The 72089-nt window shown below is 31.1% G+C and overlaps 2 protein-coding genes across 5 annotated transcripts; both read right to left on the reverse strand.

Annotated features, from left to right (window-relative positions):
• Positions 1 to 2505: 2505 nt before the first annotated feature.
• Positions 2506 to 50140, reverse strand: LOC136974478 (cytohesin-interacting protein-like). Of its 4 annotated transcripts, none has more exons than XM_067269390.1 (6): positions 49884 to 50140; positions 29937 to 30056; positions 19155 to 19257; positions 18911 to 19071; positions 9796 to 9862; positions 2506 to 6094 (listed from the first exon to the last, which is right to left on the reverse strand). In XM_067269390.1, the coding sequence occupies exons 1-6, from the start codon at positions 49995 to 49997 to the stop codon at positions 5553 to 5555; spliced, it is 1107 nt and encodes a 368-aa protein (XP_067125491.1). In that variant the 5' UTR covers positions 49998 to 50140; the 3' UTR covers positions 2506 to 5552. The 4 variants fall into 4 exon arrangements, with proteins under 4 accessions (XP_067125491.1, XP_067125501.1, XP_067125507.1 ...); XM_067269400.1 differs by lacking the exon at positions 49884 to 50140 and adding an exon at positions 35021 to 35512; XM_067269406.1 differs by lacking the exon at positions 49884 to 50140 and adding an exon at positions 33980 to 34079.
• Positions 50141 to 68605: 18465 nt separating this feature from the next.
• On the reverse strand, positions 68606 to 71470 carry LOC136974762 (disintegrin and metalloproteinase domain-containing protein 10-like). Its single transcript, XM_067269705.1, has 3 exons — positions 71058 to 71470; positions 69190 to 69755; positions 68606 to 69081 (listed from the first exon to the last, which is right to left on the reverse strand). The coding sequence occupies exons 1-3, from the start codon at positions 71468 to 71470 to the stop codon at positions 68606 to 68608; spliced, it is 1455 nt and encodes a 484-aa protein (XP_067125806.1).
• Positions 71471 to 72089: the final 619 nt, after the last annotated feature.

Below are 72089 nucleotides of genomic sequence, written 5' to 3' on the forward strand. Positions count from 1 at the left end.
TTTTTGGAAGTCGACAAATCTTTTCTTTCAATTAAAATTTGTTTTTAATATTTCTTAGAGTATATAAATAAATAAAGTTTATCTTCATTAAAAGGATTTTCTTTGTTTCAGATATAATGATAGAAAATGGAAGGTAGTTGTTGTTCTTGGAAAAACATTTCAGGAACAAGTAATGGAAAATGTATCAGTTTAACCTGTGACTAATAGTGTTTTAAGGTTAAATTTTTCTTTTTCTTCTTTTCCCTCTAATTAGAAATATTTCTAAAAGAAAAATACGTTAATACTTCCGAATTTAGATTACTTATGAATTTTTTTTCCCCTAAATAGCCAGGGATTTTCCCTTTTGTTTTTGTATCATTAGAAAGCGAATTTTCTAAAAAAATTCCCTAAATTTTCAAGAATTTTCCCTTTTTAGGAATCATTAAAAAATAAATTCAAGTTTTTTTTTTTTAAGCGTTCCCTAAATTGGCAGGGATTTTTCCCTTTTGATTTTGAAAAAGAAAATTTTATTGCAGGAGACAAATTCGAAGAGAATTTAATTATAAATATTAAAAATTATATTTGTTCTATAACGTAAAAGAAATTTTTATAAGAGATGACGCAAATTAAAATTGTAATTTCAGGAAATTTCAGGTACTGGACGTTAACTGTTATAAAACTTTTTTTTCAACGATTTTTCTGTAATTTTCATCCGAAATCGAAGTAGAAAACAATGAAAAATTTGTCTAGTATTAATTGATTATAATTAAATGTTTCCTCGTTAGTTAATATAGAGAAACATTAAAATGTAATTCTTTCTTAAGAAAATAATTAAACATTTCTCAGCATTGACTGTAATTTTATCTGAGGGAAAATCCCTAACACCCCTGTAAATTTTAATAAATCCACACATATTTATTGTTTTTTAATTTAACTTTTATAAACCCGTTTAGCTAAAACTGGAATTAAAAAGAAAACTTAAAACATAATTATTGCGGCATTGTTAACAACTTCCCCCTTTTATCATTAGGAATTTCCCTTCCCTCTCTGGACTAAGATTAGAATTTGATAGTAATTTTACGTATTTCGATGTGTAATTTTTAAAAAGGAATTTTAATTAAAAATAAAGTATGTACTGTACACCAAGTTTAAGGTCGAAAGTCCAATTTGTAGGGGCTAAAATTAGTCTATGACCATTTCCTATTTTTGTAAAAAGCAAATGAAAAGAGTCATGTTTAATTATGAAAGGGGAAAAAAATTCAGTCTGGATATTACATAGTAAATAAATTTATCATCATTACTTCCTCCCCGTTATGGCAGGGATGAAGAAGAAAACATAGGAATGAAGTTAATTGTAATTGTTTTTAAATGCATGCAAGATGCGAAAATGCGAAGAAGCTGGTCTATGGGGAAAAAAGGGAAGGGTGTAACAGCCTTGAGAATAAATAAAGGAGAAATTCTCATAAATCAAGCTTGGTACGACCGGATGCATAAAGAAACTGTATACTCGGCCATTTTCCAGCTTCGTTTTAGATAATTAAACCACACACACACACACACACCGCAAATTGTTTCTAAAAAATAAAAAAACATTATCTATCCGACATCTTGTTATGACACATTTAGAATTCCATTTTGTGTTATAAACGAACTAAAATAGGCTTTTAACTAGAAATTCCGTTGTTGCATTCGTTCTGGTAACTAGTTTTCCTCATCATAAAGTCCAGTTTTTAACAGTTGTACAACTGCATTACATTAAGTTTGGCCATGAAATAGTTTTAGACAAACTTGTCTTATAAAAGAAAATGAAAAAATATGTTAAAAAGTCTTGATATTTACATTAATATATCATTATATATCATTTCTTCTTCTTCTTATAAGCAAGGGGTATTAAAAGTGTACAGTAGATGTACTGTTTTAATGGATTGCACGGTAGAAATTCCACTTCCAAGAACTATTCGAGTTGGAAAAAGGTTTGTTTGGACAAGGTTCATGTTATAGTTCCAAACATAAAATGGCAAAGCTAGTAAAACTATTAAAATAAATATTCTTTGGTATTTATAAACATAATTATTGTTGTCAAAGTTTAACTACACCAAGAATAACAACTGAATTTATTATTTATTTTTTTAAATCCTTGGCAACCTTTATTAATTAAATACTAGTAACTATAATTATTATCCACCATTTTAACATTCTAAAATACTAATTATGTATTTTTTTAACAAGTTGTGCGTATAAATAAAGATTATATATATATATAATTTTGTGAATTTAATATTACAAATGGCGGCACCTTCACATTACTACAAAGAAAGTATCGGCCAATAATATTAAGCGTCTACTGATTTTGAATTTAAATTCCACCAATAACGAATCGCCGCCTTTTAAATTTAACCAATAAGCATCGATTGACCGTCATTTTTAAAATTTAAATAATTATATTACACAATACAAATATTTTATTTAAAATACTGAGTGAATAGATAAATATTTCGTATAAGAAAAACTAACTACAACTTCAAATAATTTTCTTCTTTTATTAAGAAATGATATTTACTACAACAAAATAATTATAACACCATTTAAAAAGATAAGATCTAGGTGTTGCTTATTTTGTTTTTGTTTTTTTAATGCTTCAACAGACATTGATATGATGTGAAATTGATAAATTTAAAAAGATCAGCATCTATACAATTTTTAAATTACAGCCCTTTGACAACCGGATGACTAGAAATAAATTCCAGGACCCGTAACATTTTTTGGACAAAGTACAACTATTGCATTCTCCTTGAAAAATAATAAATAATCTTTTGTTTTTTTTTTTAATTTAATTTTTACACATTCAAGGACCCTTTTACAAGGGTCATAACTTGATAAAATAAGTTCACAAGATTACATTCTATGCAAGAGAGATCTAAAAATTGATATCACATTGACAGAAAAACCTCATCCTCCCTGATTAGTTTTGCTTTTATTTTTCAATATCTTAAGTATATTTGTAAACTTATGTACTAAGAAAACCTTCTAATTACAGTAATAATAGTAATACAGTATCAGGTTTTCAGTTTTTAGACTCTGATAGAATGGAGTCTTCATCATGAATGACTTAAGGAAATTGCATTTTTATCACAAAAATTCAACAACAAAATGAAAATAATAATAATAATAATAATAATTGTTCTTATTTAATGACTTAGAGAAAAATATAAAATATATCACAAATGAGTAAATAAATTTAAAATCGTCTCTTGTATATTTATACATTTATATATAAATTTTTCCCTTGCATATATACAACAAAACATTTCATAAATTACCTTAAATTAAAAAGAAGTGAGTTATCTAATTGATCCTGATGCAATTAAGCTCGGATATTCCGAGGTAAATACATTTGCTAATCAAATAAAATTACAATTCGCAGATCGCTTAATTTATAATTTAATTTTCTGAAGTACTCATAGCAAAATATAATTAATCGGATCACTCTTTTACACACAATATCCTAGTGTTCTTTAATTATAAAAGACAAATACACCTCAAACAATTTCTATAATTCCATTGTGGTTATGGTAATAAATAACGTTTTACTATACAGATGTAAAAATTACAATACTTACACAAGGTAACATGTTTAGCATTATATTCTATAATTTTAAAGTGATATAAGGTTTTTTTTTTTTTAAATATACTTTAAATCTAATTTACAAGTTTCCATGCAATAAAATAGATTTTATTTGGTGTTATACTTTAAAATTTTTTTATGCTTAAAACTTTTTCTATAATCATTACTTCAAATAAATTCTGTATGATTTACTAGCAAAATGATTTGCAACACATGGAAGTATGACTAGTATAATTTCCATAGAATACATTTTGTATGAAATATACACAGAGATATGCAATTGTTTCCTCCCTTTGATTCTAACAATCACTTATACAGGATGTTGACAAAGACATTGCATCAGTTTATATCTTGCTTCTGCTACATGTTAGCTAAATAAAACTGTATAAAACTAATTAGTAGTGGGCCATTCAATGGCATAGTTGCCATCCTGTACTCTAATACACTTGTATCTAGCAGAAGTGATTATATCAATTACCTATACTCTTGTGCAGAGTATAAGATGACCCACTACTGATTACATATAGTCTTGTGCATTTGTATCTAACTAACATGTAGGAGAAGCAAGACAAAGCCTAGTTTTTGCATACACCCTGTATCAGAATACTTTAAATTTTGCATCATAGGAAACAAATTAAATAACTGCACATTCAAATTATACCCTATTTCTTCTATCAACTGTTATCGTAGTAGACATTTTGTTTGTGATGTTATATGTTGTGTTTCTGATATTGTCATTTCTTTGATTCATTAAAATAAAAATTCTTTTAAAGAAATTATCAATATACCACTTGCGTATTCAGAAAGCAGTCAAAGTTTCTCATTATATTTACACCTGTACTTGTCAATGAAACAATTTCTCTTTATTTTATCTTCAAAGACAAATTTTAGATAGGTTTTAGCATCCTCAAACATATATAAGTTTAGTATTTAATATTCTACATCATAATCATCACATCTAATAACAAAGTAAATTTTATATGGCTTCAACTGTCCAAAATCTAAAATGAGTGGAATTTTATCGCACAGTACAAATTTAGGTAACAATTTTTTGTGATTTCATACTTCATGTAAATAATTATCTTCATTCTTAGGACTAAATTATCTCCAAGTGTTGCAAATTTTTTTGCCGACAAGGTAACGTAGTAATCGGGTGCAAAGCCATACTCATCATCATAACATTCTATACTACTGATTTTTCAAATCAGATCAAGCAGTTTACTAAATCTGCAACTCTTACATCAGTTTTACAATAGTTTAATAACAAAAAAGTATTGTAAATTAGGTATTTTATATTTCGACAAGGCATTAAACTTAAATTGTGATTTTCAAGCCTGTTCGTAACTGCACATGATGCCAAGCATGACAACACCAGATTACTAAAGAGTTACCTTCTTATAGAAAAGAATCTATAAACAAAGAGTTAATTTATTTAATAATTTCAATGATTAAATAGCATAAATTTATATATTCTGAAACTAATTTTTGATTGTACTTTATGTATAGTTAATGATAAAGTTGTTCCTGTTGGCAAAACAACATAAATGGCATTAATTGTTCCTTATTAAGTTAAAATCACATCACATTACTAACATCAAAGAACTGAAACTAAAACTTCTTTGTACATAATGAAATTTTAGTAGAATTATCATCTTTTTTGCTTTATTTCAATTTGCAATTTAAGTTTTTAAGATTTAATTTGGTACAATGACAAAGTCTTAAAAAGGTATAATTATGCTTGTTTCAAGATTATTCTTTCCAAAATAGGTATTTATAACTAACACAACTAGGAAAAATAAATTACTTACCTCTCTTAAAAACTCTTGAGTATTATTAAATAACTTGTTTATACAATATTTTATAGAATAATAGTTATAATCACAGAATATTTTTTCATAACAGATTCAATAAAAATGAATCAAAAATAATTATTGCATATTGATTAAATTTAAAGCCTTGTGACTTCATCTTTGTCATCCTCTTCGTCGTCGACTAATGGAGTCTCTTGTTCTAGATCTTCGGCACTCATTTCTTTTCTATTAGGTATGGGAGAATGCGTGTGCGAATCTTGACTAGATGACTCGGAAAAATCTGTGCTTTCGGATAATCCGGTACTAGACTGCGACTCAAGACAGTCCCAGGATCCTTCCGGGGTAGACATAACTCCTTCTCCTGCAACGTGTCTCATCCCCTTTTTTGTTGCTAACGAAGTTTTCGGTAAAGTTGCAAACTGTTTGTGAGTACCTTGAAATGACGATTTGAATCCTGGATCTGAATGAATAGAACATGTCATTAAACTGTTTTTCTCCCAAGAAGATTCCAGAAGACTTGAACAACTACAAGAATCTTCTAAATTTCCACCAACTCCACAAGCCAAAATATCTGAACTAGTACAGCTATGTATACTGCAAGGACTAGAAGGTGTAACCGAACATAATCTTGCAATCAGAAATGGACTCGGTGGCACCCTAACACCTCTATCTTTCCATGCTAAAAGTAAACATAATACGTATTAAGTATATAAAGTTTAAGAATATAGTTTAAACTGAAAAACGATATAATATAATTAAGAAAAAGGTAACTGCAAACTTCATACCCATAAACAAACCAATTTTACAAAATACAGAAACCCAAGCAAGATTTTCATCATTAGTGTCTATCTGCATATACAGGGTCTTCAAAACAAATGCTACTATTTTAAATTACAGTGATTATGTTAATCTATGTGACATATACCAATTGATAGAGTAACTGTTCAAGTTTCATCTCCCATCTGCATTCAAACATGTCTACCACCTCTAGAAGATATCATAAACAAAAATGATGTCTCTGCAATACAGAGAGCAATTTGTGTTCTATAGTTTGTAAAGACAGAATCATTTGTCATTGTGCAACATAAGTGATCTGCAGCAGCTATAGAATGGTGGCTGCTATGGAGCAGAGAGAACAGATATGTTGTAGTGAACAAAGAATGAGTCAATAACTATCAAAATCTGATAAATATTTAATTTAAACACATACAAAACATCTACACAGCATACCTCAAATTACTAATCTTTACTTACATTTTCATCTGTATGTAACAGACGTCTTCAGAACAAAATGGACAAATTAAAGATGTCCATTTTGTTCTCTGTTATTTATACCTGAAGATGTCTGTTATATACAGATGAAAATGTAAATAAAAAATGGTAATTTGACATATGCTGGTATAGGCATCTTGTATTGGAAGAATGAGTTTCAGTTGGATGTGTGCCATGCAACATGAGGTACTCTCACTGAGAAATTTAATGGGCATATGTGAAAATTGGACAGTTTAACTATGTTTTAATGTACATTACAACGTTTTCAGATAATAATTAACAAAATTACAATAATTTAAAATGGTAGAATCCTTTTTGAAAGATCATACATATATTGGGAGGGTCACACCAAAGACAATGAGTAAGAAAAATTTCTTATTGTCAGTTTTTGAGTAGATATAAAAAAGGTAAATGTGTACAGTGTACTTTTCCTACTAGTATAGTATAAAATAACTATATTTTTTATTTTATGCCATACTACACATATATAGTACATGTACTATGGTATAAAATAAAAGTAAGTATATATCTTGAGAATAGAGAGAATTTTCCAGTACAAAAATATTGGAGAGATGCCCCCTTTGTTTCTTACAGAACAACACCCTTGAATCATGAAAAATTATTTCTGATTTGGGTACTGACACAAGCAGTATCTAAAGCAGAATACAATATATAAACTAATTCTCTTATAAGTTAACAATTTCAATCAACATTTTACTCTGTGGTCTATATACTTGTATCAGTCTATGGAAAAATTTATGAAAGATAAAATTCATATATGTAAAATCAAAAATATATTAAAATTTCTGTGTTCAATTTATATGATTCAATAAAGTATTTAAACAATACTTTACAAAATTTTGCAAACTGAGCATCTTTTTTTTTTCATTCATTCAAAATGTTCTGCAAGAAATGTAATATGAATGCATATACAAGATTGCGAGAAATATTCTCTCATACAAAATATCCTGAAAGATTTACTTCTGTAGATGGAAATTCCCATGTGAATTCAAAATGCTCTATCAACTTTATAATTGAGCTGTTTCATTAGAGTTTAGTAGATTAAAAATTAAAAATGAATAGAGATTTTTCATCAACTAAACTCTGATGAAACAGTTCAATTGTAAAGTTATATACAGTAGAAACTCCATTTAATGTTTTTCAAGAAACCAGTGAAAAGTATGTTAAATTGCAGAATATTTAAAATCCAAAACATCTTTATAAAACACGTCAAAACCTATAAATACAAGTTTAGATGTATTCAGAATGGATAAAGTGAAGAAAAACGCACATATTACAAGTATAAATGCTTCCAAGAAAGTGTTTATTTCATACAATAGAATGTATAATGATCAATACCTCTACACAAAGATGATAATAAGTTTATTAGTAAGAAAATAGACATGATAAAAATACATAAAATTAATAGGAAAATATACAGAAATAAAAGTGTTTGTCTTAAAGGCATAAAAACGAAAAATATAGCAAAAGTAACAAAGGAAAATAAAGGGTCAAGATCACAAAGTCCAAGAATTTGCAAGAGCCACAATCAAGATTACACAGCTTTCAACTCTTAGCATTTTTATCATATAGCTATTTTCATGTATTTTTATATTGCATTTTTATTCTTTATTTTTTGTTTTAACTTCAGAAGCCAGACAATTAATATTAATAAAATCAACCTAAAAATATTCACTTTTGTATGTGATTAATTATTTTGGAAAATGAACAGCAGAAAATTGATAAAATATTTAATAATTGGTTTACTTCAGGATTGTAACTTTCTTTTTTTTTAACAAAGACAATACAACTCCTCCTTATTTTATATATATTTCTCTATTCCTTATTTCTCTATATTTTAAACAGAATAAAAAAACTTTGATTGCTTTCAGTACATTTAATTTTTAGAAATGGTGTATTATATTACCAGGAACTTAAAGCAAAGCTAGTATTAAAACACTAACAGTTAACATGTAAATAGTTTCTGAAAATAAATATTAATAAAAATCCAAAAAATGGCTGGATGGCCAAGACAGTAAAGGCTGACGTGTTACTGTCTTGGCCATCCAGCTTACCATTCAGGGAACCTGGGATTGAATCCAGGAAAGCAACCTCTAGTTTTCCATGAGAGATTTATCCCGAATTTGTCAGGGTCTGTCCCTAACCATCCAGATGCCTCTGCATGGGCTGAGCCAAATCCCATAATAGGGATAGAAAAAGACTTTTATAACAGTGAGTTATGTGTTTTAGGAACCATGTTTAATGTTTCACTTTTCCGCTAATTCATAATTCAGATTAAGTAAATGGATAAGTCAACTGTTGAACAGGATGTTTTATTTATTTTGTCTCTCATTTTAAAATGATCTTTAAGAAATTAGAAAATTAACCTATTAAAAGAAGATTGGAGTTTAACAGAATATGAAGATACATCTGATAAATGTGAAAAATTATGTTTCACTTTCACCAGAGAAAAATAAACTAAATTCAGTTGCAATCTATTTGAACTTAAAACATATTAGAGCATAAGAAACATCAAAAATGTGTTGACATGCTTGATAGTGACAAGATTACTTCTGCATTGTAATGAATATTTTGTCTTAATTTTTAAAATATATATTTTCTGAAGAAGTAATTCAGAACAGGGTCTTTTTTAAAGTAACATCACACCCAAACACTATTGAACATTTTCAACTTTTAGTTACATAAGAACATTGTCATGGGAAAACTGCATATATGCCAACTATGACATTACATAGTTTAGCTTGAGAACACTTTAACATTTAAAAAACATTTTAAATGTAAAAAGTAACTTTTGATTGTGCTATTAAACTCACATTTTAGAAATATTTACATATTTTTTTTAATTCCATACCTTGCATCATAAATATATTTTGTAATGTGAATATAATAAATAAAATGCAGGAATTTCATCAAAATTTATTAAAAGTCATTTTTAAATTTCTAAGATGTAAATTATTTCTGAATTTAAAAAACAGAAAAGCGTATATATAATGCAAAATGCAATGTCACAAACTATTAAAATAAAATATTAAGTACATCTTTTATTAGTTTACATTAGTATTATAAAAAAAATATTGAAATCATTACCTTGAATTAACTGTTGTTCTTTTTCACATAATTGTTCTAATTCATATTTTTTTTCTTGTAGCACCCTCTAAAGATAAAAATATCAAATTTAAAAACAAACTCTTTTAAATTTTGGAAGTAAATAAAATTTCAACTATTACATAGATCTATAATAATAAATAAATAAAAAATAGATAATACATTTTTTAATTTACAGTAGAAACTATTTGTCGAAGGTTGGGACTGAAGTTGTGACAGACATGAGAAGAGACAGATAATAGAATTCCTCCTACCAGCACAGAAAAATTAATTTACAATCCACAATTAATACACAATCTTATTTATATAGAGTACTATACAATCAATCAATTGTTTATTTATTGGACAGTGCCATATTTATATGCAATGCAGAACTAGCATACAGCACAGAAACAGAGGGTTACATACAGTAAATTCATTATGGCAATAGCAAAAAACATATCATAACTGTACTTCCTCAAAACTGAAGAACTGTGATGGTTAACAAAAACAAATGGTTATTTAAAAGAATGACAGATTATTCAGACTTTACTGTAGTATTATTATTATTAAACTGAACAATTTAAATTTTGTAAAATTATATATCATTTTGCATTTACCATAATAAGAAATTTATTTAAAATATGATAAGGCTTTTTTAAATTTCTAAAAGTAAGTAAATAACAATAAAAAACACACCTTTAACAATCCAGCAAATAAAATTTACTAAAATAAATACATTTTCGATTGTTTTTAACCGATCTTCCTTAGTTACCAAAAAATAGTATGTGAAAATAAAACATAAATTTAAATATAAATGAAAACAAGAATTCGAGATAAATACACAAATAAAATCAAATTAGCAGCACTTAGATCCTGGATAAGTAAGGCTTATATGCATTGTACAAGCATAAATGAAACAGTAACAGAGCTGAATTACATCTTAAGGATTGTAGAACAACAAGGATACTCGTTGGAAATGATAAAGAAATTAATCACAACCTTTCAAGCAACAAAACTTCATTGGACAGAAAACAAAAGGTAGTTTTAGGTTATATGCCATTTTTAAGAGGAATACATAAGGCAGCAGTCAAGGCTAATAATCTCCAAGTGGTATATCAACGTAACCCTATGGTTTTCAGAATTTTAAGGAATGATAAAAACAATAGGACCGTAATTCGGCCATGGGAATCTACTCCATCCCATTAAACGATCAATATTTCAGATCTAATCTAGTCTATGTGGGTGCCATGATGCGCATCTTACAACGACAACTCAAGGAGCATAAATATACAATTGATAAAAAGCTTGATAACACCATACTATCAGCTTACACATGGCAACAGGACATTCATATCCAATAGAAGTAAGCATCAATTATCAAACCAACAACAAATATACACACAATGAAATATCTTGAAAGATTAGAGATTTTTAAAGCACACAAAAGAATTGGTTGCATCAACCACAGGGATGCAGACACATTGGCTACCGCATGGCAATCTTTTTATGAAGATTAATTTTATTAAGAGACATTTTTATTTTTATTAAGAAACATTTATTCATTATTTATTTTATTGTCCACAACTACATTTTCAGTTATTTATTTATGTATTTATCTTGAAATTCTCATTTTCATTTAAATTTATGTTCTAATTTTCACATTCTATTTTATGGTAACTGAGGAAGATTGGTTAAAAACTATCAAAAATGGTTTTTATTTTAGTAAATTTTATTTGCTGAATTGTTAAAGGTGTTTTTTTTTTAATCATATTCTATTTATCCAGTACGTACAATAGATGAGTAACAAGATAGAGTTATATAAAAAGTTAATAATTACATCAGAATGATTTAAAGAAAGTAAATTTGAAATAATCTTGAGTGTAATTATATTTTTAAAGCAGTTTCATAAAACTTGATCATTGGTTGAAATAATTATACAGTAGAGAGTCGTTAATCGGAATCAATTGGGGACTGGGGTTGTTCAGATTAGTGATTTGTTCCGATTACCGATTATGTACGAAAAAATATATTAATTTGTCCGATGTTCAGATTTTTCTCTGTTGTGTGTCGCTTTGTGTTGAATTTTCGTCGATTTTAAGCCTAACGAAAATTTTTAATAATAATCGAGACTATCGCATCGTTAAAAATTATTTCTTCATTTTGTACAAACAAAATAAATATATTGAAGAATATAAAATCACGAAAATTATACTTTAGAAGTAAATCTAGTATCGAAAACGTTTGATTCAGCACGACACAGTCCGACTGAAAATCGTTCCGATTACCGGCGATTCCTATTACCGGGGATTAACGACTCTCTACTGTATAATCAAATACCTACACACAAGCTTTTTGGCTAGATTTTAATCAATGAAATGAAGTAATGTGGCTTAAATTTAGATTATTAAACTGCCACCTTTATTAAATATTGTTATGGTGAGAATCCATAGATCATATGCAATGGTTTCTGATAAAAGTGAAGCAATGTACTGACATAAAATAGTTTATTTTTAATATCTACTGGTTAGTGCTCTGAAACACACACAGAAAATAAAAAAAGGGGAAGAAATATGACAAAATATTTGCTGCTCCTGATCTCCAGGTAATATATCAAAAAGAAAGCAATCTGGCAACGAGTTGTATAACTTTCCCAGCTGTTATAAAATTCTATTTGGAAATAATTTTTATATTATTAATATAATAAAATTGTGTGTGGTGCCATCTGTTATGAGATTTTGTTATATAACTTTTTATATTTTTAATTATCATCAAATAGAGAAAAGCTTAATTATGAGGATAGAGATGAGTTTTATAGAACAATGACTTAATGAGTATTCAAAATGAGCATTTAAGATAATGAAATAGTCTATTCCATTACATTGCATCCTGCACACCATATTTACTCTCAAAGTATTTCTAGAAAACAGTCAAAAATAATTATTTGATATAAATTTGAATACACATTTAGATTTATTGACAATAGTCTTTACAGACTCTCTAGATATTGTTAGTCAATAGTAAATGGCAAGTTCTATTTGTAGTGCGGTGACCACCATGCTTCTTTTTTGTCTAGTCTCCCCAACCTATTTTTATTCTCTTCCCTGTGTACAGCATTATGCCATTGTTTGTTTTCATGTCCAAACCAGCTCTATTGCTGGATATTGTAGTAAGGACTCCTGCTGAGGGGAACTGGTCTGGACAACAGGAAGAAAATACACGAGGAGCTCAAATGAGGAGAACTCTCTTTAAGTCGCGTCTTGGACGAGGATGGAAGCTAGAAGAACCCAGGAGGACAGAGGTGGACAAACCATGGAAGAAGTCCCTAAGCTCAAGTGAGAGTGGCACCAGGCTGAGAGAAAGATTTGTATGAGGAGACGTACAGAGCTTCAGCTGAAGCTCAAGGATCTACGAAGTTGAGACTTGATGTGTTCCACTGCCTACTGGCAAGATATTGTTTGTATATTTAGTTTAAGAGTTTTAGAAATAATTGTAAAGTGGCTATTATTAGTCTCACTATTGTAATTTAGTTTAATTTGATCTTTGGGTATTTTTGTTTTAATTAATTATAATATTCTACAACTGTTGGGTCATACACAAATTTGATTTGTTAACTTACTTACTTTATTTTATTAAATCATTTTGTTCATCAAAAGATGTGTGTGTGTGTTTTTTTTTGTCACTATCCCCAAACAAAGTTCAAAAGTCACTTTGTAACTTAACAGTATAACCTTAAACAGATCTTTAATAAGCAGACTGGTTGAGCATAAACATAATGTTGACAGCAATAATCTGATAACTACTTTAGCACAGTATGCAACAGAGCCTGGGGTATCTGCAAACCTTAATGATATCAAACTATTATGGCATGTGTTTGATGAACACAAGCTATAAACATTAAAAACATTAGAAATTTAATGCCACATTAAAAGAGGATGCATAAATCAAAGACTGTGAATCTATCTGCTGCATGGCAATCTTTATATGATGATAAAACTGATCTTTACATGATAAATCACGTAAGAACATGTCATCACAAGGAGAAGTCAACCACAAACAAACAAACATATATATTTCTAAATGTTGTTTCATAATCATTTAATGTTATATATTATTTATATTATATATGTGTGTATATTATATATTATTATGATATATTATTATATGATATTATCACGATATATACATATATACATATTATTTTAAGATACATCCTATATTTCTCATACATTCATAATTATGAATGCATGAGAAATATAGGATGTATCTTAAAATAATATTCAATTTCAAACATTACCAAATCGGAAGCTAGATTGGAAACCTGACATAGACTTATGAAATATGCCGAAAACTAATAAATGTGTTTGATGGAAATGCAAAGTTGGCATTGAGATTTTCATGGTAAAGTATTTTACTTCATAATAAAATTAATATATAATTTAATAAATTATTACTTAAAAATATTTTAAAACTATTATTTAAAGATATCATTCAGGACTGGAAATATGGTTATACTCTTCTATTAAACTCTGCCATATCTCAATCTATAAATAAAGATCAACTCTATTTAAACCATGGTGTACCAGGGATGATAATTACTAACTTATTTGAAATTCCATCTTCCCAGCTATACATGTGGTACCCAATTGATTTGAACGTGAAATGACTAATAATCCAGCTACGCCTTAACAAATACTCTCTCTTTGTTAATAATACCCACAAATTTTTCAAATACCCATCATTTCTTATGTCAATCCGAAAACTTCTAAAAAACTGTCAAGAACTTACAACTTTGCATGAACAATATGATATCATACGAATATGTAACTGTATCTTCCATTCCAAACCTAATAACCGGTGCAAAACAATTATATTCTGGCTAACGTTTTCGGTCCCTCCACTGAGACCTTCCTCAAGCCTATATTTCTTCTTACAGGATCTTTTTCAAAACGATTTTCGAACAATCGAACCTTAAAATTTTCCGTTATGCACGTGCCACCCGATTAAATCAAAAAAATCGAACAATTCTGATTCAAAGCGTTGAAAAACTTCCGTAAATCTTCCAAATCCTAACGCTTTAATCGTATAATTAATCCTATGCTAATTAAGACCGCTCCATCATTCCTCTAAAAGTATCTTGCCATCCCTTTTATTACGATGCCATATATATTCTTTTTCTAACATTTTATCACTTTCACCAAACTGCCCCTCCCTTACTTCGTTAAACTTCCCATTCATTCATTTATTCCGTCTCGTCTTTTTGCAACAGGGCCTGCCATGCCATCGATAACCTCATTTCATCTTTTGCGTTTATTGGCAGTGACGACTGGAACGCTTTACAAATTTTTATCTGTTCCAACCATCTAATATGCTCCGTATGTATGGTGGTGGCCAGCAATTTTGCAGCTTTAAAGTCCGGGATGATTTCCGGATCCGATGCATAAACCGTCAAGGAGGTGGTATTTCTCCCATTCTCAACGTCCTTCTGGTGTTCTCTTATTCGAACTTCCGTAGCCCTTTTGTTGGATCCGATGTATACCAATTCTCTATTACATCGATTATCGGCTAATGGAATAGCATACACCCCCGGAAGTTTGTCCTTATCCGGTCTATCCTTGTCATTCCTTAGTATTTGCATACATAGGAGTGCGAATTATATAACAGCGGATTCATGTGACCCGTTTCTGTATAAAAGAGCGGCATTCAGGTCCATGGTTAAAAGGGCGCACACACATAGCACCACCCAAGAAGCTGTACGGAAGGAAATCGAATATCTGAGTGAAGTGGCAAAAAGGCACGGCTACGGCAGGTTGGTACCACAGCTAGAAAAAGATTACGTAAATGCCAGCAATCGGAATCCACCTGAGAATAGGAATAAGGAAAAGAATATCGTACCAATTTCGTACAACCCGTGCTTGGAACAGTTATATAGAAGGATTGCGAAAAGGCAAGGGTTAGGCATAGCATACAGGAGATGCCCCTCTATGATGCAAATACTAAGGAATGACAAGGATAGACCGGATAAGGACAAACTTCCGGGGGTGTATGCTATTCCATTAGCCGATAATCGATGTAATAGAGAATTGGTATACATCGGATCCAACAAAAGGGCTACGGAAGTTCGAATAAGAGAACACCAGAAGGACGTTGAGAATGGGAGAAATACCACCTCCTTGACGGTTTATGCATCGGATCCGGAAATCATCCCGGACTTTAAAGCTGCAAAATTGCTGGCCACCACCATACATACGGAGCATATTAGATGGTTGGAACAGATAAAAATTTGTAAAGCGTTCCAGTCGTCACTGCCAATAAACGCAAAAGATGAAATGAGGTTATCGATGGCATGGCAGGCCCTGTTGCAAAAAGACGAGACGGAATAAATGAATGAATGGGAAGTTTAACGAAGTAAGGGAGGGGCAGTTTGGTGAAAGTGATAAAATGTTAGAAAAAGAATATATATGGCATCGTAATAAAAGGGATGGCAAGATACTTTTAGAGGAATGATGGAGCGGTCTTAATTAGCATAGGATTAATTATACGATTAAAGCGTTAGGATTTGGAAGATTTACGGAAGTTTTTCAACGCTTTGAATCAGAATTGTTCGATTTTTTTGATTTAATCGGGTGGCACGTGCATAACGGAAAATTTTAAGGTTCGATTGTTCGAAAATCGTTTTGAAAAAGATCCTGTAAGAAGAAATATAGGCTCTGAGGAAGGTCTCAGTGGAGGGACCGAAAACGTTAGCCAGAATATAATTGTTTTGCACCGGTTATTAGGTTTGGAATGGAAGATATGCTTATAGTCCGGTGTTTTTAGAGGAGTTTTATTATGTAACTGTAGTTCACCTTTTGAACTCAAGACAAACTTAAACTTTCTCAATAAAAAGGATCTATATAAAATGTATAATTACTTTGTTAATAATCACGGAAAAAATTTTAAAAAATTAAATAAATGTTATTAATAGTAAATAAGAACTATTATAAAACTTTAATGTCCTAATACAGTATCTTTTACTTATTATGTTCATGTCTATAAGATATAAGGCAAAATGACTGTACAGTACTGTAATTACGATTGTTTGTTATTAATATAATACCTTTGTAAACTAAAATTGTTAATTTATTTCATTTCCATGTATCACCCCTGTAACAGAGAAACCTTTCCCTTTTGCGAATAAACTTAAATTGAATTGAATAATTAATGGCTTAGGAGAGGGATACATTTGAAAACTAACCATCCTTAGAAGAGCTAATAACTAAAATAATTTAAAATCTAAACAACATTAGACAGAGATCAAGTCTAGAACAATGGCTTACAACAAAACTGTCAGTTCTGAATGACAAAATAAAAGTTAATTTCCAATTGGATTTTTTAAAAAAGGCTTCTAAATTAATAAACAAACCTCACCTAAGTTATAAATGCTGGTGTATAAATTACATTCAAAAGAAAGAAATCAAGACCAGACAGCATGTTTTGACCTTGAAAGAGATCCAAACACATTCTTTAGTAACATGATGAATGCTCTAATCAATTAAGTTACTGGTACATACTTACCCTAGCTCAACTGGCTAGAATACTTGGCATGTTACAATGCTCCAGATGTAGTCTGAATCTACAATATTTTTTCTATTTTGATTTCAAAATGACAAAAGGAAAAAAATGCTAAATGCAAGAAACCAAAATAAATTTTTTATTCAGAAATGTTTTCATTCTTTTACCAATCATCAGCTTTAAAAGAACGAAATCATTTCTGAATAAAAAATTTATTTTGATTTACTGAATTTAGCATTTTCTTTCTCATCACTTTAAATATAATGACAAGTGCAAATGTTATTTTATTTTGATTCTTTCTTTGGACAGACATATATAGTTAATAACTAAGATTTATATTTTGGATATTATTTGTTAACAATTTTAGCATTCAGTTTTTTTCATACTGAAGATTTCAAATTGATTCTAAAATTATTAATTACTCCAATTTGAAGTTTGCAATAGTTAAAATTAATTTAGTCATAAGTAACTTTTAATCTTCAATTATTTGGTAGTTCAGATTTTTGGACAAGTTTCTTTGTGAAATGCAGCTTAGTTTAAAAGATGAGTACTGTCTGCGTACAATGTCAATAATAAACTATCTACAGTTTGGTTTGGCACTCTAAACTGGAAGAAAAAAAAATAAAAAATCTAAATGGGTATAAATGTAAGAAAAGAAACTAAAGCAGTTTATTTGAACCTGTGTATCTCAAACATGATTTATCTCAAAATTTATTTTTTCCCCTGCCTTTTCAGTCTAAATTCAATATATTTTCCATGTTTATCTCAAATAATTTTCTCCCAAAACCATCTATCTCAAATTATGGAGTGAAGTGTCAATTACAAATTCAAAGCTCAGCAACTACATTTTGAAAGCATAAACTGCAGTTAATAAACATCTCTTGCAATACAGTACATAGTTGCAATTAATGCTACTTTTTTTCTAAGTGGCTACTAGTTTGGCATATGTCTTATTAGTTGAGAAAGTCAGGCATCAGAAATTATTGACAAACTATTTCTGTTAAGGTACGTAAAAAATGTTTTATTTATACTTGTACTGTAACTTGCTATTGTATTAATAAAATACAGTATCTTCAATCAAACTTATTAACTTATTACTGTTTATTATGTTTATCTCAAATTTTTCTTCTCATTCCTGTGAGATCAAGATAGACAGATTCAACTGTATTATGAATGTTGTAGATTGAAGATGGAATTAAAAATCCTGAAAAGTGCTTCATCCCAATAAATATTCTAATTTCTTTAACTGCTTTTACATTAATTTTGTTTGGTTTGTAATAATACTTATGTAATGGTGTCTTAAGATAATGTTCACAAGAAAAGAGATTACTAACTAAACACCAAACTTGTTACCAAGGCTAGGGCATGTAGGCACTAAAAGTCATATAAATTATTTTTATAACTACGATTTTTAATGCCTAAATTTCCCAGCCTTACTTACTACACAACTCAATACTGAAAACTAATCCCTTATGGAACATTTGGTAATTATTTAATATTTTTAATCAAAATGTGTGTTTCATTAAAACTAATTTTAACTTTGTACAAAATAAAAATTCCTTACTTTTAATTGCAAATATTTCATATGTAGTTCAACTTTATGTACACAGTCTTCAAAAAGAACCACCATTCTCATTGTTTTCTCACAACTCTGGATGTAACGAACAAGTGTCTTATGATCAACTTTTTCCATATCGTGCCCATTGATAGATAAAATGACGTCACCTAGTTATAAAAAGCAATGTAAACAATTTTAAACATTAAATATTGGTATAAGAATGTAACCTATTTTCAATTTTAAATTATACCTGGTCTCATTCCTGCACGAAAAGCAGGACCATCATATTCCACATAGTCGACATAAGTTATTAATTCAATTTCTCCATCCTTCTTGTGATGAATCCCGTATGTCTGAAAATTATTTAATAATAATTTCATAACGTTATTCAATATATATTTGTAATTACAAGTAAATTTAATTGAATTTAACAAATTTAGTTACTATCCAAAATTTTAAAAAAAACTAAGCTATTTCAAATGTTACTCTGACAGTGAAAGGATTAAATATTATTAAAATTACATAAGATTCATAAAATTATATAAAGTTATTTAATAAATAAACAATTTTAAATCAATCACAATAATGTGACAACCCGAGCTAGTAATTTTTGTAATTTCGACAATCTTAATCTTTTTTTTTTAACAAAAATTAAATAAGAAAAGAAAGAAATGAATTTATTAAATTTAAACTAAAATTGACAAATTCAACAGACGAAATTTGCAAGATTTTTCCACCAATAACACATCCTTCTTGGGTGATACAACTTCCAATAAAAACTCCTCATTGAAGGAAATTTCAAAAAAAATCAGGGATTGGACTAACCACCAGCTCCCTGCATAACCTTCCGAAATTTGGGCATCAGAACAGCAGGGGAAAAACCCCAAATAAAAAGAAAGGGAAAAGAAGGTCAGAGAGAGTTCACCTGCCCAATTTTGAAGTGTGTCCTCATCTCCGCAGTGTTCCACCGCTGATCTTTCCAATTTCCTGCCATTTCCATCAGACCTTAACGGCTCCAAACTAATGAATAATCAATTGAAACCTGTTGTGGATATTACTATTATGGACTTTTGGATTCAAGACTCATCATAAACAAGCCTTCCCCTCTTCAGAATGTCCAAGCGATCGTCAACCATCACAGATCCAGGTAGTTATCAACCCACATACGCAGTTGTGAACACTATCTTGTATAGGTGAGCATAAAGGTTTAGACTTCCTCTATTTCTATTTTCTTTGTAATTTTTTATTTACTTGAAAAATAAATATTTGTTGTTCTATAGTTAAATGCATAGTGGAGTGTGTTATTTCCAGTGCGCCGTCTCTCAACTCCCTCCTCCATCCCAAGCCTGTTCATTCCTTCACACACAACCACTCCCACAATTATTATTTGAAAGATTCTTGTGTGCCTGAAGTCACTGATGGTGTCAGTCCTGACTAGAGCACTGCTGACATAATGGTCACAATAAAATTGTATGCAGATCCAGATTCAAGCTTGTTCAACCCTAATACTATGTTCGCACACAATCCATGACTCACTTCAATCTGGATTTACCCACACTCTCGATTGTAACTGTTGCCAGTCAAACATCCAGCTGTTCACACAGGCAGTCCGCTTGAAAAGAACCCGGATATTACATGCAAGATAAGACTGGAAGAACATTGTGGTAAGTCATGAACACCAACAAACAAAATAGAAGTTTTGTTTAGAAATAAATACTTTTTCTTGCCATATATCTGATAGACAGATGTCATCGTTTCTCCAAATACTTTTTTTATTTCTCTGTTAATAGCCAGACACGTGTTCTGCAGCCATCTTGTATTTTCTCGTGCATGTGGGATTGTGGGAACTCTCTTATGACTGGATCTAGTTTCAAGAACTCTCAAGTCGATCTCGATTGAACCTCGTTTCAGTCGAAAGAGGTCGCACCACAGCACAGTTGCCGATCTTGGTCACAATCTAGATTGAAATACTCGGTGCAAACAGGGTATAAGATATAACATACAAGAGGCACTTCCCTTTCAGAAAATAATTGGAAATATGTATAAACTATCTTTGGGAATAGGAGACACATTGTAATATGAGGTCCTAAGTTATAACAACTTAACTTATATGTAAATCTGACTGATTATATGAAAACTGTTCCTTAACATTTTTCATGAATAAATAAAAATTTCTCTCTTTCCGTCTTGTAGGTGCTACGAAGGTCTTTTCTCTAGGCCTATCACGTGTGACTGGCAGTTGGCCAGGCCCACAATAGGGCAGCTGAGTGATAAGAGACAGAGCCAACATATCACCAATTACAAAAAGAATTCCTAGATTGCTTGCCTAAATTTGATCCTGTCCCAAAATCGAATCCAAGTCTCCAGAGTAGTAGGATCTGGAATACTCTGGAGTGATAGGAAGAGCTTTAACCACCTTGACCATTTGGCTGGCATTACGGATTCATAGCATGTTAGTTAATCTAGAGTTTGCATAACTACTTTTCCTCTTTAAAGAGAATATTGTTTGATCTTACTATGTAGTGTTCCATTTCAATTGGTAAAACAGATACAGCTGTAGGAGTTAAAGATAAAGGTAAAATTAAACAAAAAATTTTTTTGTGATTAAATATATCTAAACTTCTAATTAAACTTTTATTTAAAAAGATTTATTAATACATAAACATTTTTAATGTTATAAAATCTAACACTCATTTTTTATCAAAATTTAAGCATTATTATTAGCTAATGTACTATTCATTATATTTTAACACATACATATATTTTTTATTACAGAAAATCATTCATATTTATGATATGTATTAAAAAATATTCTGAATGATGATTACTATATTTGCATATTAAACATTAAAGATAAACATCAGATAATAATGAATCCAATGTATTAATAAATATTATGGAAACTTCTCAGATTATACTATATTTGATTTAATAAGATATGTAATCTTATCACAAATGTTTACGAAAATTGTTTTTTCACCCGATTTGATAACTTGATTGAAATTAATTTTAAAATTTCTTAAAAATTATTTTAGTTGCAATATTTTTACATATAAAACTAAAAACAATTATTCATTTATCATTTCCAAATTGTTAAAATATATAAATACAGTCAAACCTGTTTTTATGCGCTCTTTTTATGTGCGATTTTTATTTGTGCGATTTTTAATTTATGCGGTTTTTTTTGTGCAATTTTTTATTTGTGCGGTATAGTTGGCGACTAGTCTCGTGCGATTCGTCATGTCTTACGTTGACTTATTATAGCTAAATAAACTTATTATAGCATAAATGCACTTATTATAGTAATATTATTGCATGAATATGCGAAAAATGAAATAATTTACTTTTTAAGTCAACAAAACACCACCTGGACAAAAATATGTAAAACAGACGATAGACCAGACGATGCAGTCAAGTGCTGACATCTGTTGTCAATAAATTCTATTTCGTACGGTTTTGAGTTATTTTCTATGTGAGACTTTTTTTATGCGGTCCCTGTTGACCGCATAAAAAAAATATTTTTTAATTGTGTCGCGAAAACTATTATTTACAGCCATTCGTGAAGTTTGGCGAGATTTTTTTTTTAATGCGTTTTTTTTAATGCGGTCCCTATCCCCCGCATAAAAACAGGTTTGACTGTACTGTATTTTTGTATGTAACTTAAAACAGTTTTTGCTGTTTATAATGTAATTTAAAACTGAGATATAACCTGTCCCATTGCATAACCTGCATTTCTTTCAAATTGACAACATGAACTATGATGGCTGCTCCCTTAGATATGGGGCATACAATGGAATGGGTTTTATTTTTGTTCTAGCAATTTTCTGTAGATTATATGCAGAAAAATATGGTGTATATTTAAACTGGTATTTCATGTTTTTAATGCATTTATAAAATTTTATATTAAAATATTTATTTAGTATTTGAAAATTTTCTATAATATATTTCATTTATATACTAAACTAGGTTCTGTCTCTGTCTTTGGAAATCCAACACAGACATTTCACAATGCTCTCATATCTGTGTTATAATTTATATATATATATATAAAATAATTTTTAAACATTATTATTGTATTGTTGTTCTTTAAAATAATGCAGGACGAATTAATAAAGCATTGCCTACATATTTTTGTTTTTTTTTTGAGTTAACTGACCAATAGATGTGACATTCTATGAAGCAGAAAGTTTAACTTTGTTGTCTTTTAAGGCCTAAAATATTTGATGGTTATTTCAGATTTTCTGTTAATATACTTAGCATTCCCTTCTGAATGCACTATTACTCTTTTCTGTAAGAAGCCTGCTTTTAATCACACATTTCATGTCAGTGACTGACTAAGTCAATCAGATCAGATTTAGCTTTATTATATAGATTACCTAACTGATATGTTACACAAATTGGCCCACCAGTAGCCAAGTGGATAAAACCACTGGACGCTGGTAGTTGGTCATGAGTTTGTGTGCCGCAAAAGGCTGGCCATGTGGAGTTTTCTGGGTTTTCTTCACATTAGTGACACCTAAATAGGGGCCAATTTTCTATTATAGACCTTCCAGGAGGCATTCTCCCTTGGTATATCACCCATAGTGTTGCCCTAATCAAATAAAACTAAAAAACTTTTACATAAATTATATTTATATAATAAAAACATGATATATTCACAGTAAATTCTTTATATTAATTCAAAACCAGTGATTTTGTTAACAAGTATTCAAAAGCATAAACTATAAAATAGAAACTATGTATCTTGCTTTTCTCCATCTTTCTTTTTGTTTTATACTTGTAGGTATTCTTGAGGCGTATCGAGGAATTTCATCCTAGTGTAGAGCCTCTAGGCACGCTTCGAGTCTCGAATCTTTCCTTTATGCAGTGGCGCGTTATACCTTCGCGGGGCCCGGGTGAATTTGATGAATACTCATACAAAATATATATGACTCATCAGCTGATTTTTCCATCCAATATATTAATGAAAAATGAATTTGAAGCAGTTTTATAGTTTTTAGATGGAAGGTGGAATTTATACATTAAATTTTATATTTTTAAGGATTAATTTTTTTATTATAAATATATTTTTAAATACTCAAACAATTGCCTTAAATAATTGAGTTATAAATCTGCTATTATTAATACAGTTGACCTTTGTTATAGCGCTGCTCACTATACCGCACACTTGGTTATAGCGCGGGCAATGTTTGCGACATGATAAGCTCAAACACATTTATACAGGTCCGTGCGGTGTTAGTGAGTAGCGCATTTTATTGTTACTGCGTATTGAGTAATTGTGTATGTATTGAGTTCTTGAATGTATTTTGAATAGTGTTTAATTATCGTATGCATGATGAGTAAAAGAAAAGCTTGACATTATTGCTAAAGTAAAGAGGTGAACTACACTGCGCCGCTCGGTATAATGCAGTTCATCTTATAACGTGGGTGTTGTTTCCTGCCCGACATGTGCATTATATTGGGGGTCCACTGTAATTAAATACTAAATAATTTGGTACTAGAAGTAAACATTAGGCACCATCTCTTATCTAATAATTAATAATAATTTTAATTTTAATTATTTATTAAATAATTTAGAATCATCTGGAAGAAAAGAACCAGCCAGGGGCAAGGCTTGAACCCGCAACCTCCACTTGCCATGAGGCGTGCTTCCCAGCTGCACCACCCAGACCCAAGCCTTCGCTTCCAGATTTATTTAAATTTAGCTATAACCTTTAGTATTTAATTATTAATAATAGAGGATTTATAACTTGATTATTTAAGACAATCGTTTGGTCGAATATCTATGTATCTGGCTTTGAGATATTTAATATATATATATATTTTTTAAATAAATATTGTAAAAATATTAATTTTATGAGCTTGTTTAAGCATTAGTTTTATTCATTTCCTAATTTTCAATTATCATAAATTAATAGAAATTATCATTAAATCAATACTGTATATAAAAATATAAAATTAAAATTTCACATTATTTGTATTTTAGATTAGATTAATCTATTCAATTAACAACATTAGACACAATTTTATATTTTTATGTATATAAAAAAAAATTATTTTACTTTCTATATATACTTTGATTATAAGGTAGGAAAAAAAATACGTAACACTATTCAGAGTGAGATTCTTATTGTGAAATAATTATGCATAATGATATTTTATAGTGATATTCATTTTCTAAAGATCTTTATTAAAATTCAAAAAAGAAATATTCACGTCCGAGAATTTAAATCCTAATTCAGAGATAAAGAAGCATAATCTTAAAAATTCTCTCACTAGATCAGATTTTTTTTCAAATTTTTGTTAATATCTTCCAAATAGTTTATTTTAATAAGTTCCTGTGTATATCCTATCTACTTGGACCTTGTTTATTAATAGGACTTATACTGGTGTAGTTTCCGATTAGCAAATAGGAGGAGGAAAAGTTAGTCAAAACAAAATATCTTTATTTTCACCTGCTACCTGAAGTTGAAATATCGAAGGCAGAAGGTAAAAATAAAGATATTTCGTTTTGACTAAGTTTTCCTTCTCCTATTTGCTAATCAGAAACTACACCAGTATAATACCTATTAATAAATAAGGTTTAAGTAGACATTCTTATAAATTTCTGTATATATCCCAAGGACAGAGGTATAAAAAATTCTCTTATCTTAAATTTAGAAAAAATATGCCATAAAAATCTGCATTTTTAAAATTTATTCTACAAAACTTGAACAGGTTCAAGTCCCACTCCAGGCTGATTCTTTCCATCTGAAATTTTCTAAATTGAAGTGAGTTTATTTATACAGTGGACCTTTGTTATAGCGCTGCTCACTATACCACACACTCTATTATAGTGCAAGCAATGTTCACAACACGATAAGCTCAAACATGTTTATATAGGTCCGTACGGCGTTAGTGAGTAGCGCATTTTATTGCTACTGTGTATTGAGTAACTGTGTATGTATTGAGTTCCTGAATGTATTTTGAATAGTGTTTAATTATTGTATGCATGATGAGTAGAAGAAAAAGCTTACAGTGTGAAAGAAAAGCTTGACATTATTGCTAAAGTAAAGAGGTGAACCGCGTTATACCACAGGTTTTGTTTCCCGCCCGACATGCACATTATATCAGGAGTCCACTGTAATTATAAAATTTATCGAGAAATGATGGTGGCCTAACTGCTTACCTCTAGTCTAATTACTCTATAATTAATTATTAAAATTAGCCTTAATATAGTCCAATAATCTGGTAGTTCATTTGGCTTCGAAACAATTTAATAAAATTTCTAAAAAACTACCAACTATTAACTTGTTTTTAATCTAAGTGTAAATGTACATTTATTAGTTATCTATATTAGATAAAATGAGCATTCCAAATTATTCAAATTTAAACTATGTTCCTTTAAAAGCTGCTGTTCATATTTGATTAGTCTATCTAACTGAAAAAATTTATTTAATAACTATAGGCAAAAGTACTTTTAATTAAAAAAAACTCCAAAAACTAAAGAAGAAAATTTCAAAATTACAAGTGTTGTTTTATTTTCTAATATTAAGAAATATGCAGGCTGTTCAGATTTCTACAAGATGACAATGGTAGAATGCCATTATCATTTCTTTAGATTTCTGAATGTCTATTCAATAAATTTTCTTCATTAGGTTTTACTTGTTTACGGCAATGCAACACATGGGTGATCTGCCAGGGGGAGAATACCTTCTGGGAAGTCTTACAAGAAACTGACCCCTATGTAGGTGTTACTAAAGGAAACCCAGAAAACTCCACATGGCCAGCCTGTTGTTGAGGCACAAACCAGTGAAAAACTACCAGTGTTCTGCAGTTTTATCCACTCAGCCACTGGTGGGCTTTCTTTTTTAATCTTATGAGGAAGAAAGTATTCCTAAGGTTTTGCAAGTTAGTAGGGCTTCCTTTATTTTTCAAATATATATAATATATAAAGAGAATAAAAAGAGTTTTTTGCCACTTTTTTTATATAGCAAATTAATAAAAATATTGTTTTCATTGTAAATACTATATGTTTTCACTTTAATGTTTTGTTAAAATGTTTATATACAAGGTATCCCAAAGTCTGGATCCATAGGCAAAAATGTATTTTAAAGTTTTATTACAGTAAATGTTCAATAGCCTTGGACTACATGACATTTGTATATACACTAAACACAAGAATGTTGGACATTTCTTAACATAGAAGAACTGATTTTTCTCCTTTAGTTCAATGATTACTCTGGACCTATTCTAATAGACTAATAACTTTAAATCACCCTAAAAACAAGTCAAATATTAGGTCTGGAGACTGAGATTCAGTCAAATGGCCTCCTTTCTGATCCACCTATTTGGGAAAGTTTGATTTTAAAAATTTCAATTTTAATGTAAGAAAGAAATGCGTATGGATCCAGTCTTCTGGATTCCAGTCACCTTTAATAAAATAGACATATGTTTTATTATAATTCTAATTACAGAATTTACATGGAAATTCATAAAGGTCTTAGACAAACTTTAAAGATAGGTCAAGAATACAAAAATAAACCACTTAACTAGTAACATATAGTCATAAACACTACCCAGAGTTCTTGAAGTGCAGGAAGAATCATGCAGATAGGAATACACATAAGGTGTTAGGCACCATCACTAGAGATAGAGAATAGATGGACTAATGCCACAACTAGAAATTTATATTACTAATACATGAAAACTAGAGGGAGGAGTTAGGCGCCATCTCTACTGATGGCACCTAACACCTCCCTCTAGTGACAAATTAATCAGTAATTCGTAATTTTTATCACAGATATTTAGACTGATATCATGCGGCAGTTGGTGTAGCTTTGTCATCTTGTATATTCAAACAAAGCTGCAAAATTAATTTCAGAAAATATGTTCAATAAATGTTTTTTTCCCATTAAATATTTTGAAATTAAGCAAATTCTTATTACAAACATTGACTTGTGTATGCAATAATTCTCTTTGAACTCAGTCTATATGTAACATACCAGCTTTTATACTTCATCGACTCTTATTACATCTTGTTTAATTATTATTAAAAATTGATTTAGTAAGAAATGTTAATAAATATATACTTCTAATCACCATAAAAAAACTATTCTGATTTGATCTCTAGCATTAAGTAGTTCTTTAATGCTAAAGAGCAAATCAGAATAAATCCATGAACAAATAATGACAAAACAAAATTTCTCTTCTAATAATGTTTCTCATATACTATTAAAAAGTTATTGAGCAATACACTATTTATATAATACAAAGTTTTATTTAAATAATCATTTTAATAATTGCTTTCAAGCTTTTAAACATTATGAAAATATAAAAAATATAGAATAATATGCTTGTGATATGCGAAAATCATTCAGCAAAAGCTAGTATAGGATAAGGCTTAAACTTTTTCCATTCACAAACATCTTTAACTGAGAAAATTGTGTGAGATCCTTCTATTTATATAGATATGTAAAACAGATATACAAAATAGGTATACAAATAAAATGATTTATATATAATAAATCATAAAACAATTTATTAAAGACAAAAACAAATTTACATACTAATAAGATGATGCAATTGTTTACTTTTACATAAAGAATTAAATTTTGCCAAATATTTGATAATGCAGAGCACCAGGCATCTTTTCAACATTTTTTCAGAGTTGTCCAACATTTTTATTTTATAACTGTTGATGCCAGAAGTATGCTTTGCATAAATAAATAGTACAAAATCTTTCACAATCCCCACATTCATTTTTGCGATCCTCCTTTGGGTTCATGACCCGGTTTAAGAAATCCTGGTATTTTAAAAATATGCAATGCATTAAATTTACTTTTAACAGATTGCAATCACAATTTCTTTTTTAAACAATAATTTATATTAACATTTCAGAGAGTAGAGAGCAAATATATTAAAGTATTTTTGAGTTATTACTACAACTTTTGATTAATAATTGCAGAACTCAACAAATTAAAAAAAATTTTGATTCTTCTCTGTTAACCGGATGCCAGTTGTAACTCTAATCTGATGCACAATACTGCTGTCTGCATTGCTCCACTAAGACTATCGTGTTTAACTATTTAGTCCACGTGACTGTGCTGGCTTTGAGTAACCAAATTGACTGTTTGTGGAATACTTGATGCTATATAGTTTTATGGGGGTGTGGGGATTACCCCCACCTGGGTACAGAGGTGTGAGTAATAGTGAGCATCGATATGCACGACTAGATGCAAAGCATGTAGAATAGGCACTATACTGATACATGTAAAAACCTCTAATATCTTGTGAAGAGTCAACAATTCTGGGGTGGTGCAAAACCCATCATTGAAACTTACAATATTGGCTGGCATCCCATTAACAGAGAAGTACCACAATTTTATTGAAAACCTTGCTTTCATTACTGTTGACTTTGCACATATTAAAAAATGTTTTCAAAATTATTATTTCATTTGAATTTTACAATTATTTCAATAATAAAACTGGTCAAAAATAATGGAAGGCCTTTTGGCTTTCTCCCTAGAAATTTGCTGTGCTGACCGATACTGTAGCCAGTCACATACCAATAATGAAAGGATCAAACCACACTCAAAATGCAATCTGAAATCATATTTGTAAAAAATTTTAATCATTTTAATATTTAACATGGTTCACCAAGTAATTTTAACACATGCTAGCATAAAAACTTTTAATAAACTAAATTGTTTCTTTTTTTTATTTAAGAACTACTCTAATTAGGTAAATTACTACATTTTTCACCTTATAAAGATTCAAGATTTTTGTACTTAAAATTCATCTGAAAAAAAATCAGGAAAATCTTTTATGCCAAGAATGTTTTTCCTCCCAAAAACCCAAAAATCTAATGAAAAATGTGATTCATCCAACACAATGGCAAGTTTTTTAAAGCAAAAAATATGGTTAATGACACTTAACATTCTATCTATAAACAAAATGTTACATTTGAAAAAAAAATTTTCAGTTTACTTCTTAATTACTTCAGTTAAAAGGAATGTAGAAGAATTGATGCATTTTAGTCATCTTTTCTTACCTGAAGAGTAAAACCAAAAGAGCCATTCTTTCTTTCCACTATGATAGTACGCCTTCGACGATCTTCGTCAGGTTTCGTGACTATTACTCTATCATTTTTCATTCTTTCTAAGATTTGATGCTGTAAATCAGCAAAAATAATAATACATTCATCAGATTTTTCATTCATCACTTTACAGTTTCACATTTAAGTATCAATTGTATTGAATATCAAAAGCATTATTGAATTTTATCACATTTAATAGACTCAACTCTATTTTTAGTTTATTTTTTGATGATGATAATGCTTACGTATCATCATCATCAACTTTCACTCCATGATACTATTTTCCATGATTGTATTCATAAGACATCATTGGAAATTAATTAGTGATCATCATTATCCTTTTAAATCAACAAATGATATGACTTTTAAAGGGATGATGATGCTCACATAATTATTATATAACTCAAAGACAAACTACACATCTTTTCTCAACTTTTTCATACCAACATTAACTTAATTCCAGAATAATTTAATCTTAATCTAATGTTGAATTTTCTATTTTATTAATATAATCAAAAACTAATTTTATTTCAAATAAATAATGCTGAAATATTTTAAAATATACCATAAGATATAAAAATATAGTAGATTGGTTACTGCACGACTATTAAAAAGGTGCAATAATTAATCCAATAAGTTATCACAGTAACAAGGGTCCATCCCACTGCATAGTACCAAAATTGCCACTTTGTGATATTTTTATTAAAGTAACGATAAAAATATAATACTGATGATGATAACCCAGTTGGCTTATTTCGCATTCAGTGTAAAATTGAATTCTAAATCACACTTCAAGAAAAACAGTAGAATGTCAAGATTCCATATAATGGGAGTTCTGTAAAATCATGCCCTACACTCATACCTGACAATCTTGTGCCATTTGTCTATCCATACACTTTTCTTTTGCTTTCCAGATGTCAAACTGATAAGGTTACCAGCACCTGCATTAATTAGTATGTAAAACTGGTGGCGATAAATAATTTTAAGTGGTAGAACAAAAAATTTTAAACTGGCAAATGGTTGGCAATATTTTAAAATTTTTCAGAGTGACCCGTGCAGTAACTAGTATATTATCTTCATAAAAATATATTTATAATAAAAGAAATTGCCTCTACAATTGGAAACACTGTACATTATTTTTTATTCACAAAATTTTAAAATAGTTTAAAGTTAATTTTAACAACCTTCAAATATTCAAATTATATTCTAAATTTATTACAATTTTTCTAGATTAAACGATTGTAATGATACAAAAACAGTATTATTTAAGGCGCGCACACAGGTCAAGGAAAATATTTTCAGCTTTTCTACAGCCATTGTCAGCTTTGATCAATATATAAAGATTATTATTTCACAAACAGCCTTCAGTAAAATACTGTTCTTTATATCTATTGATCAAAGCTAACGACGACTGCAGAAAAGTTGAAAATGTTTCTTTGACGATAAACTTCATCTACCTTACCGTACTGTTTTGGGTAATTACATGATGTCAAATTTGTCATTTTGATGGTTTTTATTAATTAATTTTAAGGAGAAGTACAACATGCATTATGTATTTGTTATATAATTATAAAGCTTCAAGCAAAGTAAAATACAAGTTTTCAAACTAATCGTCTTTATAACAACTAAAAAAAGACAATTAAGAAACAAATCAGACTAAGATACATTCTTAATATATTTTCTTAGTCTGTGTTTTGTTTTGAATAATCAATGCAAGCTATCTCATTCAAAAAAACCTTAGAAAAGGTTAAGAAAAGGGTGATTTTAATTTATACTCATTAATAAATCATAGTTTTTAATCTTAAATGAAATGTTAATGTTTCAACAGACTCAAATTCCTATGTAGTAATGAAGTTTACATACAACTCATTGAGGTTCTTCAGTTTAGCACCAACTTTAGAGATGAATAGTGGCATTAAATTGAGGTTACAGAATTTATTTTTTTGTAATACTGTGGAACCTCACTTAACAAGCATAATTCGTTCCGGAGTCTTACTCATAATGCGAAACACTCGTTAAGCGAGGTTCCACTGTTATCACAAGGTATTTTTACAAAATGTTAGAAACAGCCCACAAAAATGTACTTCATAACTATTCTATTTTCATTTAAAATGGAATTCAAAATTAATATGCATATAATTATAAAACATCAATGATACATAAATCTCCTTTTACAAACAATTTCAAAGCTAATATACATTTAAAAAAATGCTTTCAGAAGCTGAATAAAAGAATGTATTTAATAAAATGCATAACAAATACTCTTGATTGAACTTTGATTAAAAAAAAAAGTCAAGTCTTCAAACTGAATCCAGAAAATTACATTAATTTCAACGTGAAAAATTGAATTCTAAGTCTGTCAGGCTGCAATTATTTAATGAAAGACAAATAATTTACAATGGTTTACTTGAAACAATTCTAAAACAGAAAATAACTTGGATATGCAATTATCTTAAAATAATTTTTTGAAAATTTAATTTATTCTATACTATACAGAAATTCTTAACAGAGACTGCATTTCTTAATTATATAAAATAATAATTAACTAACAGGAAAAAATCACATAATGGTAGTAATAATTTTTAAATTAAAAAATTGCAGTTAAAATTAATAACATCTGTGAAGTGTGCGAATACCGTACACAAAGAACCTAAAAATTTTTTAAATCAGAATCTTTAATTCGCGCAACAGGATACAGGAAATTGTGGGATGCCGGCTATAAAATCTCTATCCTCGAAATGTATATATATTAGTATAGTGACCGACAATATAAAGAGAATACCGACATAAGTTTAAATCTCGCGACGATTCTTTCTTTACAGAAATAACTAGTCTACTAAGGGTAATAAAAATGTATGTACATCTTACTACTAAACTTATAATTAATGTAGGACGATAGATAAATTTAGAACAATAAAGTAAAGAATAGAAAGAAAAAAGAAAGGGGTACCGAAGAATTTCAGTGTTATTCATGGTGCAATACATATAAGTTGGACAGATCACTTCCTATTCACGAAGAATGTTAACTTTTTCTCTAAAACGTGGATTACTTAACAGACTTGGACAAAAAAAAATACTCTTGTACGTTTTCACAATCGGGATTTTCACTCCTTTCCCTCGGACCTCTTTGTCGTCTCCACGCGGTTCCAAAAATGTGGTGGAGAGCTCCCTTTCGCGTGTCTTTCCTTGTCCAGTCCTATCCAAAGAATAAACTCTTGGTCCCCGTTCTACCCCGAGGGCCGCATACCATCCCATTGTCCTTAAGAGACCACCTAATGTTATGCCGTTAAGCACCAGTTGCGAGAAAATTCCAGGAAGGGAAGATAATAGTAATAGGAAGAAGAAAGAAAAGGGAAATATATTCTCATATAAAATTAAATACAACTGTACAATAATGGCATTTAGCCACACCTCTTAATTTATTTTAAGTAAACTTAAATGCTACACATATAAAGTTTACAAAAGAAAATTAAGAAAATTTACATACACCTTAATTTATTTACACATTTTGTTTCTTAGTAAATATCTAAAAAAAAATTCCTTTTAAACACTAAGATATAGAACTTTTGAATAAAAAAAAACCTAACCTCTTCATCATCCAGAGCATCATCAAACCAAATGGCAAAAGATTCCATACTATCAACCACAATCACTTATAACAAATGTAATAGACTTTAAGATTGTGGATAAGTGGGTGGCAGCACCATTATCGGACAATTTATCAATTAGTACAAAGATTATTCAATAATAGAAATAAATTGATATCAATTGATAAACTATTAAGCATCACAAAACAATGAAAAGAACAGCATCAAATAGTTTTAAGTACATTTGAATTACTTTAGAGTGAATTTATATTAAAAATAAACAAGCAAATGACAGCTTCTTTACAGGAAATAAAATCTGCTTTATTAGACTACAAGTTATAAAAATCTTGTTAATTTAACTTAAAAAATTTAATTATCTCAAACTAAAAAAATCATCTTTTAAAAACTTACCCTACTTACGTTAAATATTATTAATTAAAAAATATAACAGAGTATATTCAAATGGCCTTTTTTAGATTCAACTTTCTTAAACCTGTTTAACCTGATAATGCTAGAATAATAAAAGTTGGAGAATCACACAACACAAATTACCTACTTTTAAAACATTTAAAGTAAAATACTAAAGACAAGTTATTTCTATTAAATTTAAGATTCTTTTTTTTATATGATTGGTAGAAGAAAATCAACTACGGCATTAATTAAAATTAGTTTTATTATAAATATAAATAAAGTCATAAAATCCGTGGTATCTACTAGACAGCTTTTTATTTTTGAAATAATGTTAAATCAAAGGTAAACTTGTAACATTTTAATCATTTTTAAATCGTACCAATTAGATCTAGTTCCGTGCATTCGGTATTAGCCAAATTCCGAGCCGTTCGGCCAATACAGACGATTTATTCGCGACTAATAGTATACTGTGCCGAATCAGAGAGGACGAATAAGTAATTATTTGGCAATCTGAATACCAAATGTGTGAAGCCATCTTAAAGGTTAGAATAAAATGTGATGTAATTAACTTTTTCAAATTTTGATGGTAATTATCAATGTAATTATAATTAATGCTTTAAACGTCAATGAGAAGCAATCAATAGCAAGTGTCATTTTTACATGATTATGGTATTTAATTCTTAAATATACCTAGGATTTATTAAATGCAAATATAATGAAAACATTACAGGAAATTACCATCTTCTATGAAATTTATTTAGTTTAGAACTGTTAATTTTAATTAATAAAACTAGAAAAAAAAATTATGAATATTCTGTGCACGAATCACTTGAAATATTCTTCTAATTCCATTTATCATAAATTTTATAAGCCGAACGTATATTATATACTGTACCATTCTAAAACAGGTGATTTAATACAGTATAACATAATTATTGTGTTAAACTACAAAATGAAAATAATTTAAAAAGTACCATTTTATACCATCAATTAAAATATAGTTTACAGTAATTAGATTGAATATATCAACTATATAAATACCTTTCATGTAGTCCAGAATAATTAATATCATTTTCAGATATTGATTTACTCAGTCACGATATGAAAGAACACGATAAGGAGAAGCGTGTTTAGTATGGATGCAATCATCAATTCATTTGACTGGTAAGCTTACAACACTTAACATTCGTCACTTAAACTATGCAGAGATTGGTTCGTATCGCAGATTACATAATTACAAATGGTCAACGACCTATTTGAAATACAGCTGACCTAAGTAACGCAAAACGCAATGAGAGAATGGCATTATTTCGAGCCATTTTTGAATATACTGTATTCGCTTAACACATGTGACGTCATCGTTGTGTGATGCAATTTTCGAATTCCTTTACGCACTCACTAATGACAGTATATAGAATTTAATGTATACAGTAGAAGAGATCGACTCGCGATAAGACGTTGGTATGACTCACGTGTCTTTTTTCTTTTTTGGAAATAAATCATCACTTGTCACACTAACTTACTAATTTCCACACATGGATGAGTCAAATCAAAACTAAAAAAAAAAAAACACTTATTTTCCTTTCGCTTTTAATTATGATAAATACGCTCCACAGAATAACTCAAATTAAAAATCAAATCTTTATCGGGAATAATTAAAATATTTATTGCCTTTACGAAAATTATTTTAATTAATTAATTAATTAATTAATCCTCGAAAATAAAAAGATTTTGAAATAAATATAATAAAATGAATAAACTATATAAAATTTAATGAAATAAATGGACGTCCACTGAGGCTCGACCCCTCCTTGTCCGATTTCTCTTAATCCTCCAGTGTGGACGTCATTTACGAACAGCACCAAAGCAGATCTAATTAACGTTTCAAAGCGATTTAAATTCTTTTAATGATGACGATAATGTGTTTTCTATTAGAAAATAATAAAGCAATTAAAATTTAGTAATTTGTATGCGATATTTATATTCTAATCGTGATATCTGTATATACTGCTGTACTGTACATATTACAGTACAAACACACCTAATTCTATATAGATCTGTATATTGTATATTCAATTAAAAATTCGTGTTTTTATTAATATTGTTGCGTCCTCTATTTCTGTATTAGCCTACTTATGAATTAGAGGGCATATAAGGTGGAATTTTATTAAATTCTCATTAAAAACTTCATCCGTTCAACTCGGCTCCCCCAAGATTAAATCTCAAGTGTGTCACTTTATAATTTCTAATAAACAAGTTATTAAAATAGAGAAGAATGGAATCGAAATTGTCATTACTAAACGTGTTTCTATGCAGGCGAATGTCGGGGCGAATAACTGAAAATATACTGTGCAAAACAGTATTTTATAAAAATTCTCTTTATAAAATAATATAACGATTGAAGGCGATGTACTCATCTTTACCATTATTTAAAGACAGACTGAGTTATGTTAGATTAAAGACGAGAGGTGGCAGACTTACGTCATCCCTAAGTCGATAAACACGGCAGTTGGTTATTCTTTAATTGCACGAAATATTTCAGTATTTCTTAATCTAAAATATAAATAAGGGCTTATAAAATTTTTGAAACACACGCTTTCACCGTCTTAGAATACAAAATACAATAAACTTTAAAAATAAAATTGTACTTAATATAAACCGTGTGTTAAACCTCAAGGGGGGGGAAACCACTTAATTTTCGTTAGTTTGATCTAATTTTATTCGCCAGACAAAAAATAATAATCTTATTTACGAGTACCAAACATTTTCATTTTCTATTCAGCCCTCCTCAGGTGGTCTTCCTCTCTTTATTTTTAAATCAGCATAAAGAACTATTATCTTCTGAACTACCAATAAATAAGATAAATGCTTTAGTGTTGTTTGTAAGAAAGTTAATCTAATAATTCTTTTATTAGATTTAAAGAGAAATAAGAATCAAACACACACACACACACACACACACACACTGAAGAAACCAGAAACATTTGGACAATAAAAATAATTACTTTTCTAGTGTACTTCAGTTGACAAATAAAAAATAATAATAAATTATTCGAGCTTAAATATAGCTTTTTTAGCTTTAGCTGTTGAAATACTGTATGCTACAAGCTGTTATATACAATATGTAAATATATTACAAACTGTAACAAGAAAATATATTACAAAGTTTCATAGAAATTATATCCAAAATGTAATTTCCTGTTGGAAGAGAATGTAGAATGTTTAATACTGAAGTTAATACTAAAAATATCTGATAATAAAATTATAATGAAAGATACGTTTATGCAAGAGAATAATTAAATTTTATATATTATAATAATTAAAAGTCTAATTATTTTAATTAAGGTTGTGTGTAGATGCATAAATATTAAGTTACATTAAAATTTTATGTAACGAGTGCAAATTAATTTAAAGAATTTAATTGGATAATTATAATTTAGCAATTTAAATATTTTAAAAATGAATTAATTCATCTGTTTCCTTTGATTATATTTAATAAGTAAATATAATTAGTTCTATAAATTTCTACATTAATTTCTAATTGGCGTACGAGATTTAAAAAAAAAATATGTTTCTAACAGATCTTATCTATTTGATCAATCAATAACAAAATGGATAATCAGCACTAAGACAAAATGGAATCCAAATAAAAATCCTAGTTATACTTTTCTATCAAAACTTCTTGGGTATATGCTGTACTAATCAGATAGAGTTGTCTAAAATAGGAGTATAATTCAGCAAGATAACATGACAAATATCAGAAAAACATTAAGAACATAGGCCAATAAAATAATAAACTAAGGAGAATGATATATATATATGAGGATGCAATCTAATAAAATATGAAATATTTGATCTATTATAACGTAAAAAAAAAGCTAAGAATGGCTCTTGCAAGACTTTCTAGGCACTTTAACGGGAGGTTAAGGAGACCAAGAGATCCAATTATTTACTATAAACCACTATACTACACTATAAAATTTATAAATTTATTTATTTTTAATAAAGCTTAGGAGCAATTTTATTGAATTATGAGAAATTTCTCTATTCAAAATAGAATATTTAAGTTTAAAAAAGTTATGTGGCGCTGTACATCTCTCGTAACATCGCGAAATCTCAATATTTTAAAAATAATTTTATAGTATTTATTAAAAAACGCAAAAGCTTTATTTCTGGGAGTAGGTTGAATTTAAGAAAAAGTGTAAATGCGAATAACGAGTGAAATTTTCATTAATTCTGACCTCACTCCACATCCCCTGTTCCATCTCCTTGATTTATAATCTTCAAAATGCAATAGCATCAATGTCCCTTATATGGAATTACTGTATTCCTCTTTCCCCTCCCCTCATCCTCACTTTCTTTTCTTTGTATATTCACTAAAACTTATGTAGTAGGCCTAATTTCTTTTTTCTGATCACAAGAGTTACTTCTTCAAATAAGGATTTGCATTCCGCGTATATCCAATTTCTTAAGAAGTTCCCGTTTAGAAATTGGACTAAAGAAAGTCGAAAATGCCCGAAATTCATATCCCTATATGACAGTGTACCTCGAGTGTAGCTTCCAAAAAATACTATTGTATTCCTGCCAAATTTCAAAAATTTTTTGTCTATGGGGTTCTGAGATTTAAAGCAAAATACAGGCCAAAAAAACACAATTTTGTACTTTGTTTTTGAATAATAGGGCATTAAAACATCAAGGAAAAATCCCCCAAAGAGTCAAAATTTGACCGATTACAGTTATATTTTCCCTCTGTTACTTAACAGCTGGAAAATAATAGCGAAGTTGAGGCCGAAGTTTTAAACGCGAAAACGTGTACGTCGGACATTCAGCGCCGCCTTCCTGTAAGCCTAGAAGTTCGGCGATGGCGTTTGGAAAGTCGGTGGGATCTTACTCGACATCCCAAAGGCCATTACCAAACTTCTAGGTTTACAAGAAAGCAGCGCCGAACGTCCGACGTACACGTTTTCGCGTTTAAAACTTCGGCCTCAACCTCGCTAATAATAGTGAGAAACGTCAGAATGAGTGAGATTAAATATGTTAAATTGAATACAGTATTAGTGTTTTAAAACACGAATAGAATTAAAGATTTCAAATACTTTGTTTTCTAAAGACCTTTGATTCAAAATATTTGACACGTTTTATGCTTTATAATGTGCTAAATTTAATTAAAACACCTAAATTTTCATAAAAGTACGAAAATTCTTTTATGATAAGTCAGACTAGGAGGGAGGGTTGGGGCTTCAGTGGACGTCCATTTATTTCATTAAATTTTATGCATTTTACTATATTAATTTCAGAATTTCTCGTATGTTTCGTTTCTACTTATGGTATCTACCGAAGTGATAAAGGTTTTAAAGGGGATTTAGTTTTGTTGGACGTCCGAAGAGAGGAGGGGTTAAACTTGGACAAACTGGGACAAGAGGAAGAATAAAAATTTCAAGAAAAATGTGGACGTGATTTACGGACAGCTCCTAATAAATATTTTGAATTTTAAACGTTTTTAAGTAATTATAATTTTTTTACTATTGTATCCTCCTACCGGAAAATGATAAAAATCTTCTCGAAACTCTCCGCTCGACACTCCATTCATTCGATCTACGGCCCGATAACAAACGTTCAACTATGTAATTTTAAAATATTGATTTCCGATGAAGATAGAACTTTACAAACATCTGAAGCGCGCGGTTCTTTTCTAAAATATATCCTAATCAATGATGCTAACAATGGATGAATTGGATTGTTTACAACTTTTGAGAGTCCATAAAATCTTCCGAAATAATTCGGTTATTTAAATTTCGAGATATTTTGCGTCTTTCATAATAATAATCGGATGCCAGGAAGGTTATAATGCGTGGCAAGTATTCATTACACGTTGATAAATTGAGTCGTGAGGTCATGTAAAACTAGAAATTCGATACTGTATAACAGCATATCGTTATCATAACTTACATACCTTCGTTATTTAAACGTACATTTTCTTCAACAGAACGAATTTTTACCATTTTTGAATGATTTATGTTATGCTTGGAATCACTTAAATAGACATAATAGAGGGGGAAAAAATGGCAATTCAACTCGTCTATCCATCCAATAGTTAGCTGGTTCTGTATAATTAAGCGACGTACATCCTATAATTTTTGAAATAATCTCCCGTCGTATTTATACTTCATACTTATCGAAGAAAAATGCAGTAGGTTTATTAATTTCTATATGAAGAGAATATCTTATGAGAAATATTTTCGTACTCCTCCCGTATGTTAAATAGTGACAGCTATTTAATTAATGACAGGCGATGCATCCTGTATAATGACAGTTACGTTGAATAAACATCTATATTTAAACTTAAAAATGTCTTACTTTTTTTCGTTTTGTTTTTAAATTAAGAAACGGTGCGGGTATGCATGCAAGAACAAATTTTTCTGTCATGAACGAATCTAAAGATGGAATCTTGTTTTCAAACGTTGGACTCTTCGTGAAAACTATTTTCGTGTATGTTTACAATCGTAAACAAATTGGCAATGTCAACTTCGAGTGGAATGCACTGTATGACGACTACGCATCTCGCATACAAAGCATGATTTTAGATAAACGTAAGTAAAAAATATAAAGCGATTTAAAAATACGATCATTGATAACATCACAGTTAACGAATTTATTTAAGAATTCACAATAGAAACACATTTTTCTTTAAAGAAAAATATGTTTTTCTATTAAAGTTTTGCATGATTTAATTTATATTAATCGTATTTATAATCATGCTACTAAAATTTATATTGGCCTCCTTCGCTATACTATTAAAATGGTTATTAACACCTCAAATCTATTGTAAATATCAAGAAGTATTTATGCTTTTTAAAATAATAAACTACAAAATTTGGTTAATGTTACCTATGGTTCCAAGATGGCGGCTCGTCTGATTCCAGCAAGGAAACAGTGGGGACGCACGTTCTAACCTAACCTAACCTATTCTAATAAATTACCAAAATTATTAGAATAGGTTAGGTTAGAACGTGCGTCCCCACCGTTTCCATTCTTCTATTTGCTGGAATCAGAGACGAATCGCCATCTTGGAACCATAGGTTATTAACCCAAAATTTTATTGTTGATTGTTTATTATGGAACTATATTTTTGGTAATCCCAAAATCCAATTAGCTGTTACCTAACAAAAAAAAATTCTCTAATTTTCATTATTGCTTTATCACACTAATTTATTTTAAATTTTGTTTATAAAATGACCTATCGATATTTTTTAAGTCGAATCATCATCGGCTGAATGTATAAAACATACATATTCGATTTGAAATGTTTTCAAAATATTATTAATAGGCCTACAATAGAAATTTGATATCAAAAATATTTAGAAATAGTTTATTATTCATAATTTTAAAAAAGACTTGTTCCTGACAGAATTGAAGACGACAATCTTTTGTATAATTTTTTAAATTGTAAAAATACTGTGACATTTTAATTGAAATAAACTATTTCTATCAAAATAAAAATTTGGTAAATGCAGACAAGTGTTTAAAAACACATAGTATAAGTTTGGGCATCCGCAGAATGGGACAAACATGTAAAATGCCCCTGGAATTGAACAAAAAATTCCACACAAATCATAATTGTAAAAGTGATTGAGATATGGTTTAGGTGTAAATTTACCTAGAATGCTTTGTTGTAATACTATATTTTATAATCTACTTATGGAAAAAAATTAAAAAATTAAATAAAAATTTATTGATTTAATTATTTTGTCTCCAAGCTTTGCCCCTTCTTGGAAATTTTTTTTGCAGATGCCTGTGTTTAGAGAAAAAAACATCTCTCTTCCAGGATCGATTCTATAAAGTCCTATTTCTTTACACTATAGTTACCTATATTCAATTAATTACTTTCAACTCTAAAGAAATTTTGTTCATAGATAATAGGAAAATTTATTAATAATGATATATATTAATAAAACAATAAATAATTGCTGCGCATTTATTTAAACTAACACTAAAATATATTTTTTTTTACTGTCAATTAATTTGATCAATTATTTTCTAGTTTCGATTGACTGAATCACTGAAAATTCTATAATGAAAATAATTAATGAATTTTTACACAGTGATTGATTAAAGTTAAAAAAAACAGCTTAATTTTATAAAATTATTAGATACAATAAGTATAAAAATAAGCTTACTTAATAGCTTTAAAAATTTATATTGTATGTTTAAATATCATACTTAAACACCAGTAAATAAAAAGACAAGTGTATTAATCAATACTTAAACTCGAAATTTCTGAGTTTTGAGAAAATAAAACATTTCTATCAATAGATGAGAACTGGTTATAACTTCTTTAACCACACTCAAACCTCATTTAATAAACCATATTTACATTATTAAAAGGCAGCAAAACACTAATTAAACATCTGATTTTACAACCTTTCTAATGATATTGGTTTTATAAGTTTACTTATATCTCAATCTAATATAATTTACAGAGAAAAAAAAGACAATAAAATTCATCAATTAAATTTCTAATTTTTTTTAATCATCTGATATTAAACTTAAAATATGCATATTATTTTCTGATATTACACTGTACTTACACTGTATTTTCTGATAGTACACTGATATTAAATTAAAGTATATTATGTATTAGAAAATAATATGCATATGTAATAATAGGAATGATTACATAAGAGAAACAGTCAAGGTGGGTTTCTATAAGTAAGAAGATGCAGGAAAGTAGATTAAGATGGTTTGGACATGTGGAGAGAAGTGAGGACTATGTTAGAAAGAGGATTGGGAAGTTGGAAGTGATGGGGAGAAGGAAGTGGAGAAAACCAAAGCCGAGATGGAGAGACAAGGTGGCAGAGAATTTGGGGGAAGGGATGGAGAAGAGAGGATGCCCTGGATAGAGAGAAGTAGAGAGGACAGATTAAACATGGAAATGCTAATCCCAGAAAAACACGGAAAAAAGTAAAGACAAAGAAGATTAGAGTAGATCCCATACATAAATATTATATATATGATGAAATGTAAAATTTAATGTATTTAAAAAAAAAATACAAACAAGGTATAAAAACAGTAAAAATCCTATAAATCAGTGGTGTTCAACCTTTTATAATATGCAAGCTACATATTTTTATATCAAGTTATTTGGTTATCTACCCCCAAAATATATATTACAAGATTTAATTTGTCTTATACTTCAATTATAACAAAATATTTATTAATAATTTAATAACAACTACTACAGAAAATCAGAGAGAGATCAAGTATAGTGCAACAGTAACACCGATAAATCAATTCAAATTATTTTTTTCTAATTTATTGCATTGCAGTTTGGCATATAAAATATGAACAGAAGATTGATCAGCAACTGCTTTGTGATTGACCAGTCAATCACAATTGACAGGCTGAACACCACTCATGTAAATAAATATTTTTCTTCAAAATAATTTTAAGAATAAAACTTAAAAAGTCTGGTAATATCTGCAAAAAAAAAAAAATGAACAAAAAAAATTTTATAAGAAAATGCAATATCAATATATTACATTTTTTTTTTTTTTTTACAAAACTTGTGCAAAGTTCTTTAACTTTTTTTTTTTATTTAAATATAATATATAAAGACAAGACAACTATCATAATTAAATTAGAAGTCATTATCTAGCAAAAACTTGTATTTTTGTTAACGACTTCTAATGTAATCTATTCATTTACTTATCTGAAATTTTCTTATCATTTAAGCAAATTGTTGTTAAATTAAGTTTCATATCTATATTAAAAAAATTTTTTTCATCTAAAACTTATTAGACATTCAAATTTCTTGCGCAAATTTTAATATGGTGCCGTTTTCAGATTAAAATTTCTGATGAACTAACACTGCAATGCAAGTAAAAAAGAAAAAAATTATACTAGAAACATATTAAACTTGATAAGTAGTGCCAGAGATATATTAAACTTCAGCCTCTGACACAAATAGTGTAACAGTGTAAATAAACTGAAACTAAATACCCAATATAAGAATTATTTTTATATAAAAAACACACGAAATAAATAAAATTCCTAATTAGTTTTTTGTTAATTATTTAAATTAACAAAAAGAAATTGCTAAGTTGCTAATGTTTATACTTAAAATAAATCTTAATTTACTAGTAAAAAGTTAGTCAAATAATCAAAAAGATATTACATATTCAAACACAAGCAAGTTTTATGGATGACTTATTAAGTTTTAAAATACTCATAATAACATTTAAGGATTCATAGAATATAGAGTATAACCCAAATATCTAGAAATGTTTTCAAGTACTGTACATAGTAAGTAGAAATAGAGTGAGACAGTTATTCCCCTATTTTTTTTATATATAAAAAAGATGTCATTTTTCTTTTAACAGTATTAGTTTTTTAATATATTATATTCTACGTGTAATTACGTTCAAGTTTTCCGACAATTATATCAAAAAATAGATTATTTTCCATCTAAAATGGAAGATTACCGCTGCATAGAAACAAAATCCTAAATGTTAATGCTATTGACATCAGAGGGAAAGAATTTCTCTAGAGTGCAATGATAAATGACAAACTGAGTTAAGGAAGAAAATTAAAAATAACAATTCTGCAATGTTTGGACTGAATCTTTTTCCTTCTGTTGAGAAAGAAAAATGAATTTCAACAAGAATACTTTATTCTAAGCACAGAAAAATTAATGATAAGTTGTGTTAAATGCAGAATCTGTTTTATAAAAAAAATAAACTGCACACGTACATTTAAAATAAAAGGAACACGAAGATTAAAATGTGAAAGATTACCTGTTAGCACTAAACAAATAAGTGAATTAATAATTAATAAAACAGAAATTAAATATTTAAAAAAATCGAAACAACTTTTTAATCAGATAATATAAAGTAAGTATTAAATTATTAATAATTAATCTTTGATACCTCTATTATAAAATTAATTCCACATATTCTTAATGTAACGTTCGTAAAGCTTACACTTTTAATTATTTTAAAATGGTTAATCACTCTCATTTTCGTTTTATTTATTTAACTTTATAATATTTTCTTACAGAATTCCATGAATATCTATAAATAATCAATTCTGCATGAAGGCATTTTCACATCTGGGACTGGCTGTAGAAACATCAATCAAGACTGTCATCATCAGCTCACTTTGCTATAATTTTTTGATATTTATATTAAATATTAATATAAGTTGAAAATATATACGGAGTATTCTGTCAAAATTAAAACAATAGAATCAACGTTTTTGAAATCATGTATTTATTAAAATCATTTATAGGCAGGTTTAATAATATCACTTTTTAATAATAATTATAGTTAAAGACACTATTAACTATATCTAGTATAATTCTCAAAAAATTGATGCAATGAAATCATTTCTTATTATAATAACTTAGTCAATAGTTACATCAATCCGTACTATTTTTATCTGCAAGCAAGTATAAAACATCATTCAATCTCGAACTTCCAGAAATTATAATTTTTAACTCACAAAATTACTCTACAAAAAAAAAACTATTGATTTTTTCTTCCACTGAAATTAAAAACTCTTTTTTCTTATAATCCGTGATTAATTAACTACTATTGTTATTCAAAGTGGAAATATTCTCTCGTAAGGGAAGGGAACGAGATCATAAACTTGGACAAATGCCCAGAACTATAATCTTTTGCAATTTAATTGCTTATTATCAAAATGTTATACATTTTCACTCGAACTTGTTGCTAAATAAATCACATTTTCCATTTAAACAATAGTAATGTATTTTCTACTGTTGTTTAAATGGAAATTCTCATTTATTTAGCAAGCCATACTGAATAATTGATTTATCATAAAAATTTACCATTTTTAAATTTATAAGAATTTTACAATTTAAACTTATTTTGAAACTCTAATCAACAAAGCAACTATTTGAAGATAAACTTAGAATTATTTTGAAATATGCAAAGATTTTATAATTTACATTATTATTGTTTAAATAAAGGTTAGTAAAAATAAAAGCAAAAGAATTAAGTTAAATGAATATATCATATAGGAAAATATATTCCTTTTTATCTTCATGAGTCTCTTGCTGTCATACTCACCTGCAGTTTAACAAATTTCTATCTGTGTTCACAATGATTTTGTCATTTTAACAAAATGAGATCTCTCATTTCTCCCCCCCTCTTTCTTTCCCATTTAGTTTCTCTGATTATGACTAAATATTGTAGTAAATGAATTCTGAACTACTTATTGCTATTTTTATTGTAGACGAGATGGTACCAACTCTTACTGTGTTACAGCTGCCATTTTCGCCTTCTCAATTTTTCACTCTTTTTTTTATTCTCTTACAAAGAAAAAATTGTACACTTTCTATATATTTCAACTTTTCTCCTGTACTGCATCTGCTTCTTTTTCCTCTTCAAGAGTTTCCATTTTCCTCTCTTTTCTTTTTGTTGCTGCAGATCTGATTTTTTTCCGTTTATTCAATCGGATATATTTTTTTATATAAATGTTATTCATATCGAACAGTTCAAGAGTTTACCTTAATGATAATTTACCTTATCATAAAATCTGCAATAATCTTGGTTTTAAAATAATAATAATAATAATAAAGCAGGTCCTAATGTAAATTAAATATAAAAGTTAATATATGATCTGTAAATAATGCTTTTATCACTAAACTTACATTATTTTAAGTTGTTTTTCAGTTGTATAATATTTTAAATTTAGTTTTAAATTTTTAATATTTTTCAATAGCTTTTGTTTTCATCATGTATCATATTGACTGACAGTTTTTATATTATTTAATCATAGTAACTACCGTATTTTAAGATACTCTGTCCTGAAACGAAGCTGCATTTAGTGTATTTAAGCCATACAATGTCTGACAAACAGCCCCAAAATTTATTTTTACTGTATTCTGTTTAAAAAAATTAGAATTTGCACTTATCTATCAAGGAAAAAAAAAAAAGTTTAAAAGACGTCATTTACAATTAAAATATACCATTAGAATATTCAATGTACATACATGCAAAAGCCACTTAGCTATGGCATAAAATAATAATAAAAATAATAAATGTATTTAATTAATGATAACATTTTTATTCAAGAGTTGGTCTAAGTAGAGGTTACCTGTAACATACTAAAAGCCATTTGGAGAATTCATTAGTCTATGGGAGATTTCAATTTCACATTTATAAGACACAGTGATTTTTCTTAACCATTTTGGACAAAAGTTGCATCTTATATGCTGTAAAATATGGTACTAAGCTAATGCATTACCTAAATGTGTTTTCCTTATCAAATAAGGAATTTAGTTTAAAAATATTGATTATAAAATATCTGAGGACGATAGAACAGTAATAAAATAATTTAACCTAAACTTTGATCTGTATTAATCTTCTAAAAACAATTTTATCCTTAAAATTAAAGAATATTTTCATGTTTCAAGCCAATATGGTTTGTAACAGGAAAATAGAAATCTAAAACATGTATAGCTTCGATATTAAATATAAAACTCACTGTAAACTTATTTGAGCTATCAAATTAAATGCACAAAAATAAATTTCCTATAACAAACCCAAGAATTATTAATTTTATAACCATTTATTCATGAATCTTAAATAATCTATAATAAATTATTGAAATGATGAAAAGTTTAATTATTTATTAAATAAAACAATTTATTATGCATAATTCTTTAGCACTACGAAAAACTTTTACATTATTATTAATTCAATTTTATTGTGAAATAAAGTACGAAGCGTTTTGAGAATTATAACCTAATTAATACCTAATCCTATATTATCTATTGAGGATAACAAGCCGGATATACGTATATGCATCATTTGTTCCAATCATTAAAAATTGTGTTTAAAATAATCCACTTTAAATAAACAATTCCTAAAATATGAAACTGTTGTTGCTGACTAAATTTTTAAATAGACCTAATATTATACATAAGTTTGAATATTTGAATATTTAAACAGATGATCTGAATAACAATGTAATTACAACACAGATGATGAGGATCAATAGTTAATACAGTATATAATTAGTGTTTTTTTTTTTTGTAATATTGTTCACATAAATTTTAGTAGTAGTGAAGTAATATTTTATAAAGTTTAAAGAAATTAAAATGGGGGAAAAAATTGCAAGACTGCATTAAAAATAAGTTCATTAGAGTTCAGAAAACAGGAAAGACCTCAAATCATAATTAAGGGTGTGTGTTTTGAAATTCAATTCTCCATACAGACTTATAATGCATAAAAATAATTTAGGGAAAGTTTTCAATTTCAAGATGGGGGAAAAAAACCATCTATTTTAATGTGAAATTCAAGGCTTTATAAAAATAGAAGGTTTATAAATTATAGTATTTGAAAGCACAGAATTTTTAGCGTAAAAATATAAATTTATTTTCATTTTATACGTAAATTTTTCTTGGAGCATTCATCAACAAAATGCAGCATCTTCAACGCTTCTACAGTATTCGCTTTCGAATGGCCTTGAAATGTAACAAAATGCAAAAATATACAACTGTATAGTCTCGTCGGTAAAAAGTTTCCTGCAAATCCTTATTATCTATTTTACTACTACTTTTTAAATAATTAAAGTTCGAAAAGTCTCTGCAATTTTCATTTTACCGCCAGGAAATTAATAGAAATAAACTATACAAAAATAAATTTACACGAAACACTTAAATTTTACACAGTTGAAAAGACATAAATTTTTCAATTTAATATAATTTAGAAGCAGGAAAGTTTATTAAATTTGTAATTTTTACTTACTTTTTAAAAACTTTTCAATTTTTAATTACATCGAGTAATTAAATAAATAAATTTGTAAATCAAATTTATTTATTATTTTTTTTCGTTGTATTTTAATTAGTCACATCAAGAACAACATAACAGAAAAAAGAAAATTAATTTTTCGTTCCATCTATGGTAAGTGATGGCTAAAGTAGGTAAGTAGGTATGTAATCAGATGACCTACCACTTAACTACTCTTCAAACAAATGCACATCTACAATTTACTACTGATATTAATGTTTCTGAAAAGGCTAAATAAAGTATTTTTCCTTACGTTCCACTTTTAAATTATTATAACTATTTATAAAAGCATGCAAACAGATTTTTTCACGCATTTGAAATATTTGCTTACATCACGTAAAAACTGATTTTGTCACCACTTTACTTAATCGTGTAATTACAACAGCTTAGATTAAACAGTACAACCGTAAGTAAATGAAAAGAAAATAATTTAAGTTAATAACAATCAATTTTCTCATATTACATCCAATAAATTACATGATATGCCAGTTCGAGTACTTAACGAGCTTAATCTTACTGTATATATTGGATATACATTTTAACAAATACTTAATATGTTATACATACTTAACGTACACATCAAGTGAATGAAATTTATAAGAAAGCAAATGTTTTTGATAGTGCTAAACAGGCCAAAAATTGGTTCGTTTATTAAGTATATCCATCCTTGATTAATTGATTATATACATACTTAATACACACATTTACTCAAGAATCCATGGCAGCAGATACATTCTGACATATTTACAAGCCGTATCTAACGACAATAAATGATAAATCATAATGTATAAGGCAGCAACTTTGAAATTAGCTACTATATACCTTTTTAAATCCCCAAAATCACACTATTCAACGATGCATAAAGCTCTTAAAACTTAAGACCCGTACTCAGACACATCTTTTCTCCTCACTGTAAAGGTTTTATTTGTAATTTACAGATACTAACTATCATCGTCGTTATAATTATTAATTAATTAAGACAAATTAGAGAGAAGACACGTCTATGCGCGTGCAGAAACACTAGGAGACGAGACAATAGTTAGCGTATACGATAAACACTAGAGTGTAATGTATGAAGAACGGCTTACCTGTGACGCTTCCAGATGAACAATTTGAGAGTCCTGTGAATGTCGGTGGCGCCGATGATGTTTCTTTGGATGTTTCTTGTTAGGTTTAGGGGACATTCCACCACCCACGAACATAGTCGACGTTGTGCGGTTACGAATTGCATAAAAGGAAAGCGGTAATATCTATCGAGTGACGAAAGGAAAGACATTCACGTCCTTCCCGATCGGAAGCTGGAAACCTCTAAACAGCTTTTACTACTAACACGCCGCGCGGTCATTCGTCATCGCTTTTTATAATTTATTTATTCCGCTACATCTACCTTTTCTAATATTTCGAAACGGGTAATAAATATTTATATATATTTATTTTTCGTTTTAAATAGGAAATTAAATATGTCATTGGAATTCTTGCGTAATGTAATACATTATTCATTCTTATTGTTTATTGATATAAAAAAAATTTTTTTGCTCTTTTTTTCTAATTATTATATTTATAGTATCGTTATTATTATTATTAGTGTAAATAAGTTAAATAATATAAATTAAATAATTATTATTTTATTTTCGAATTGTTTTCGTTGTTTTGTGATTGTATTCGTTTCGTATAAAATCGTTATATATATGAATATACGTTTATTTATTTCATTTTTTATATTTTTATGCGCAAATAGCTGTATGTGTTTAGTTTATACATAATAACGTATAAATAATATAAAAATTATTTATTTTTTAATGTAATTATCATCATCATTAAGAAGTTATACTATTTGGCAGCACTGCTGTGCTATGAGGAGAAGCGCGAGTGGCGCCGTGTATAATTTTTTAAAACTAATTTTAAAAAAACGTTTTCCGATTTTTAATACACATAAAAGCCAATTTTAAATTTTAATAAAATGTAAATTAAATTATTTTAAATGGCATTTAACTCATCCCACCATTTTAACATTAACTAAATACACTTTCGATCACGCGACTATTCCAATAAACCACATTTTTTTTTTTTAGAATTTTGTTTTAACTTAAAATATATTTATTTATTCTATAATAATAATAACAACAACAATAATAAAAAAAATAATACAATTTCAATAATTTTTCTTTCGACAGTAAAAATTTAATTATTGTCAGCCGCCTACAAAAAGGATCAGTGAACTGTAAAGCGTTACCAGTAGCAAATTCCCTCTGGTTTCCGTGATGTTAAAATACTATATATTGATTTCCCGTTAAAAAAAAAAAAAAAAAAAAAAAGAAAAGAAAAGAAAATCTAAATTCTAGAATAATGTAAAAACAAAATAAATAGTATAGCTTAACTATTAACAGTCAATTGAGTTCTGTTTATTAATTGTATCTATAGTAACTATATAAGTAGGCCAGTGCCCAGATAATCAACATTAGAACAGATCTTATAATGATTTATGAGCTACGATTACGCATTTTATTATAACTTAGCGTTATATATTTTTATTATAATCAGATTTTTTTTCTTTTCGCATTTTCGCCTATTTAGAACAGTTTTGCAGATAAAATATGAATATGATTATAGTTTGTTTTAGCTGAAAGGATGAACTTATCCGAAACATCGTTCGAACAATCAATGACTAATTTCCCTACATATTGACTAGCCTGCAGCTCAGAGCGTTAATGCTTATAGATAAGTTTTCTTTTGAAGGATTCATTTAATGGGTTAAGGTAACGCAATACAAGGGCGATCTGCCAAACGGGTGGCCTTCCAGGAACTCCAGAAGGACTTTTTGCATCAGCAAAAATTTGCCCTTTTTTTATTCCATCTCCCGTATCATCACCAGCCATTAGAAATCAAGTTACCCCCCTTTCCTAATTACGTAATCTGGCTAGAAGTTTAAATCATTCTCAAATACATTGGAATTATTTTCAGACAATTTTGTTAAGACTGGAGGTAAAATGAACAACGGATGCACTCATCCTCTTTTCTCCATCGTCAACAATAATCAGATCAAACAAACCCTCACTTTCCCAAAAACTGCTGAAGTAATACTCGAGTAATCCCGAAACTGTTCCTATTTACAATTTAGGCACGTGAACAAAACTCGAAAGAGGCTGTCCATAAATTACGTCCGTACTTTTCTTGAAATTTTTACTTCCCTCCCGCATTGTTCCAGTTTGTCCAAGTTTTCGTATCCCCCTTCCCCCTCTGTATTCTGTAATATACATGTGAAAAAATATCTTCCAATAGTTAAATAAAAATTTATTGATACAATTGTTTGTTTTTGAGCTTTGCACCCCCTGAAAAATTTTTCCGGGCGCCCATGCTCATTCTTATTTCAAGGCTAAGACGGCATGGAATGCAAATTCGACACCTGAAACAATGGCATTGGGCAGAGAAGAGATCGATAGGTGCAGTTAATTGAACCTTTAACAATACTGTAAAGAGATTACATCTACGTATTTTCATACGGAAATGTAATCTACTTATAAAGATACGTGGATTTCAGTGAATAAATTGCAATTTTAGAATTGTGTTAGACTAAATATAATTCTAAAGAGATTTATTTGCTCTTGTTTGCCAGTAGTCTTATCATTATGCACTCAATTAAAATAATTATAATTATAAAATTTTAATTAATATACCTTTATAATTGCAATGTTCAATTTATAATTAGATGATATCTAATCAGGAAGAGATATGCAATTAAATTCTTTTACGATTAAATAAAAAGATATAATATGTACAGATTGAAAATTGCCATTATTTGCAAGAATTAATACCGGATATTAAATTAATATCTCCATCATCTAAATATTCGGCTTGATGGACTAAGGCACATGGGTGATCTGCCAATGGGGATGCCTATTGAAAGGACATCAATAGGTAACTGGCCCCTATTAAGGTGTTAGACACGTGAAGAAAACCTGGAAAATCATGTGTCCTACGGCCGGATAGCCAAGCGGTCAAGATGGCAGCTACTTCTCTGAGAAACCCGGGATCGAATGGGGACGGGTCAAGAAATCCTCAGGAATTTTTCGGAAGGTGGTCCGTTCGGATATGTCGGACCCCGTCTCTCACCACCCGGCTGCCCCTTTGTGGGCCTGGCCGAACCCATAATGGGCTTGATTAAATAGGCCCTCTTAGCGCCCACAGAGCGGAAAGAGTTAAATTAAAAAAAAAAAAAAAGCATGTGACCTGGCTGGTCACATGGTTTACCAGGTTTTCTTTACGTGTCTTGGTTAGTCAGGCGCGAATTCAGGACCAAGTATTAGTGTTTTGTTTATTAAGCCATTGACGCACCTCTAGCATTCGAATTTGAGTGCCCGAAGAAATAATAATCTATAAATAAAAAATAGCATTATGTTCTTAGGGATGATTTAGTTTCTCGTGTAAATACTTCAAGATACTGTTTATCATTTGAAGATTCAGATTTACGATGTGTTGAAGAAACAGGCTGAAATTAAACGTTAGAAATTCCCAGGAAGGTGACTCACATGTTAACAAGTCGAGTGGGGAAAGGCTGGGGTTTTTGCCCTGAACCTGGGTTTATAGGGTACGACCCTAGAGATAGGAATCACTACGAGAGTGATTCTTATCCCAGTAAGATAATGTTATTTTATACCAAAGGCATTGAAAAAGTAAGTGTTCAGTTCTGAATGAATCATCCTGTATTAGACCTATCGGTTACGTTTCGTTTGACAATGATTATGATAACTTTTTTAGGAATCAGTGCAGGCTCGAGATATTATCAAACTGAGCAGGCGAACAAAATGCCGAGTGAAAATTATTGCAAAATTTACACAGTTATACCCCGGAGTGGTCTTCCCCATTGTGGCGCTGGCCAAACCTATAATGGGCGTGCTAAAAAAAAATTATCCTATTGTCTATAGAGCAGAAAGAGTAAAAAATCAAGTAAACTTATAAGTCGTAGCATTGTAATAGCATACTCGTATAACATATTTTGTTACCATATCCTGAATCTACAGTTCTCTAATTATAAATATTTGCAAAATATTCTTTGTATGTAACATTATTTGAGAAAAATGTTTGTTTAATTTATTATATCTTGCAAAAATCTATGTAATAATAAAATATTTCATAAAACATATCGGAAAAATACATTATAAACATATAGAATATTATTGTGTATTTTATAGTTAGATCAATAAAAATATCAGGTAACAAAAATATTCCTGCGGTTTTTTGTGGTAAATCTTATGTAAAAAGTGGATAAAAATACTTTATTCACGAAAATATGCACTAGCTTAACGATGATCTTTTGCCAATAAGATACAAGTTTTTGAATGCCATTACCATTGAAAACTCGCTCTTTAGAAGCAAAGAAAGCAGTCAATTTTGTTTTTACTGCTTCTCAGTTTCGGAATTATGGTTGCACAGTCAAAAAAAAGTTTTTGTGCAATATCCAGGGAATACGAAAGTTGGGATAGAATTTCCTACCGAGACTGTGAAGCTTGTCTTGAATTACTCTGGCATTGTGAGAGAAAGTATTATTTTGCAATACACTGCTCCGAAAACATGTCAATACTTATTCGTCACAAAGAAATGTTCATTCAAGAATGAACACTCCTTTGCAATACGTTCTCTGCCGAAATAGACTTCCTCGGTGAACTTTCCTAGACCAATGGTAAGAAGTTTATAACGGATGATATCAACTCTACTTCAGACACCGAAAAATTTTCTGTTAGTGGATCCTGGACTTTGGTTCATGCAGTACAGATTCAAAAAAACAATGATATGAACGCTTAGTACAGACAATGTATTTTTCACCTTATTTTCAACGAACATAATGTCTCATTCCTGTAGCGTAGAATCGTTGACTGACTAGCAAATCTTAAGTTACTGGAGTTTGTTGATGGCAGTATTGCATGTGAAACACAATTTTCAGCTTACAGACTTTATCTAAATGACGTAAGACGAAACGAATAGTGTTATCATATGCATTGGAATAGTCCTATAAGCTCTTGGCATCGTTAAAATGATAATATCGAAAAACCACTGCATTTAGTTACCTAATTATTCTAATTTTCCAGTATATATTTTTTTTATCGTGAAATATGTTGAATCATATAAATTTAAGGCACTAAAGGGTTGAAATGTCGGATATATCCACTTCGTATTCCATCAAATTTATTTTTAAAAATACGTGGTTTTATAACTCTTTTTTTCCTGCGTGCACTAAGAAAGCCTTTCTTTACTATCTACATAGTGGGCTCGGCCGGACCCACAATAGGGCGACCGAATAATGAGAGACGGAACGTGCATATCCGCTCATAAAAAAGTCGTAGGGAATTGCTAGTCCATATTTGATACTAATCCCCGAGCGACAGGTTTTCTTTTTTGTTGTTTTTTAAACTCTTTCCGCCCTGTGGGCACTAAGAAAGTCTCATTTAACAAGTCGGTCAGGCCCATAATGGGGCGAGGCCGAAACCATAATGGGCTTGTTCCGGATATGTCGGTCCCGACCCTCATCGGGTGGTGAGAACCGAACCCAACATATCCGGAAGGACCACCCCGAAAAATTCCTGCGGATTTATCGACCCGTCCGGAATCGATACCGGTCCCCCAGAGCGGCAGGCTGTAATCTTGACAGTTCGGTCATCTGACCTTGTGGTAGTCACTTGCCATATAATTCTTTAGTTGCTTCGCTCTCAAACAGTTTTAGGATATTTTAAACTTTCCTATGGTTTATAAAAGTTTTCGTTATGTTAATATAACTTATATATTGATTCTTCTATCCCCTATTTCTTTTAGACTGTGTTTCGGCAATTGCGATTCTAATAACCGCGCATTTTAGTTGTATTCTAAATAGGCAATCTCTCTCTGTCTCTCTCCCACGTTAGCTAGGTATGGATTATATAGTGCGATGGTAAAGGGTCTTCGCCCCTAAGTGGCTGGGCTGATTTGCCGACGTCATGATTTACTTTGTATCTTTGGACGCGCCAAGTCATTATTTCGTTCCTGGAAGCGCCCGTCGTTTCCAAGCCCAGTGCGGACGGATTTTAAATCGCACTGTGTTATCAGAGTGTCTACTAAATCTTAGAACCGTAAGATTTGTGTCGATTTTTGTTTATTTCTTTATAGGCAGATAATGGTTTTGAGTAAAGCCCCTTAAGGAAAAAATTGCGGAAAACGTATTTAGAGAAATTTTCCCTTTCCGTACCACAAAACCAGTGCAGAAAATCGTGTCTAACTTTCCCTTTACGCAATAGGGAAAAGGACTTTCTTGCACCGATAGCAATCGAGTATAGATTTACGTCATCACCACTGCATAATAAAGAGTTTCGAAAGAATATAGTATTTGAAGTAAAAGAGCAATCGGAATTTTATGCAATCGTCTATAGAAGAGATTCCATCCATCGACACGCATACATGCCAACTAAATGCTACAATAACGTTTTCCCCCATCTCGGCCGTGACGTCATTACAATAATATCCGATTGCGTAAATTCTATTCCGGATCTGACGAGGACACGATGTATATTTCGCACAGAACCACTATAGAATTACTTTTCTGTATTCTTTTTCCGCATTACTTTTCTTTTCCGTAGTGATTTTTCTTGCGCGAGAGCGGTCTTAAGAAGAAACGCATGGAAATTATTCTAATCGTAAACACCAGAAATCAGCGACAAGTCGCCAAAGATTTGACAGGCTGCATTTAGACTTGGCCCGCGGCAATTTGGAGAAGAATTTCCTGCGGAAAACGGAAATTTGAATACGAAAGAAAAACTATTTTCAAATATTCAAGTCTCAAAATATATTATTTATTACAAAAAATATTACGCGTTTCTTCGAATTTAAATTTCGGCAGTTGGTCGACAGGAAGGAGTTGAAAATGTTTCCCTAAGCCTACAACAAAACAATACAATTGTTCTTCTGGCGGATAAAGCAGAATAACTTAGTTCAGTTGCTAACGAATGGAAAAGAATGACGATTTTGTAGAACTAGAAGAGTGTTCCACAACTGAAATTCTATCAAAGAGTAGAACGCATATATTAGAAATTACATTCAAAACTCATAAACCCGAAGGGGAGGGGAAATGTAGACCGTTAGTACATTTTCGCAATTCTACTTAGAAGAATATCTTGTAAAGAAATTACACGGTGGCCCGTACTCGGATTACAGAAAAACACGGGCAGATGAGTTAATTAATTAACGGAATAGTAAGTGCGGAAGAGAACACCGGTGATCCGTTGGAGTTTAAATTAAAAAATACCGAATCGCAATGCAGTAAAAATAATATTAAAATTTTATTTCTACAACACCATGTATATCTACAGGAATTTGTAGAACATGTAGCGATTAAAAATTATTATATCTTAACTAATTTGAATAGCAGAATGTTAATAGATGACGTCATATATAAAAATAAAAGAACAATGTTACGCGATCGCGACAGGCCCAAAATATCGGTGTAAACTCTGTGGCGGATTGTATCTTTGTTAAGTTATTTTCATATTTTACATCTTTGTTTAAAAAGCAAAATTATTAACTGTATGCTAGAAAACAATTTTATTGTTTATAGACTGAAGAGAGATGGGCGAAAACTGTAAACTGCAATTTTTAATTGTATTTTAAATTAATTTAAAATATGTGCTCTCCGCCTGAAATTACCAGTGGCTTATCCGTGTGCATCATACTTATCCTTTAACGTCTATCTAACACCTTTGAGTGAGAACGTTTGAATTGAAATAACGCTACTTTCAATTTGCACCGGAAGTTCGTATATATTTAATCGGGGCCTTCCGACCCTATATCTGCTCACGACTCTTCTCTATCTAGCGCTGCTGTTCCGGATTACGATGGAAGACAGCCGGACAGACGGCGGCGACAGTGGAAATTCATAGGTGTACAGTACAATTTTTTTCAAATGCAGCCCGTTTCAGGTGGGAATTCGAATAAAACTTTTAAAATTTGAGAAGCAGTTTTGTAAATAAATGGTTTAGACTTGTGAAACACCAGGAATAAGCGCGAAAAATTGTTTGGCTTTTATTAAATTAATTAAACAATTCCGCGCGCCAACAATAGACTTATTATTGCCAGTTGCTTACAATCTGTAATGCAACAGGCATCCGAGCTCCTTTGCTCGGCCGGGGGGGTTCCCCGGGACAACTGCCTGCTTGTTGGGCGGATCCGGCGCCCTGCGCTGAACTCGCAGTTGGTCGATTCCGGATTAAGATACGGATTCCGGTTCCGCCCTGCAGGCCCCTTTTTTGTAGCTGGGCCGCTCTCCGGGCGTATCCCGTTCTTGAGCCGCCCAACGGGCCCCCTGTGGGATTTTCGCTTTATCGGCGGCCCTGGGGCCCACTGTCCCGTTGGAAGAACCCCCTTGGACCACCAAAAAACCAAAAATAGAAATAATATAAATATGAACGCTGCACCGGACCTTGCTCCAGTCCGTTTCACGCGCGTCCGTTCATTTATTCTTACACGCACACACACAAATAATCGCTTCCTGCACTTCCCAATTCATTTTTCTGCTTTATAATTATGTAATCCCTTTCCAACCACCCTGAAATCCCCATTTTTATTGTAAAATTCGTCATTTAGCTCTCAACAATGCAAACGACAATGTATTTTGAAACAATGATAACAATTGCTTAACGACAATAAAAAAAAAACCGTATTAAATTTTCCATTCGACATAAATGTGTCTATTTTTTCATTTTACGTGGCCAAATTATGCAAAAATGATTATCGTCCACTTAATTCTCTCGAACCTTACTCTATTCGTTACATCTAAGTACTGAAATCTTATATAAATTCCTTTATATAGCAGTGTAGCCCCAAAATTCGTATATACATTTTTCGCATAACACACAAGGCATTTCTAATTCAATTATCATTTACACCGAAATATTACAAGATTGCATTTTCTTTAATGGTAGCATGTTAATGAAATATGTCTTGTAATATTTCGGTGGAAATATGGAAAGTCTATAAAGCTATTCGAAAAGAGTTGTAAAGCAAAATGCCTGGTTAAGCCATATAATTTTTATTTTTTTTACAATCATTTTAGATACGTGTTTAGTTTTCTGTCTTTTCAATTATCATGAACTGTTTCTTTGCCTTTCTTGTGCCTTTGTCTTTGTGGTTGACGCTTACAGGAAATTTTGGATCGAATTGCGTAATCAACGGAAGGAATAAAAAGCCGGTAATTGCAGAAAAACAAAGGAGGAGAAGAATAGAAGTGTTGGAAGAAGAAAGTGTGTACAGTAGGCCTATATACGTGGGAGATAAGAAAAATATAGTAGGATAATGACATCAGTGGCGTAGCGTGGGTGTCAGCCGCCCGGGGCGGAGGAAAATTTCGCCCCCTGTTAAATAAAATACGGGGAATCCCTACAAGTCAGTACAGACGGTGTTGTCAGTCGCTACAATGAGCAAGTTCTCATTATTATACATACATTTAAAGAAAGGGGATTCCCCAGTTTCGTCACAGAATAAGTAATGAAAAATTTCGTGCTCATTTCAATCGGTCCGAATCAGTGCGATAAAAATATGAAATGAAATGGTTCAAATTTTTACAAGATATTATTATTATTTATTGTGAAAAAATGCCGCCCTCTAAAAGTGCCGCCCGGGGCGGACCGCCCCTGCCGCCCCATCAAGGGCGTCGCCAGAGGGAGGGGCAGAGGGGCAGTTGCCCTCCCCTAGAAATTCGAAAAAGTTATTTAAATGCTAAGTTTTAATTAAAATAATCTTCTTAGGCTTCTTGTAAGTTAAAGAAAATGTTTTATTTGAGATATTTCTTTTCCGGTACATTTGATGATTAGTAGTGAATGAATGATTAAAACTTTATGAATCGTTTTTATTTTACCTACATACAATTCATATCCTCTATCAATTTACATCATCTTGCCCCCCCTTACCCATTGGCTGGCGTCGTCCTTGGCCCCCACTACGCTACGCCACTGAATGACTGAATGACATCATCTTGAAAGGGGACGAATAGAAAAAGTATAGAAAAACTTTTGTTCTCGAAAACTCTTAAGACTGTGTTAAAAAAGAAGTCGAGTAAAGGCATAGGAGGAAGTATGCCATTTTGCCGATTCGAAAGAATTTGAGTAGTTTTAAATCTCTACAGGTAGCCAACCATTATTTTTAGATCATTTTCTCTGATAGTCGCGCATAGGTGGTAATCTATAGTACACCCGAATCTTTTTTAACTTAATCCATGATAATAGAACTGCAGTATTTTTGTACGTTTAAACTAAAAAAAGACGTCGAACAACAGACCACGTGCAAGCTAAAACTACCACAAAAATGGCGAACGGGCAGAGCAAACGTGTGTTTTATCACGTGACATGTCACGTGATAAAACGTACGTTTGCTCGGCATCTTGAAACCTCTCTATACAGTAATACCCCGAATTTACTTGATAGGTGGGACCGAGCGATAACCGCGTAAGTCGAATTCGCGCAAGTCGGGGTATAATTTCATATATAAATACATACAAATCATTTTTAATTGGGGCCGAAGACTAAAGAAAACAATAATTTAGAAAAAAATGTTTAATAAAATCTTAGATAATACATATGTATAACAAATTACATTATTAAAATCGTAAACCGAAGTTATTTTGTTGTAGAAGGCTTCATAAAATCTAACAAATTCGTCTGACGGCTCAAAGATTTTTTTTCTCTCGCAAAATTTCCTCGAGCATGCTAATAATTTTTTTATTTCTCTTTTTGTAGAAGAAATGCGCTCTTCGTTGGAGTCTATATTTTCTAAAATTCGTAACCCCTTTTCAATTGAACAGTCTCTCAAGTCTCCGTAGATATAAAAAACAAATAAATAAATCAAAATCAACTGTAGCTATGCGTCGATTCCGCGCGACACGTCCGAACATGTAAGCTGAACAATAGGGTGGGTGGAGTGAGTAATCAAGAGTTGAGTGGCGCTCAAACAAAAGACGAATCGACAAGATTTGAAAATCGCGTAACTCCGGATTCGCGTAAGTCGGGTAGCGCAAGTCGAGGTATTACTGTATATACATTAATATGGCGTATTGCCATATCTCAAACTATTCTATTATCAATCCGTTTTTCAATTTCTTTTTTTTAAAGCTTATCATGAAATCTTTAATCGTTAAAGATAAAAACAAAGGATAAAGTAATTTAATTTCTGCGTTCTGGGTTTTTGACCCTTCATCGTTGTTAAGCTTATCTTGATACGCTTACGATGAACTGATTTTACTACTTCGTTAATTTTATCTGAGATATCATCTTTCGTTATGAAACGACCAATATTTTAATTCTAAAAACTTTAAATTAAAATCCAAGTAAAAAGCTACTCTTTAAAATCCGACTTCGAGTGAGTTAAGAAGACAAAAAAAGAACGAAAAGATGCTATACTTTCATAATTTTATTAATTCTATTTCCCAAATGCATTTCGCAACGCCTCATCAGTGGGTAGTTGAGTTTTGGTAACCTCCGTTCCTTTTATGCTGGATGATGTTTTCCCAGCATGCGTCTATCTGCATACCGTCATTCAGATTGATTAAATTTGCATATTCTTTTATACAAAACTGTTCTATTATTCTACGTTTTAAACAATCTTCTTCTTTATAAAGTATTTTTATATTATTTCTATCTATGTTACAAAAATTATTTTTATAATGTAGGTACCACGGCGATTCTTCTCTTTTTAATCTTATTGCTGCCTCGTGCTCTTTTAAACGTACTTCTAACTTCCTTCCGGTTTCTCCGACGTAAGACTTCGTTTGTGGACAAGTACAAGATAATTTATAAATTACACCTGCAACATCAAGTTTGTTTAACATATTGGCATCATCTTTGTTTATGACATTAACTATATTCAACAATTTGTTCTTTTGTTTTGCCACGATACATATAGAATACTGTTTGAAAATTAATTTATATCTCTCATAAAGTTTATGTACGTACGGAAATTTAACATATATAATATTATCAATATGATTCTTTACATTATATCTGTAATTTACAAATTGATTGTACCTCTAGGGCCGGATGGCCGAGCGGTCAAGGTTAGCAGCCTACCGCCCTGTGAGGGACCCGGGATCGAATCCGGACGGGTCGAGAAATCCCCAGGAATTTTTCGGGGGGTGGTCCGTCTGGATATGTCGGTCCCCGTCCCTCACCACCCGGCCGCCCCTTTGTGGGCCTGGCCGAACCCATAATGGGCTTGCTATTATGGCCATAATGGGCCCTCTTAGTGCCCACTGGGCGGAAAGAGTTACAAAAAAAAAAAAAAAAAAAAAAAATTGATTGTACCACTTACATAATAAATTCTTTGGATAATCATTCAATAAATATTTTTTAAAAAGTTGTTTTATTTCTTTATCTATGTCTTCTTGTAAGGATGTCCTATTCACTATTTTTTTGAGGTCCATAGTAAAGACGTTTTTCTTGGTTTCTACGGGACAATATGATTTGTAATTAATAGTCTTTTTTGTATTACATAATTTTTCGTACTTACGGAATAGCAATCGGTTTTCCTTTCTCAATATAGTAATATCCAAATAATTTAATTCCTGATTTTGTTCTTCTTCACTGGTAAACTTTAAGTTGTTACTCAAACTGTTTGCATAGCTTTCAATATCTTGGGATGAAGTTATTTGTGAGTCATATATAATTAATATATAACGGATTTTAAAGAGTAGCTTTTTACTTGGATTTTAATTTAAAGTTTTTAGAATTGAAATTTTACCGATCCCATTGGTTTTTTAAATTTTTTGAATAGTTTCGACCAATATTTTATTGTTAAAAATTAAATAAGAATTTCGTATAAAATGAATCGTTTGCTTAATGGTGTTTTTTTGTTTGGCATGTTTTAGTGATTCAAAAAATTGTTACGATACATGTAAACTACAGTAGACCCCTATAACACGGGTTCACATAACACGGATTCGTATAACACGGCGAAAAAATTGCGATCGTATTCGTATAACACGGTAAAACGTCATCGCCGACTCTTGTCGCGACAGGATTGGTCGAATCTGGACCAATAGCGAATATTGTACAAACCGTTCAGTTTAAACGAGCACTAAACCTGCTAGAAAACATTTATTATTCAACGGCCATAAAAATTATATTTTTATTAATGATGTCTCCAAAGTTAAGTTATTTTTCTGCGAAAAATTCGCTGATAAAGAAACACGCGTCCCGTTCGATGAGCCGCTCCGCGACGATAACAAGCTTAAGCGATGGCGTCGTCGAACGGTGCACATTCGGTAAGTAATCCTACAAATTTTTGTTTGTAGCGTAGTTTATATGGATTATTTCCAAAACATTATACGTGATTTGGAAATATTGAGTCAAATTAGTCTAGAATCGATTAATTTTATGGAAGAAAACCTTTCAAACAGCCGTAGCCCCTAAACTGCACACGTGCCGGGCTGTGATTGGCTCATGTATTTAAGTGACTCGTACAACACGGATTCATATAACACGGAACGTATCTACCGTGTTATAGGGAGTCTATTGTATTTGCAATTTTTTTCCCAGTACTACTACCATCAATAGCCTTTCTTACGATAGGGTTGCTTTCTTAACTCCAGCGTACGAAAACCTGTTGATAATCCCCCTTTAGAAACTATAAAAACCGCACATTGTAGACAGGGTCCTGGACGGATAATCAGATAAACCTGAACAGTTGCCACGAGATCATTGACCATCGTCCAGAATCAGGTAGAAGCCTCTCTACAGAACTGTATCTTTCCGGACCATTGTCAAGCAAATTTGTATGAACGGCAACCGTTAAGCGCCCTGGGGTATACTATAGATTACTCCCTATGGCATTTCGTGTGTTTGGGTATATATCTGAACTCGGGGGACCGAGACGAGTTCAACGATACTCTACTTTTGGACCGGAGACGAAAAATAAAAAAGTTATCATACTTTTTTCCGGCGATCGCGCGATGATAGGGAGTCGCATCACTCTCCGCTAAGTCGGCCTCGCTATCGCGATCGGGAGTCCCGTCGCTTGCCGTTAAAATTGCCTTTAGTAGACGTTTCCCCCTTTTTTTACTTTGTTCAAGAACTACCGTGAATCGATCACTAGTTTAGCACATGGCGGGGTGTGGTGGCGCCCATACGAGAGGTCAGTCGGGCCGCCATGTTCGCTGCCATAAGTAACATTAACCGAAATGGCGATCTCGCAATGATCGGAAGTCGCGTCGCTCTCTCCGCTCTCGTATCGCGTGTTTAACGCTCCGGGAGATGACCGTAGTCCGACGTCACGGTTTGCAGACTTTACCGCAAGATGGCAATACTAGCAACTACGGTGCCGTCTGCATGAGAGCATTAAAAAAGTATGGTAACTTAAAAAGTGTGATAACTTTTTTATTTTTCGTCTCCGGTCCAAAAATAGGGTACCGTTGAACTCGTTTCGGTCCTCTGAGTTCAAATATATAATCAAAGTCCTGAAATTCCGTAGGGAGTAATCTATAGTACACCCGCGCCCTGCCCTTAGCACCCGAATATAATCGGCTTAGTTTGTAGTTGTGCTCCGATCAAAGAAGCATGGACTTCTACAGACTGGCAACGTATCGTCTTTCGAGACGAGTCTGTTCTATAGTTATTTGGAAACGGGCGATCACCATGTTAGAGTGTGGATCAGTTATCTCTAGTGAGCGCTTCAATCTCGCTTTTAATGTTGAAAAGCACACTGCCCCTATTGCCAGTGTGCTGGCAATAGAGGCAGTGTGCTCTCGTATGACAGTTGATCACCCCCACTGTGCGCTGTTGTAATATCTGTGGAAAAATCCGGGCTGGATAGTATGACGCGGTCATTCGGCGGCTTCAGACTTCATGTTTCCTAATAAGTTTTTCTTAAAAATACTTTAAATATTTTATCATAAGAACAAAAGTGTGCGAGACTGCAAAGGTACAAAAGGCTGCAAATTGCTTTACAGTATAACTTTTTATTTCCATTAATAATTTCATATATAATTGTGGGGTATTCATTTTATTTTTTTTGTCCTCAGGCATAGCCTATCTAAATACAATGGTTGCCTCCATGTCTACCGTACCGTTACATGTATCTAAGCTGGAGAAGCTTAGATACATTTCTACAAAATCTAAAAGTTCCTTTACTTTGTAGTGTTGTTGGACAGGAAACCGTCCCATTGTTATGATATTGTAATCACTTATTGCTATCTTCATTATATTTGCACTCATAAAGTCTATTTATCAATAAAAATTTTCAATATATAAATGCATTCGTAAATACGTTGAACCCAACTAATAATTGTGCGAAATTTCAAAAACGGATACGAGCATTGTTCGTTTAGAGCAACCTATTCACGAATTTTTTCACGGTCATTGATTTTGTAGTGAAGGTTCAATAGTTATCAATAATATTATCTGATATGATTTTGAAATTTTTTGCAATCAAAAAACATCCTTATTTTAATTTTATCCGTCCATTTTTAAAATTATTGGAAATTGGACAGACCGAAAAGTTGAAATTTTGCAAATATATAATGATTATAATTACTTGAAGCTGTATAGAAACGAAATTTGGCATAGTAACTTGTATATAAGGTTTTTTTTAACTCTTTCACCCCTGTGGAGACTAAGAGAAACTTTTTTAGCCAAGCCTGTTGCGGGTCCAACAAATTAAAACAGACAACTACCGAAAAAATTCTTAAGGTTCACGACCCATGTGGACTTGTTCTTAGTCTTCTGCAGCGATAGGTGTCACCTTAAGTACTACATTTATTTACTATACAAATGGCTTGTTCTAATGCAATTTGCAGCCTCTACCATTATGCAATCGTTAGGGAAATGTAGGGAAATTAACAGAAAAATGTAAAAAATTAAAATAAAATTTTACTTGGCAACCATAGCTGTGATACGCCAATGTCTATGTTGACCATTCTGAGGGCGTCTATAACATACGAGTTGGGTCACGTGGTGTTTTACCGAGTCCAGTTTTTATTTTAAAGTAATGAAATTATCGGCATGGCATTAAAATCTACGATTATATTTTTAATTTTTGCATATTGTTTCCTTTCTAATAGTGAAAATACTCGTAGGTTGAAAATACGTTTTATTTACACTGATGTTTCATGTATACATAACAAGGCGAAGTATAGGAATCTTGTCAAATTTGACTTTTCGAGTTGTTTGCAAATTAACACGTTTTCAGAACCCCTGAACCCAAAATAGTCAAAAAAGGATAAATCCATGTGTTGTTGTGTAATACGAATTCCTGTTTAAACTTTTCAAAACACAAGGATACGTTAGAATAAATGAATTCACTCGACATTTGTAAATTTCGTTTTTATAATTCTATTTATTAGAAAATAGAAACATTTTCATTTTTAAAGTGGAATAATACAACTCCATTAATGTTATGACGTAACGCCACGTATTTGTCGAAAGTAACCAATTGTTAGAATACACTGTTAGATGATTCCATTGTTGGCGCCGTTTTGTTGGAGAAGAAAGTACGGAATGGCAAAGAGAAGACGAAGAATCGTAAAGGTTAAACAGATGTTATTCAAGTGTGAGTAAGGACGAATGAAACTGCACAAGTGATGTTAAGTCAGGTGTGGAGTTCCATTCTTTCCAACTCTCAGTGGAACTCTGACGCAGCCACCTCCTCGTGGTGAGTTCTGTGTTGTCATTCGTTTGGAAATTACGAAGGGCAAGAGAAGAGTTGCGTGTTTTCGTTTATTTTATTATTATAAGAAGGGATGATAATAAGCTTTGGTTTGTTTATTTGTTGGTTGGTCTGTTATACAAATCTTTATTCTTAAACCGAGCTGGATCAAACTATCTGCGAGAATTAATTAAACCCTGGAATCGACGCTAAGCTATATTGTTTGTTTGTTTGTTTGTGTAGTAGCATGTTGGGCATCAGCTTATCTGGCTATTTCGCCCCGTGGAATTTGTAAGCTCATTGGCTAGTATTAGTGGTTGTATATGTTTGTTAAGGTGGACGTAAGGCAGGGAATAATGCTTTCTGGGTGGTCTTTTAAGGGTAACTGGACCCTATTCAGGAGTTACAGACGTGGAGAAAACCCGGAAAACTCCACGTGGCCAGCCCATCCGAGCGTCGGCCATATAGGCGAGCGGTCAAGGTGGCAGACTACCTCTTTGGGTGACCCGGGTACGAATCCGGACGGGTGGAAAAATCCCTAGGAATTTTTCGGGGGATGGTCCGTTCGAAATCGTCAGGCCCCGCCTCTCACCACCCAGCCACTCCATTGCGGGCTTGGCCGAACCCATAATGGGCATGCTGAAAGAGGCCCTCTTAGTGCCTCACAGGGCGGAAAGAGTTATAAAAACAAGCCCATCCGCTCGAGGAGCAAAACCATGATCGACTAATGCCTACATAAAGATATGGTCACTGTAGAATCACGTCAAAAAGTTGTCTCTAGATGAGGATCCGTACAGATAAAGGTGCATCTATTCCACACTCCATCAAAAACCCGAGCAACGCCGATCACACGTCGCAAATTAATAATATAAAAAGTTTTTATAACAAAATCTCATAACAGATGGCGCCAAATACAATTTTATTATTATGATTAGTAATATAAAAGTTATTTTTTTAAATAAAAACTCTTAACGCCCGGGCAAGTTACTCAACACGTTGCTGGATTTTTTAATGTAGTGACGGTCTCAAATTTTTTACAATCTCTGTAACTTAGACGTGAGACAATGCTATTTGCTTTTCTATATCATATGTTTTTCTTATCAGCACGACTTAGTTTAGCTGCCCATTCAGATCATGTTCGTACCGGTACATAGCTAAGATTTTTTACCGTTTAATGGAAAGGAAACGATAAACCACTGGACAGTTTTTTGAGAGCTTCTAGTCCACACTTTTTCATCAACTACAGGTATATTTTAGATTAAGTTAAAAATTACTAGTGCTATATATATCGAACCCCGTCCCCCACCATCTGGCCGCTCCATTACGGACTTAGTCTCGATGAACCTGAAAAAAGATCGTTCTAGTGTCCATAGAATGAAAAAATTTTGTAATCAGTGTTTTACAAATTTTTAAAGATAACCGAGGCGTCAATCTGCCGATCATCCGATTTTTGAATTCCAGTAGGATCTTCAAAAGCTATCATGGTTAATTTCACCCGGATATATCGACCCGAATAATTAAGTGGTAATTTGATTATCTTTTTCATAGGCCTTCCTGAATTACAAAGCAATGGGCATGAAAAAAGTCTGACTTATATCTGCAACGCGAAAGAGTTAAGAAAAAGAAATAAAGTTTTAGTGTAAACTTTTATGAAATGCAGTTTATTCAATAAAAAACATAATTGTAACTGCTTTTTATAAACACTTTAAATAAATTTTAAATAATTTTCATTATAGAACAGGATTGTGTTGTGTAGTTTTTTCGACATCGCTAGAATGTTTCACTTCCTTTGACGCATCTTTCTTTACTGAGCCTTTCTTTCCCTTAACGCGTTTTCTTCTTGATCTAATCTGTTTTTCTTCGGGTCTTCTGTTTGCTTTTCGTCTTTGTCTGAATATTGCCGTTACACTGTCTTTATGCTTATTTACGAAGTAAAGATAACCACATGCGAGTATTATAAGTACAGCAGCAAGCAGAATTACTATCTCTTTCCATCCAAATATATTCGTTAAGAATTTTTTCTTTACACAGGTTCAGTCACTGCAATATAAAAATTTATTTATTATACAAATATATATATTAAAACTAACAAAAAATAGTTACCTCAGACAACTCCCGTAATGGTTATCGCAGTCAGTTCCGGCCAGTTTTACAAATACACCGCCGTCTACAAGATAAAGTTTATGATCTTCTGCTGTTCTGCAATTGTATGACATTCTTTGTGACGCGTAGTGCATTCACAAAGTTTCAAGCCATGAATCTCGCAGATACTGCTAATACATTCGCCTTTAACACAAGTTCCAGCGTTATTAAAACAGGATGTTCCGTCGGGTTCGACTTTTCCAGGACAAAAAGGTGATGATCCATCGCATACCGAAGTACCATTAAAACAAATTTCGTTGCTGTAGCAACTCTTGTTTGCCATATTTTGTACAAAAGAACAAGATTGGTCGCAACACATTCCTTTTCCGGGCGAACACACTTTCTCATATTCAAGAGAGCATTTTGGTGATGAGTGTGTAAGAGTACAACATTTCTGAATTCCTTTGCAATCATCCACTAATGGATTGCAGTCGCATGCTTCTCCTTCTTCCAGAATTCCGTTGCCGCAGGATGGAAGATTGTCTTCTTTTAAACAGATATCTACGTATAATTAAACGTAGATATATTATAGAGAGTTCTTTTAACACGTCGCAGTAAACAGAATATATATTTAAGTATTGTTTTTAAAGATATATTTGAAATACTTACTTTTGTCTTTAAGGCGTCTATTCATAGATCTTAAGCAGCACGGTGAAAATTTCCAATTGTTTGGTTTCTTTCCGTAGGGAATTTTTGGGTACATGATATAGTTTCCCATTTGTGGATTCCAGTAATTAGGACTACATTCTTTGTCTTTGAATGCATCATCTTTGCAACTGAATGCGTGTCCCAATTGATGAGCTAGATTTAATGCGACTCTAAATCTTGGTACCGTCGTGTTTCTTTCTAGACTGGTGACAAAAGCTAAGTTACTCATTTTCTTCGTAGCTGCGCTCACATTGTGACATATTCCACCAATTTTCTTCACGTCTCCAGTCACGCAAGCGTCTCGTTTCCAAAAATCTCTGTGGCAAAAGCATATCAACATGCAGTAAGGATGGCGATATAGAGATAAAGAATCTAGAAATACGTTGTGATCGTTTGTTTCAATTGATAAAGGATTTCCCAGATCATCTTTCTTTTCGAAAATTGTTATTTTTTCAGCACTAAATCCGACATCATCGGGTATTTGGTCTCCATTTAAGTCGCTGTTTCGAAATGTTTCATCTACAATCCTAATATGATGTAAGACTTCAGCAACCACGTTTATGATCCGAGCTCATGTGTTGGAAATAAGTGTAATCGATTAACACTTCCAGAAAACACGCGGTTTTGTGACTGAAAGGAAAAAAGTACAAGTTACTTTAACAGCAAATGTATATCTTTAAAACTTAATTTACTGAACAGCTTTGATTCGTATTAAATATTTAGAATATATTTTGTGAGATGGCAGAATGGCCAAACGGTTGACGATTTTCGAACCATATGGATTCGAACCCGGGTCCTCCAATGATAGTTGCTATCTTAACCGCTCGGTCATACGTTATATATGACATGCCGGATTATCGAGCGAATATATATATGTCAAATGTTATATATTCGATATTTCATTATACAATGTTAAAATAAATATTACCTTTCAGGGTGTACTATAGATTACCACCTATGGAATTTCGGGACTCTGAGTATATATTTGAACTCAGGAGACAGAGACGAGTTCAACGGTACCCTACTTTTGGGCCGGAGGCAAAAAATAAGAAAGTTATCATACTTCTTTCGGCGATCGCGCGATGATCGGGAGTCGCGTCGCTCTCTCCGCTAAGCTTATCGCGTGTTTAACAGGCAGTCCGGCAAGTCGGCCATATATACCTTCAACAGAGGCAGATGTTGATCCACGAGCACACTGATCGTCTGCAGTTCGAGTTAAGTCCTTTTCGCACACCCTCGCGCTCGTCGACCTCGGGGGCTGCGGCCCCTCAGTCTCGCTATCGCTCGCGGTCGGCTAGTACTACGAGCCGACCGCGCTATCGCGATCGGGAGTCGCGATGCTTGAACAAAAGGGAAAAAAGGAACTGGCGTTTCGACTGTTCGTGCTCCCGACGGACTCCCCCAGAGGGGAGCCGCCGGCAGGCCGCCGATTGTTTGACGTCACTAGTTCTTGATTCACGATAGTTCTTGAACAAAAGGAAAAAAGGAAGTGGCGTTCGACTGTTCGTGCAATTTCTTGCCTTTCAGAGTGCTTTTTTTTAAATTTGTTTGCAGACTTTACCGCGAGATGGCAGCACTAGAACTACGGTGCCGTCTGCATGAAAGCATTAAAAAAGCATGATAACTTTCTTATTTTTCGTCTCCGGTCCAAAAGTAGGGTATCGTTGAACTCGTCTCGGTTCCCTCAGTTCAGGTGTATACTCAAAGTCCCGAAATTCCATAGGTGGTAATCTATAGTATCCCCAAATCTCAGTATACAACTTCGGTACTTTATAGTAAATATTTTTATTCTAAACTATTTTTGAATAATGAGTAATATGTAAACTTACATTCTTGATGTTTCCGCGACTGGAATTTGTTTAGTAAGCCGCAAACGATTAGATTTCCTGTTGAATCTAAGAAAACCATCATCCATCATCATTTCGCAGACAGCTACGCCATCGTCATAAGTCGGTTTTATTGTCACATCTCTCATACTATAAATGACACCGGTTTGAATTTCAAAATCTTTTGTGTGCAAGCGAGGTGGTTCTACCATATATAAATTGGAACCTTCCTGGAATCTTAGAAATAATTCTTTTTCGTAAATATAACCCATTGCGTTCCAAGTCATCCGGTGTTTTGGTTTTCCTATCATAATGGGAGGTGCGTCTAAATTTTGTAGATACATCTTCTGTAATGCCCTACCTTTATGAATAACAACTTTAGTAGCCGAGTACAAGACGGATTTCGCTTCTACCATTTTTTTTTTTTTTTTTTTTTTTTGTAACTCTTTCCGCCCAGTGGGCACTAAGAGGGCCTCTTATAGCAAGCCCATTATGGGTTCGGCCAGGCCCACAATGGGGCGGTCGGGTGGTGAGGGACGGGGACCGACATATCCGGACGGACCACCCCCCGAAAAATTCCTGGGGATTTCTCGACCCGTTCGGATTCGATCCCGGGTCCCCCAGGGCGGTAGGCTGCTAACCTTGACCGCTCGGCCATCCGGCCGCTCGCTTCTACCATTTGAAATTCAAAGTGTCTACTGTAGGCGTTGAAATTTATTTCTGTATTAAGCACTCCGTGAGAAATGTCGAAGTTGAAAACGATTTTATTGTCAATTGTGTAAAGATAAGAAGTCGTACTATTTGAAAGTAAAGTGTTTAAATCGTGAAAAACAAACAAAACTCGGAGAAAAAAGCTTAACGGATTCATTTTTTCTCACTTCTTATTCGAATAGTTTACTCCAAAATAATTCCGTTCGTGGAATAGAATTCGATTTTGTAATAAAATTTAATTGCTAGAACGTTTTAAACCAATACGTATTTTTTTTTTTTTTTAATCAGGCTACAAAGCTAAATGATTACGAAGCAATTTCTTGT

The sequence above is a fragment of the Centruroides vittatus genome, unplaced genomic scaffold (assembly GCF_030686945.1).
Source record: "Centruroides vittatus isolate TY-2023 unplaced genomic scaffold, ASM3068694v2 contig_1079, whole genome shotgun sequence".
NCBI lineage: Eukaryota > Metazoa > Arthropoda > Arachnida > Scorpiones > Buthidae > Centruroides > Centruroides vittatus.

Excerpts from the sequence above, each read along its gene's own strand:
- LOC136974478 (XM_067269390.1), bottom strand. The coding sequence starts at position 49,997 with ATGTTCGTGGGTGGTGGAATGTCCCCTAAACCTAACAAGAAACATCCA. Across the intron at positions 30,057-49,883 it reads TTCATCTGGAAGCGTCACAG|CATCAAATCTTAGAAAGAAT; the intron begins GTAAGCCGTTCT and ends GCTGATTTACAG. Across the intron at positions 6,095-9,795 it reads AGAACAACAGTTAATTCAAG|CATGGAAAGATAGAGGTGTT; the intron begins GTAATGATTTCA and ends GTTTACTTTTAG.
- LOC136974762 (XM_067269705.1), bottom strand. The coding sequence starts at position 71,470 with ATGGTAGAAGCGAAATCCGTCTTGTACTCGGCTACTAAAGTTGTTATT. Across the intron at positions 69,756-71,057 it reads GTCGCGGAAACATCAAGAAT|GATTGTAGATGAAACATTTC; the intron begins GTAAGTTTACAT and ends ACATCATATTAG. Across the intron at positions 69,082-69,189 it reads TAGACGCCTTAAAGACAAAA|ATATCTGTTTAAAAGAAGAC; the intron begins GTAAGTATTTCA and ends AATTATACGTAG.